Source organism: Budorcas taxicolor, chromosome 17, assembly GCF_023091745.1.
Source record: "Budorcas taxicolor isolate Tak-1 chromosome 17, Takin1.1, whole genome shotgun sequence".
Taxonomy (NCBI): Eukaryota; Metazoa; Chordata; class Mammalia; order Artiodactyla; family Bovidae; genus Budorcas; species Budorcas taxicolor.
In genome coordinates this window covers 2,482,961-2,555,049 of record NC_068926.1, presented here as the reverse complement: position 1 = coordinate 2,555,049, position 72,089 = coordinate 2,482,961, and the positions used below count along the sequence as shown (strand labels likewise).

General features: G+C 39.1%; 1 protein-coding gene across 1 annotated transcript; it reads right to left on the bottom strand.

Moving 5' to 3' along the window:
• Nucleotides 1-25,570: 25,570 nt before the first annotated feature.
• MAP9 (microtubule associated protein 9) lies at nt 25,571-70,019 on the bottom strand. The gene is made up of 14 exons (XM_052655033.1): nt 69,968-70,019; nt 68,884-69,029; nt 68,071-68,155; nt 66,669-66,986; nt 58,849-59,078; nt 53,253-53,346; nt 51,332-51,570; nt 49,489-49,559; nt 48,060-48,228; nt 46,997-47,086; nt 42,819-42,980; nt 42,554-42,699; nt 42,247-42,379; nt 25,571-25,693 (listed from the first exon to the last, which is right to left on the bottom strand). Exons 2-14 carry the CDS (start codon nt 68,956-68,958, stop codon nt 25,571-25,573), a joined length of 1,935 nt encoding a protein of 644 aa, XP_052510993.1. The 5' UTR covers nt 68,959-69,029; nt 69,968-70,019.
• Nucleotides 70,020-72,089: the final 2,070 nt, after the last annotated feature.

Here is a 72,089-nt window from a genome sequence, read left to right as displayed (position 1 = left end):
GTCCTGAATATTCATTGGAAGGACTGATGCTGAAGCAGAAACTCCAATACTTTGGACACCTGATGTGAAGAGATGACTCATTTGAAAAGACCCTGATGCTTGTAAAGGTTGAAGGCAGGAGGAGGACAGAGGATGAGATGGTTGCCTGGCCTCACCGACTCAATGGACATGAGTTTAAGTAAACTCTGGGAGTTGGTGATGGACAGGGAGGCCTGGCATCCTGCAGTCCATGGGGTCACAAAGAGTCAGACACAACTGAGCGACTGAATTGAGCTGAACTGAAACAGGATGAGAGAGGACCATCCTCAAGGCAATGTTGGCTTTGGCAGGTGCTAGGGCAAACCCTGTTCCTCTGCTCCTGCCCTGGAGCTTCAGCTGCCAGGATGACAGATGGGTTATGACTAGGGCTTGGCCTTTTGAGGCAAGGGTCCCAGGCAATCTGGTCTCTAAAGCAATTATCCAACCCTCCACTCTCTTGAAAGAAGCTGGCATGGAGAAAATCTTGGAGCATCTCATCAAGTCAGGGTACCCACAGGAACTGTCCTCAAGTCAGCCCCTCATTGAGCACCCAATCTGATCCCAAATCTCCACATCTGTGCACATGTGCCAAACCAAAATCGCAGAAACAGACTATTACATGAAGTAGAAAAGCATGGCTTTACTGCTCCTCCAGGTAAAGAAGGACACAGGAAACTTGTGCTCTCAAAAACTGTGCCCCAATGCAGGAGTTTTTGGTTATGAGTTTTATAGCAATGTTTTAAGGCAGAGATTTAATAAGGAGTAGGGTGTGTACCCACTCCAGTACTCTTGCCTGGAAAATCCCATGGGAAAAGCTTGGTAGGCGGCAGTCCATGGGGTCGCTAAGAGTCGGACACGACTGAGCGGCTTCACTTTCACTTTTCACTTTCATGCATTGGAGAAGGAGATGGCAACCCACTCCAGTGTTCTTGCCTGGAGAATCTCAGAGATGGGGGAGCATGGTGGGCTGCCGTCTGCGGGGTCGCACAAAGTTGGACATGACTGAAGCGACTTAGCAGCAGCAGGATATGTACAGGGCCTGAACTCCTTTAATCTGGCCTCAAGTGGTCTTTGGAATGGAGAATGCTAAAATCTTCCATTTTCTTTGAGGGGGCAGGGTTATTTCATTAAAGAGCTCATAGATATTATGTGTATACCTTTAGCCAGAAACAGGACCCTGACCTAAGACCGAATTACTGTTTCTTGACAGTGCCTTCCTTCTCTCTGCATCTGTTCCCCTTCCTGATTAGCATTTGCTTGAATCTGCCTTCTGGAACTCAGGGAAGTCATAAAGCCTGGAGTCTATTCTCAATAAATAAGAAACAGGAGACATGAGAAAGGCTTCCATGCCCAGGAGCCCCGCAAGGTCCTGCTCAGTTTCACTACCAGGCCCTGACCATATACTGACTATGGCCCTGAGCTGTCTGAGATGGCCTGAGCTTTCCCTTACTGTAGACTTAACTCTCTTCCCTAACTAAGGCCCTGATGCTGGCCCTAAAGAATGCCGTGACAATGTCAGTAACAAATGGTCTAATGTATCTGTTACTAAGGTCTTCACATTTTCTCTGAGGCCTTGACACTCTCCCTAATTAAGACCTTAACATTGTTTCTAAGTGATGGCCTGACACAGTTCCTCACTGTGGTGATGATGCTCTTACTAACACCTTGAAGAAGCCTCTACCTGAGGAGCTGACACTATCTGTAACTAATTCCCTGACTCTTCCCTTAACTAACATCCTAATTCTGTCTCTAAATAACACCCTGTGCATTCTCCAGATAAGAACACTGGTGTGGGTTGCCAGTTCCTCCTCCAGGGGATCTTCCCAACCCAAGGATGAAACCCGCATCTCTTTTGTCTCTTGCATTGGCAGGTGGGTTCTTTACCACTAGTGCCACCCTGGTGACGGGTGGACCAATCCCACACTGGTCCTAACTAAGAGACTCTCAAGAGTCTTCTCCAACTGTAGGAGAAAGGAAGAAGAAAAGAAAAGCAGGCCCTGGCAAGGGGTGCAAAAGAAATGTGTAATTAGTGATAAACTGGACGCTATAAGGCATGAGACTCTTGGAACAAGTCCAGAGGGAACAGTTGATAGTCTTGAAAACAGGATATGATCCTGGGGTCAGAAAACCGACCCCGACTGTTCTCAATGGGTGTCTCAGAGTCACATGTTTTACGTATCTGGTGGAAAATCTATAGATAAGAATATTAGTCTTAGTTACTGATTTGTTATTGATTACTATTTCTTAATTACTCAGTGGTTAATGATCACTTTGTTCTTTGGCCCTGAAGGGCACATGAGTTATAGCTTAACTCCCCACATATTCTTTCCTTCACGGCTGAAAGTGTAATAAAGCTGGCTTGGATTCAGTTTCAGCACCTTCACCTTGGAGTGGTATTGGTCCCCTGATCCTCGCTTTTCACTGAATTCTTGTATCTTGTTTCTCATTCTCCCGCCGTATCACGCTTTCAGAAACCTTGCCTGTCGAGCCAGTCTTGACATCCAACACCGCAGTTGGAGGGTCCCTAATAGCCCTTGATGTCCCTACATTTGCCATAGTCTGTCTGTTACTAAGGCCCTGAATATATGCCTATGTTTCTGACCATGTACCAAGACCCTGATCCTCTTTCTAAGGCCTTGATGCTGTCTGTCTCTACAGAAAGCCCTGACAATGTCTGTAATAATGGGTTGACTTTCCCTCCCTAAAATCCTGATGCTATCCATAATAAGTTCAGTTTAGTCACTCAGTCGTGTCTGACTCTTTGTGACCCCATAGACTGCAGCATGCAGGCTCCCTGCCCATCACCAACTCCCAGAGCTTGCTCAAACTCATGTCCATCCAGTCAGTGATGCCATCCACCCATCTCATCCTCTGTCGTCCCCTTCTCCTGCCTTCAGTCTTTCCCAGCATCAAGATCTTTTCCAATGAGTCAGTTCTTGGTATTAGGTGGTCAAAGTATTGGAGCTTCAGCTTCAGCATCAGTCCTTCCAATGAATATTTAAGACTGATTTCCTAAATATTCTGGTTTGATGTCCTTGCAGTTGAAGGGACTCTCAGAGTCGTCTCCAACGCCACAGTTCAAAAGCATCAATTCTTTGGCAGTCAGCTTTCTTTATGGTCCAACTCTCACATCCATACATGACCATAGCTTTGACTAGATGGACCTTTTTCAAAAGTAATATCTCTGTTTTTTAAGATGCTGTCTAGGTCATAACTTTTCTTCCAAGGAACAAGTGTCTTTTAATTTCATGGATGTAGTCACCATCTGCAGCGATTTTGGAGCCCCAGAAAATCTGTAATAGGCTGAGTTGTCTTTCAGTAACCTCCTTATCCTGTCCATGACTAAGGCCCTGTATATTTACTTAAGTAAGTCTCTGATGCTGTCCTTAAATAATGCCCTGACACTGAGCATAGCTATGGACCTGACGCTAGCTGTATTAAAGTCCTGAAGATGCTATTCAGTTACAGCCTGAACTTTTTTAACTAACATTCCCAAGTTATTTCTAACAGAAGCCTTGATGCTTTCCTTAACTAAGCCCTGGGGCTTCCCTCATGACCCAGATGGTAAAGAATCTGCCTGCAATATAGGAGAACCAGATTTGATCCCTGGGTCAGGAAGATCCCCTGGAGTAGGGAATAGCAATACACTCCAGTATTCTTGCCTGGAGATTTCCATGGACAGAGGAGCCTGGTGGGCTATAGTCCTTGGGGTTGCAAAGAGTCAGACATAACTGAGCAACTAACATTTTCACAGTAACTAAGCCCCAGATATTGTCTCTAGCTAAGGGCCTGAACTATAACTTATGAAGGCCTTAACCCTATCGCTAAGACCTTGACACTGTTCCTGACTTATGCTATGACGCTGTCCCTTATAGCCTAAGCTGTCACAAAATAAACACTCTGATCTTGTCCATAACCAAGGCCCTGAATATGTCCCTGGGGAAGTCTCTGAGGTGTTCTTAACTTATAGCCTGAACTGACCCTTGCTAAGGCCCTCAGGTTACCTCTGAGATCCTGTCCTTAAGTAAGGCCCTGATGCTGGCTCTAACTAACAACCCGACACTGACCCTTACTAAGTCCTCACCCGTGGGTTGTCCCAGGCTGCTGGGCAGCTTTCTCTTTTTCCACCTCTCTAGCCAGCTGTCTGCCATTGGGCCATCTAAGGTTCAGCAGCACAGCGGGCCCACATGGGATGAGCCTAAGCAGGCTCACCCCCAGGAGGAGGGTCCCAGCTACTTCACCCTCCAAGAGACAGCTCCAAGGTGGGAACCTCTCAGCCAGTGTCTGATCATGGGTTCTATGTTCCTATTTGTTGTAAAACCCATGGAGTTACCTCAATAGCATTTTTAAATGGATCTCCCTTTTGGCATATTTATAAGATAAATTTAGAGAAGGCAATGGCACCCCACTCCAGTACTCTTGCCTGGAAAATCCCATGGATGGAGGAGCCTGGTGGGCTGCAGTCTATGGGGTCGCCAAGAGTCGGATACGACTGAGAGACTTCACTTTCAGTTTTCACTTTCCACTTTCATGCATTGGAGAAGGAAATGGCAACCCACTCCAGTGTTCTTGCCTGGAGAATCCCAGGGACGGGGGAGCCTGGTGGGCTGCCGCTATGGGGTCGCACAGAGTTGGACACGACTGAAGTGACTTAGCAGTAGCAGCATAAGATAAATTACTGAATTAAAATTTAGGAATGACATTATTAGAATGAGCAGGAAGACACACACAGGATGTCCCCCAGTGATCTATTTGGAGGATTTTAAAATTCTAATGTGAAAACACTCTCATCACCTTGAGTATCAGCAAGGTGCAGGAATCAGCTATGTTCTTGTTAGGGAAATAAAATAGAAGTAGTATTGTTCAGGCTTCACTGGCAAAAGAGTACAGCAGGCCTCTGACCTTGTTTCTGACCTACCGGACACTGCCCTGACTACTGTGTGGGTGTCAGCCACACCTGCTGTGGAAGAGAGACACAATAGGAAGCAGATCTTGGAACTTTTTAAGTCTCTGTGGAGGTCTGGCCAACCACTCCCTGGACTTAGCAGCAATCCAAGATTCGCAGAACAAAGCAAATAGCATTGTAAAAAATTAACAGTTTTTGCTCACAGACTGATAATGATATTCATGGTTTGTAGCCTGGGGATTATTAGGGGAGGCCCAGGAGACAGCAGTCCAAAGTCTCAAAGCAGAAGCTCTGCCTGGGACTTTTTCCCAATTGGACCTCCGGATTGCTGTCACACAGAACTTCCCAGTACGCTTTAAGTCTGCTGCTGCTAAGTCACTTCAGTCGTGTCCGACTCTGTGCCACCCCATAGACGGCAGCCCACCAGGCTCCCCCATCCCTGGGATTTTCCAGGCAAGAACACTGGAGTGGGTTGCCATTTCCTTCTCCAATGCATGAAAGTGGAAAGTGAAAATTGAAAGGGAACTCGCTCAGTCATGTCTGACTCTTTGCGACCCCATGGACCACAGCCTACCAGGCTCCTCTGTCCATGGGATTTTCCAGGCAAGAGTACTGGAGTGGGGTGCCATCGCCTTCTCCGGAATGCTTTGTCTGGATGCCAGCAAATCCAATTTGGTGATGTATGTACCGTTGCTCTCCTCTGCTGTTTCTATTTATTTTTTTCTTTTAATGTTAGTATATTGAAAGTAGATTAGATAGTTTGCTAATAAATATTTGTATTGTTTATTTGAATATAATTAGTGACTTATTTTTTGTTAACAGATCCTTTGAACCTGAGACAAAAGTGAAAACATTTGGCAAAACAATTCTTTATTTATCCCTCCATTTTTTTCCAGAATCTTTCCTTTCAGAGAAATTGCTGAGCTCTGCAGGAACTGTGAATGGTGACTATCAGGTAATTCTAAGACTGAAAAGCAAGAGGAAAAGAGACAGGAGATGAGAATTGATGGGGAGAAGCAGGGGAATCCATGTTCAACCTCAGCCTGAGAGTCTGAGTTAATCTGCAGTGAAGGTAAGGACTACCAGGAGCTGGCCCCCCTGACTTTGTCACCTGCAAAGAGCCAAACTGTCGTGGTCACTTTCAGAGAAATAAAGAAGGTAGGAGAGCACCCCTGGGAGTCAGATTGGAAAAAGTAACTGCTATGAAATAAGATGTATTTTCATGAAAGTTAAGGATGATCTCTTTGTTCTCAAAAGACTTGCAAAGACTCTGTGTTCTTCTGGAGGCATGCTGAAGCCTCCAGTCTTTGAAGGCAGTGATGAGAAGGAGCCTGGGCTCAAACCAATCCAGCACTCACTCTTTGAGGGTGCTAAGGATGACCAGTGTCGCCTCATGAGTGCTGTGGGGGCAGAAGGCCCCTTATCACCTGGGATGGGAGGGGCCCCACAGGCACCCCTACTTGACCAGCAGAGGACTGGTGGACTACAGACCTTTATCAAAGACATGATTTGTAAACATCTTGTGCCATTTTGGAAGGTGGATTATCTTTTACCTACTCGTTTTGTGCACAGCAGCTTTCATTCTAAAGAAGCCCAATTCATCTATTTTGTTGCTTGTGCTTTTGGTAGCAAATCTAAGAAACCATGGCCAAATCCAAGGTCATAAAGTTTTACTTCCATGTTTTTTTCCTATGAGTTTAAAGTTTTGGCTCCTATGTTTAGGCTCTTGAGCCATTCTGAGTTGATTTTGTATAGAAGGAGAGGCAAAGGTCCAACTTTATTCTTTTGCTTGTGGGAGCTCATTGACCCAGGACTTGTATTAATTGTTGGGAGAAAATATCTGCAAATGATGTCACCAAAAATGGTCCAATTTCAAAAATATACAAGCAGCTCATACAATTACCCCCCCCACCCCCCGCCAAAAAAAAGGTGGGAAGAAGGTTTAAATAGACATTTCTCCAAAGAAGACAGGCAAATGGTCAATAGACATATGAAAAGATACTCCAAATTGCTAATTATTAGAGCAAAGCAAATCAAAACTACAATGAGGTATCACCTCCTACTGGTCAGAATGGCCATCAGTAAAATGTCTACAAATAACAAATTCTGGAGAGGGTGTGGAGAAAAGGAAACCCTCCTACACTTTGGTGGGAATCAGTGCCACCACTGCGGAAAACAGTTTGGAGTTTCCTCCAAAAAACTAACAAGAGAGTTGCCGTATGAACCAGCAATCCCACTCCTGGGCGTATATCCAGACAAAACTGTAATTCAAAAAGATACATGCATCACTGTGTCCATAGCAGCACTATTCACAATAGTAAAGACATGAAAGGAAGCCACTTTTCCAGTAATTGATGAATGGAGAAAGACGACGTGATAAGACAGCCAGCACTCTTTGTCATAGAGGTCAGGACTCACTCAGACCAAGTTCACGCAAAGTTGGTGACACTCGTTTTCCCTGTAGGAGTCCATATGGTATCAAGAGGCACTGTGGGCAGAGTATATTATTAGCTGCCATGTCCTGGGTCCTGCAGTGACCTGGACTGCAGTAGAAACAGTGAGATTTCCATTACAACATCACATTACTTCAAAAAACATATTAAAAAATAAATGCAGTAAAGTTGCAAAAATGGATTCAATATACACAAATCAATTTTGTTTCTATATACTAATGAATCATCAGAAAGAAAAATTAAGACAATAATACCATTTATAATTCCATCAAAAAAATAAACTAGGATAAATTTGCACTGCTAAAGAAAGAAACTGAAGATGCAATAGAAAAATATTCCATGCTCATGCATCAGAACAAATTATTATTAAAATGTTTAGTCTACCCAAAGCCATTAACAAAATGTTTCAGGAAAACTAGATACCATGTTCCAAAGAACGAAACTGGTCACCATCTACACTGCACATAAAATTAACTAAAAATGCACAATATTCCATGAACTCTTATTCTCCTGAGTCCCCTGAAGATGGACCCCACACCCTTAGCAGTCAGCTGCACACAGGAAGGTTCTCCCCACTTGTTCGTTTTTTCCTCTTGTGGCATCTCTTCACTGGTGGGTCCTGAGAAATCCCAGCTCCTGTCAGTGCAGACACTATCCTTTTGTCCAGAAACCTAAGCCCTGATGAGTCCCGAGGAGACAAAGCTGCTGTCTGCTCATCACAGAGCAAGGTTTATGGTCAGGATGCACCTGTGCCCCAAGGGGCAGACATGTGGGTTCTGTGCACCCAGTGAGATGTCAGAGCAGTGCAGGGAGGGCTGCACTTAACCAGAGGCCTCATCCCAAATGTCAGAGAAGTGCAGGGAGGCCTGCATCTTAACCAGAGGCCTCATCCCAAATGCAGTTCTGTGGCATATACTGAGTTTGAAGCCAGACTGAAATGGAGCCAAGTATCTCACCATAACTTTTCAAAAAATTATTAAGAAACAATTAATTAAAACCAAATAGAATGAAATGAATGTAGATACAAACTTTATGGCGGAAACCAAAATTCACTCAAAATTGCCCATGCTGCTGCTGCTGCTGCTAAATCGCTTCAGTTGTGTCCGACTCTGTGCAACCGCATAGATGGCAGCTGACCAGGCTCCCCCGTCCCTGGGATTCTCCAGGCAAGAACACTGGAGTGTGTTGCCATTTCCTTCTCTAATGCATGAAAGTGAAAGTGAAAAGTGAAAGTGAAGTTGCTCAGTCGTGTCGGACTCTTCGCGACCCCATAGACTGCAGCCTACCAGGCTCCTCCATCCATGGGATTTTCCAGGCAAGAGTACTGGAGTGGGCTGCCATCGCCTTCTCTGAAAATTGCCCATAGACAAGTTTAAATTATCAAACTATAAAAATTCTACACAAAAATCTACATGACTTTGTCTTCAGTGATGAGTTTTAAAACATAATACCAGGCTTCCCTGGTGGTCCCTGGTGGTTGAGGGTCTGTCTGCAAATGCAGGGGACACTGGTCCAATCCCTGGTCCCAGAGGATCCCACCTGCCTTGGGGCAGCTAAACCTGTGTGCCACAGCTACTGAGCCCATGAGCCTAGAAGCATGTACTCCACAGTGAGAGGCCACTGCATGAAGAAGCCTGCACATTGTAACTAGAGAGTACCCCCCAACACACCACAACTAGACAAAGCCAGCACACAACAATAAAGACACAGTGCAGCCAAAAATAAAAATAATAAAAATAACAACTTTTAATAAAAAATCTATCAACAAAAGAAAAAATAATGTGGATTTTATAAAATTAAAAATTCCTACACTATGGAATATATTAGTCAGAAAACCAAGAGACAAACCACATACTGGAAGAAGCTATTTTCAAAACACATATCTAATAAAGGATCTGTACTCAAATTATACCAAATGACCCTATTAGAATTTGGTAAAGGTTGAAACACACACCTGACTAAAGAAAACAAACAGATAGTAAATAAGCATATAAGAATATACTCAAGATGCTGGTGGAATGCACGTACAATCAACTTCAAAGACAGTTTGGTCGTTTTCGCCAAAGCTAAACAGTCTCACCTTAGGATCTAAGAAGCGTACCTCTTGTATTTAGACAACTGCTTTGAAAAATTCTGTTCAGTAAAAGCTAGCATCAAGTAATGCATGGCAGTTCTATTCATAATGGCTAAAAACTTAAACATATCAGGATGTTATTCTGTAGATGAATTTATAAGCAAATTATGGCACAAACTTGTCAAGGGGAGCATAATACAGCAAGCCAAAATATGCCCATTTGACAAAAGGACTATTTTGGGCTGATTAATTTAAGAAACAGCAGACCCAGGAGAATCGATGAAAACCAAGAAGAAAATGCCTTTTTATGAAGTAAATATGTTTTTATTAATGATATCTCCATTTTAAAAGATGTGTCCCTCTCTGAGTCAGGAATTGGATGATGACTAAATATAAGGAAAAGTTTGTCAATGGAATGGGTCGGGATGTAAATCTGTGTAACAGCCATTCTCTTGTTTACAGTGCTTTGCCTAATAACCTCTCTTAATTGGTTTCTTCCATGCCCTAACATCCTTCTTTCATTCTTAGCTGAAGATAGAATTTAAAAATTGTTAAGTCTTGGGCCATTTCAGAGAGTGACTGAGTTTTCCTAGGTATCTTTCAAGTATACAGGAGGTATGCATGACACATATTAAACTTCTGACTGTTTTTTCTCCAGTTCAGCTCCTTTTCATTATAAGGGGGAATCTCCATGAAGAACATATAAGAGTAGAGGGAAAACTATTTTTCCTTTAATATAATGAAATGCAATACTACTCAGAGATATAAAGGAATGAACCATCAACCCTTACCAAAAAAAAAAAAAAAAAAAAAGAAAGAAAGAAAAAAGACTCTAATCCTTATATTGCTAAGTGAAAGAATCTAATTTGAAGTGCTACACACTGTATGGTCATATTTATAAGACATTATAGAAAGGGCAAAACGGACATAATAAACAGTTTATGGAAGATGTCATTGAAATGTTCCATATGATAATCTTAGTGATGACTACCTGCCACTATGCATTTAATCAAACACATTAGATTTTTTTATATATACAACCCAACAAATAAATTTTTATCTGTTCAAATTTAGGTATATAGGGTATGGGAGTGTCTAAGACTGGAATGCAATATTTAACAAAAGATCTAACTGATCGAGAAATGTATGAAAAAACTCAAGACTTCCCTGGTTGTCCAGTGGCTAAGACTCCACGTTGCTAATGCAGGGTATGTGGGTTCAATTCCTAGTTGGAAAACTAAAAGCTCACATGCCATACAGTGAGGCTAAGAGATTAAGAGGAAGAAAAAGAAAAAATTCACACTTGGTGGTGGGACAAATGGGCTGAACTGACTTAACTGTGGAAATGAATGTAACCTGCAGGTCAAAAGCAAAATGTACCATATATACATAAGAGTGGACTCTGAGTTCTTTCCCATGAAGGGTAGTAGGGTAGTAGCTAATAGTTCTGAAACTACTACGTCAGTCATCAAATGGAACAAGCACTGAATTCGATAAATGACAAGTAGTGGAAGCCAGTTTTCTTACCACTGGTGTGGGCAGTTGCATACAAAGGGAGAAGGTTACAATATACATGTCATAACAGATCAGGTTGTATACATCAGTATAAACTGTCTTTAGCCTCATATATATATATACACATAGTTCCACGTGGAAATACATATAATTATATGTGTGTGCATAGGCTGGGATGCATACACATACTTCCATGCATTGTTTGCTGAGAGTATTAAGCTCCTGCATGCAAGTTTTAAATACTATTCTCTAATAAAAAGGAACAAGAGATCTTTGAATAAAGGACAGATACTAGGACTGAGAAAATAAATATGTGAATCAGGATAATGTTAAAATGAAAGAAAGAATTACCCCCCAAACCCCACAAAAGATAAACTATGTAAAATGAAAACAGGACCAAGTGGAAAAAGCTCTCAATAGTCAAAGCAAGGGTGAACAGTCTAATAACATAGTACTGGATTATAACCAAAAATTTAATTTTCATGTGTCCAAACTGGTTAAAATAAATTACATAATTTTTATGAATGGTGTTAAATAGACGTCTGTATGCAGAAAAATTCTAAACAACTGATAGAGACAATTAGTTGTCCACCAAGTATTTGATGCTAACTCCCCTCTCCTCAAATATGGGTCCTGCATTATGACTTCTTCCTAAATAAGACACACAGGATGAACATGGGAAAAATTAACAAAGAAAAACAACAAACGTTGGCAACAGTGTAGAGAAATTGGGACTTAAACTTTATTTACTGAGATGTACAATGGCGCAAACTATGTATGCAAACTTTTGGCATTTTCGTAAAAATATAAAAGTGTAATTATCATGTGTTTCAACAATTTCTACACTCATAGATATATGCTCAAAGAATTTAAAACAGGTGTTCAAATATAAACTTGTACATAAATATTCATAGTAGTACTGTTCTCAATAGCCCAAGGTAAAAACAATTAAAATGTCCACGAATGGATGAATAGATAAGCAAAATAGGGTAGATTCATAAGATACATTATTCTGCCATATAAAGGAATAAAGTAAAATAGAGCCACAGCTGTGGAGAACAGTAGGGAGGCTCCTCCAAAACCTAAACACAGAGTTAATGTAGAATCCCTCCCTCAGTTCTGTTCCAGGGTGTACAGCCGAAATATTTAAAAGCAAAGACTGGGACAGATAGTTGTACCCCATATTCATACCAGCATTATCCACAGTAACCAAAAGGTGGAATCAACACAAGTGTCCTTCAGCAGATGAATGGATAAACATAATGTAGTATATACACAATGGGATACAGTTCAATCTTTATCAGTTCAGTTCAGTTGCTCACTTTTGTCCAACTCTTTGCGACCCCATGGACTGTAGCACGCCAGGTTCCCTGTCCATCATCAACTCCTGGAGCTTGCTCAAACTCATGCCCATCCAGTTGGTGATGCCATCCAACTATCTCATCCTCTGCCATCCCATCCTCCTCTTGCTTTCAGTCTTTCCCAGCATCAGGGTCTTTTCAAATGAGTCAGTTCTTTGCATCAGGTGGCCAAAGTATTGGAGCTTCAGCTTCAGCATCAGTCCTTCCAATGAATATTCAGGATTGATTTCCTTTAGGATTGACTGGTTTGATCTCCTTTCAGTCCAAGGGACTCTCAAGAATCTTCTCCAACACCACAGTTCAAAAGCACCAATTCTTCAGCGCTCAGCTTTCTTTATTGTCCAACTCTCACATCCATACGTGGCTACTGGAAAAAGCAAAGTTTTGACTAGACGGACCTTTGTTGGCAAATAATGTCTGTACTTTTTAATATGCTGTCCAGTTTGGTCATAGCTTTTCTTCCAAGGAACAAGTGTCTTGGGTCAGTGGTAAAGAATCCACTTGCCAAGGCAGGAGACCCAGGAGACATGGGTTCAGTCCCTGGGTTAGGAAGGTCCCCTGGAGAAGGAAATGGCAAACCACTCCAATATTCTTGTCTGGGAAGTCCCATGGACAGAGTAGTCTGGCGGGCTACAGTCCTTGGGTTCGTGAAGAGTCAGACATACCTGAACATGCACACATGTCCTTCTTTGCACCAGAAATAGAAGAATGATTAAATCTCAAGTAACTCATCACTGTAGAAGCCCTGACTTAAATCTGCAAACAATCATACCCTTGTGTACCCTGCTTTTCATAATATCCTGCCACAACTGGCATCCCCTCTTTCACAAGGTCTTCTTTTGTTTCTATCCGAAGATTTATATTTAAGGTGATGGCTTTGGCTATTTCTGGGAGTAACTCAGTTTTTCTGGGTAGTTCCCTTGTACAGAGAAGGTATACACACCATTAACTTCTTTTTTTTCTCTTAGTAATCTTTTAATACAAGGGGGTTCTCAACCAAGAATCTAGAAAGACAGAGTAAAAATTGTTTTTCCTCCTGTACACATAAAATGAAATACTACTCAGCAATAGAAAGCAGTGAACCATCAACCAATGGAAACACGTAGATAAATCTTCAGTGTATACTGTTAAGTGAAAGAATCCAGTATGAAGAGGCTGCACACAGTATGACCCCATTTATAACTTTCCAGGAAAGGCAAAGCTACATAGATGGTAAGCCAATCCTGGAGTGGGGGGTTTGAAGTGATACAATAAAATGGATAACTGTCACTATGCATTTGTCTAAGACCATAGATTTGTATAGCCCAAGGGGTCAGTCATAATTTATTCAAATGTAGTTATTTAGGTTGTGGGAGTGTCACAGGATGGAATACACAATATGGCAGAATGTAACCATATTAGAAATGTATGGGAAAACTCAACTGTAGGGGATGGAGTAGAAGGTGCTAACCTAAGTTAACTTTGGAAATGAACAGAATCTGTAGACAAAAGGCAACATGGACTGTCATAAACAGTCGGCTTTATTTTATGGAGTTCTTTTCCAGGATGTAGTAGCTAAGGATGCCGAAACCTCTGCACATGTAACTTGGAAAGGAGCAATGCACACAGATCAATGGCAGATGGTGGGAGCCAGGCTCCTCACTGTGGGAGTGGGAAGTTACAGATAAGCAAGGGGAAAGCCTCTGCCTTCATAATCATGGATCTGGGCTCCCTGGGAGGATGACATGGGGAGTTGACTGCCCAAGAAAAAATGCACAGATCTTCACCCTGGAAAGGCCTGGCTGACATAGGAACTCACATCCCATCTTTCCACCCATACTTGCTGCAAGCACTCAGCCCTCCATGATCTGTTAGTTGCAGCTTTTTAGATATTCTAACCCCCGGGCAGATAAAGGAGTGTAAGGGTCTTGCTTACTCTTACGCTGTCCCAGAATCCAGGCCCTGAAGGTTGGAGCCAGGATAGGGGTACCTGGGCCTCTAACCTGAAGCTGACTGGAAGAAAGGAGACCAGTCTTGAGGGCCGGGATTCCCTGGAGTTTGTGAGCCCTGGTGCCTTGATGAAATTCCCCCCCAGTGAGGACATGGGCAGGGTCTGCAGTCTTTCTGTGTTCCTCTGATGAAGCCCAGCAGCACTGGTCTCAGAAATCTCATGGCGGTGTTGCAAACAACAGGGTGGTTTTACAAATGAACAAGAGAAGGAAGACTTCAAGTGAGTTTAGCTTACTTCTTCCTTCCCTAAACCTCCATTTGTCTAGCTCCTTGGAAACCTGAGGATAAATCTAATTAATGTTTCAAAGTCCTTATACAAGTTTTTTCCCCATCTTTCAGAAAATTGAGCTTCTTATTTAGGACAAAAACTTCAGGACATTAGACTTGACAGTGATTCCCTGGCATGACACCAAAGGCACAGGCAACAACAATTATTAATAAAAAAATGAGCAAATTTTGTTGCTGTTCAGTAGCTCAGTTGTGTCCAAGTCTTTGCAACCCCGTGGACTGCCAGGTTCCCCTCTCCATCACCATCTCCTGGAGCTTGATCAAACTCATGTCCATCAAGTTGGTTTTGCCATCCAATCATCTCAATCTCTGTCGTACCCAGTAGGATGACTACTCTCAAAAAACAAAACAAAACAAAACAGAAAATAACAAATGTTGGCAAAGATATGAACAAATTGGACCCCTTGTTGGTGGGGATAGAAAATGATATAGCCACTGTAGAAAGCACTAAGGCAGTTCCTCAAGAACTTAAAAATAGGACTTTCCTGATGGTCTAGTGGTTAAGAATCTACCTGCCAATGCAGGGGACACTGATTCTCGCCCTGGTCCGGGAAGATCCCACATGCCACAGTGCAACTAATCCCACATGCTGCAACTGATGAAACTTGCATACCTAGAACCCATGCTCTAGAAGAGAAGCCATTGCAATGAGAAGCCTGCACACTGTAGCTAGAGAGTAAAGAAACTGTATGTAGCCTGGTCAGTGTAATGGTCCAGATGTAATTACCATATGGCTCTGTCTTCCTAGGGCTTCCCTCGTGGTTGAGATGGTAAAGAATCTGCTTGCAACATGGGAGACTGGGTTCAGTCCCTGGGTTAGAAGATCCCCTGGAGAAGGGAATGGTTACCCACTCCAGCATTCTTGCTTGAAGAATTCCATGGACAGAGAAGCCTGGCAGGGTATAGTCCATAGGGTTGCAAAGAGTCTGACACAACTGAGTAACACTTTCATGTATACTGAAGTAGCCCATACTAAATATGGTGGGAGAAGGCAGAAAATACTCACCAAACAGCAAGGGAAGTGGTGATTGGACTTGTGATTGGGCTTAAGTCATGCATAGGTTGTCCTGGGACATGATTGCTTCCTGGTACAGATCATAGCTCAGGCTTGAAGTGCCCCATGCATAAGACTGTTGTGGGGTTTTGTACGGTATGTGTCAGTCAAGGAGCAAGCAGGGTCAGACATATATTCAGGTCAATCAGCATCTCCTTCTCCTATCTCTTCACTAGATTCTGAGATGTCTGCAAAAAGTTCTCTTAAATCTATCATCCACCATCCCTCACACTCCAAAATCTTTCACCTTCACACTTATCTGGAAAAAAGGCATCACCATCCACCCACTGGCCCAGGCTATGATGAAATCTCGAAGTCAGTGTTGATTTTTCTCTGTCCTTCATATATCATACTTAGTGTATTAGAAAAGTCTTTCTACCTCCTAAAACAGCAAGGAGATCAAACCAATCATTCCTAATAGAAATCAACCCTGAATATTCATTGGAAGCACTGATGCTGAAGCTAAAGCTCCAATACTTTCACCACCTGATACAAACAGCCAACTCATTGGAAAAGACTCTAATACTGGGAAAGACTGAGGGCAAGAGGAGAAGGGGACAGCAGAGGATGAGATGGTTAGATACCATCACTGACTCAATGGACATGAGCAAACTCCGGGAGATAGTGAAGGACAGGGAAGCCTGCTGTGCTGCAGTCCACAGCATTGCAAAGAGTCAGACAGACTGAGCAACTAAACAACAACAATGAAATTTCTTTATCTGTAGCACTGATATGATCTTACAAAATGATCCATAACACTTTTCTCATAGTGTACATGTACTGCAGCAAGAAGGTTAATCCTCAGAGCATGAAACCTGATTAACTGTCTTAAATCCTAAGTTCCATAACCTGCTGGATGTACTGATATTTTAAAATCTGGTTGCCACATATACAGACTTACATAATTTTTAAAGAATAAGAACATGTGTGAATATATTCATGTATGTTCATGTATTGTATTTTAAATAGTATATATTGTGTATGTATGTATACACACATGTATACAGACATATAGCAGCATGGTAGAGAGAGAAATACAGAAAAGCAGAGAGAGGGACTGTACCTCTACCTTATTCACTCTTGGCTTAATTTTATGTATGTGGGAAAATACTTCAGAAAATAAAATCTGGAAGAAAATGTAATATGTTAACTATGATTATCTTTGGGAAATGGAGTGTGGGTGATTTTTGATATGTGCATTTTATAGTTATGTAATTGCACTCATCTCACACGCTAGTAAAGTAATGCTCAAAATTCTCCAAGCCAGGCTTCAGCAATACATGAACTGTGAACTTCCTGATGTTCAAGCTGGTTTTAGAAAAGGCAGAGGAACCAGAGTTCAAATTGCCAACATCTGGTGGATCATCGAAAAAGTGAGAGTTCCAGAAAAACATCTATTTCTGCTTTATTGACTTGCGAAAGCCTTTGACTGTGTGGATCACAATAAACTGTGGACAATTCTGAAAGAGATGGGAATACCAAACCACCTGACCTGCCTCTTGAGAAACCTTTATGTAGATCAGGAAGCAACAGTTAGAACTGGACATGGAACAACAGACTGGTTCCAAATAGGAAAAGGAGTACATCAAGGCTGTATATTGTCACCCTGCTTATTTAACTTATACACAGAGTACATCATGAGAAACACTGGGCTGGAAGAAGCACAAGCTGGAATCAAGATTGCCAGGAAAAATATTAATAACCTCAGATATGCAGATGACACCACCGTTATGGCAGAAAGTGAAGAGGAACTAAAAAGCCTCTTGATGAAAGTGAAAGAGGAGAGTGAAAAAGTTGGCTTAAATCTCAACATTCAGAAAACGAAGATCATGGCATCTGGTTCCATCACTTCATGGGAAGTAGATGGGGAAACAGTAGAAGCAGTATCAGACTTTATTTTTTGGGGCTCCAAAATCACTGCAGATGGTGATTGCAGCCATGAAATTAAAAGACGTTTACTCCTTGGAAGGAAAGTTATGACCAAACTAGACAGCATGTTAAAAAGCAGAGATATTACTTTGCCAACAAAGGTCCGTCTAGTCAAGGCTATGGTTTTTCCAGTAGCCATATATGGATGTGAGCATTGGACTTTGAAGAAATCTGATCGCTGAAGAGTTGATGCTTTTGAACTGTGGTGTTGGAGAAGACTCTTGAGAGTCCCTTGGACTGCTAGGAGATCCAACCAGTCCATCCTAAAGATCAGGCCTGGGTGTTCATTGGAAGGACTGATGCTGAAGCTGAAACTCCAATACTTTGGCCACCTCATATGAAGAGATGACTCATTGGAAAAGACTGATGCTGGGAGGGATTGGGGGCAGGAGGACAAGGAGACAACAGAAGATGAGATGGCTGGATGGCATCACCGACTCATTGGACACGAGTTTGAATAAACTCCGGGAGTTGGTGATGGACAGGGAGGCCTGGTGTGTTGCGATTCATGGGGTTACAATGAGTGAGACATGACTGAGCAACTGAACTGAATTGAACTGAACTAATAATTATGAACTTATATTACCTTTGTAATCTCTGTAGTGTTTTAAGTAACAAAAAGCTTTATGTCCAAAATTTCAGTCCTTTTTAATAAAGTTTTATCAAAAAATATGATTATTTCCGGGGCTTCCCCAGTGGCCTAGTGGTAAAGAATCCGCCTGCAATGCAGGAGCCAAGGAGAAATGGGTTTGATCCCTGGGTTGGAAAGATCACCTGGAGAAGGGCTTCCTGCCTGGAGACTCCTGTGGACAGTGGAGGTGGGCTACAGTCCATAGGGTTGCAAAGAGTTGACCATGACTGAAGTGATTTAGTTGCTTCATACACACGATTATTTCATCTTATTGTTGTTGCTCAGTTGCTAAGTCATGTACGATGCCTTGCAACCCCATGGGCTGCAGCACACCAGGCTCATCTGGGCTTCACTATCTCCCCGAGTTTGATAAAATTCATGGTCATTGAGTCAGTGATGCTCTCTAGCCATCTCATCCTCTTACATCCCCTTCTGCTTTTGCCTTCAGTCTTTCCCAGGATCTTTTCCAGCGAGTCAGAACTTCAAACCAGGTGGCCAAAGTATTGGAGCTTCAGCTTCGGCGTTGGTCATTCCAAAGAATTTTTTAATTCACTGAATTTTTGAAAATTGAGTTTTAAACCAGCTTTTTCACTCTCCTCTCTGAATCTTCATCAAGAGTCGCTTTAGTTCCTCTTCACTTTCTGGTATTAGAGTGGCATTATCTGTAGATCTGAGGTTATTGATATTTCTCCCAGCAATCCTGATTTCCATCTTGTGGTCCATCCAGCCCAGCATTCTGCATGATGTACTCTGAATATAAGTTAAATAAGCAGGGTGACAATGTATAGCCTTGACACCTTCCTTTCTCAACTTGGAACCAGTCAGTTATTCCATGTCCAATTCTGTTGCTTCTAGACCTGCACACAGGTTTCTCAGGATAGGTACAGTGGTCTGGTACTTCAGTCTCTTTAAGAATTTTCCACAATATGTTGTGATCTATACAGTCAAAGGCTTTAGAGTAGTCAATGAATCAAACAGTTTTCTGGAACTCCCTTGCTTTCTCCATGATCCAATGAATGTTGGCAATTTTACTGCTGGTTCCTCTGCCTCTTCAAAAACCCTGCTTGTACATCTGGATGTTCTCAGTTCATATACTGATGAAACTTAGGTTGAAGGATTTTGAGCATAACCTTCCTAGCATGTAAAATTAGCACAACTGTTTGGTAGTTTGAGCATTCTTTGGCACTGCCTTTCTTTAGGATTGGAATGAAAACTATTTCCAATCCTGTGGCCACTGCTGAATTTTCCAAATTTGTTGAGATATTTTGTGCAGTACTTTAAGAGAATCATCTTTTAGGATTCGGAATAGCTCAGCTGGAATTTCATCACCTCCACTAGCTTTGTTCATAGTAATGCTTTCTAAAGCCCACTTGACTTCACACTCCAGGATGTCTGGTTTTACTGGTTATACGGGTCACTAGGACCTTTCTTGTATAGTTCTCATTGTATTCTTGCCACCTCTTAATTTGTTCTCCCTCTGTTAGGTATTTAACATTTCTGTCCTTTATGACCCTTATCCTTGCATGAAATGTTCCTTTTCTATTTCCAGTTTTCTTGAATAGATCTCTAGTCTTTCCATTCTTTTCTTTTCCTCTATTTCTTTGCATTGTTTAAGAAGGCCTTCTTATTTCCCCTTGCTATTTTCTGGAATTCTGCAGTTATGCATATCTTTTTCTTTCGCCATTGCCTTTTGCTTCTCTTCTTTCCTCAATTATTTGTAAACCCTTCTCAGAGAACCACTTTGACTTCTTGCATTTTTTTTGGGGATGGTTTTGATCACTGGCTCCTGCACATGCTATAAATGTCCACTGATAGTTCTTCAGGCACTCTGTCTACCAGATCTAATCCTTTGAATCTATTCATCACCTCCACTGTATAATCATAAAGGATTTGATTTAGGTCATACCTGAATGGCCTAGTGCTTTTCCCTATTTTCTTCAATTTAAGCCTGAATTTTGCAGTAAGGTGCTGGTGATCTGAGCCACAGTCGGTTCCAGGTCTTATTTTTAGCCCTTTAGCCCACAAATAAAACTAACACAATATTTCTTATCATTATGAAATAAAACTTGGACTCAGTAAATATCACCCAATAAAATACATGTTGAATAATTCACTTTTAATGCATCATATGAATTATGCTACTAAAAAGCAGACGTTAAACACATCTCCTAAAATAATTCTTAAAACATCCTTTAGGAAGAGTTTAGTTCACTCAAGTCAACATTATACAACTACATGTAATACGTATGTTTCAAAATAACCAAATAACATGAAATTTTAACATAAAAAGAATTCAGAGAGGTCTCCAGTTAAATGTTACATAGCATTCTTCATTTCTGGTAGCCAATGTATCCAGGAAGCAGGATAATTGATAGTATCTTTGCTTTGCACAGAATGGAGGCATGTGGGTTTAAATATTTTTTAATAGAGCATTATTGAAAGCAGAGTCAAAATTAAATCAGGACAGTGAGTTTCTTTGTACTAGTTTACTCTTGGGAACGATTTTGAGAAATATCAATTTCTCCTATTTTGTAAAGTTCTTTTTCTCTACTGTATCTTAGCCCATGATTCAGCATTTTAAAAACTACAGTATTTCCTCACATTTTCCATGAGAATGTAGGTGCACAAACAGCTCTAATCTGAGGTTATGGAGAAGGCTGTGGAAGAGCAAGGACACATCTGAGAGTATAAAAATCAATGACATTAATAATGGCAGATTATCAAACCTGTAGAATGGTGGACAATCTACAGCTGGGAAACCTGATACCTGAGTTGTAACTCTAGACTTCTTATGGTCCTTGGTGTGAGAACAGGCAAGTGCAAGGCTTTGGAAATCAATTTCTTTAACTTAGAAACAAGAATTTGGACCAGGTTTATTAAATTATTAAAATCTCTTTCAGATGCATAGTTGTATCACTCAATGGTACCAAACTTTGGACACGTAATTAACAGCTACTGCTTTGGCAACAGTGAAAAACATCAGTTTCAATACTGTTTAAAACAGTAAATGAACTACTCACATTTTCAAAATGTGGTGCAATACAAACCACTGGAATACTGTTATCCCTGAGCAATTCTTACTTTCTCTTTATAATTTTGTTTATTTTTGGCTATGCTGGGTCTTCATTGCTCACGGACCTTTCTCGGTCAGTAGTTGCAGCGAGTGGGGCTGCTCTCTTTAGCTGTGGTGCCTGGGCTTCTCACTGCAGTGCCCTCTCCTGTTGCAGAGCACGGGTCTTAGGTTGCACAGATGTCCACAGCTGCAGTATATGGGCTCAGCCGTTGCGGCTCCAGGGCCCTGGAGCACAGGCTCATGAGTTGCTGAGCACAGGATTTGTTATTTTGAGGCATGTGGGATCTTCCTGGAATGGGGATCAAACCTGTGTCTGCTCCTCTGGCAGGCTGATTCTCTACCACTGAGCCACCAGTGAAGCCCTAGTTCTTATTTTCTTCCATTAAGAAAATTTTAACCTCTTCCTGATCTAAAATGCCATTTCATTTATGTAACACTAATTTCCTTGGTTATTATGAACTTTGATTCTGAATAAAACGGTGGCACTAGTGATAAAGAACCTGCCTGCCAATGAAGGAGACATAGAAGACTTGGATTCAACTCCCTGGGTCAGGAAGATCCCCTGGAGAAGGAAATGGCAACCCACTCCAGTATTCTTGCCTGGAGAATCCCATGGACAGAGGAGCCTGGTGGGCTACAGTCATAGGGTCGCAAAGAGTCAGACACAACTGAAGTGACTTTGCACAGTTTTCTTGGTTATTATGAAACTTCAGTTCTGAATAAAATTTTATTTTTTACTATCATTAAAATTTCTAGGGAAATTGTTCTCAGTAATGTTTTAAAATATTCATTAAATTGCTATTTACTTTGAAGTGTCAGCATTTTTCAAGTACTCAATACAGTTTACAAAAGTAGACGTTTAATCTGAAAACCTGTAGGATTTTAGTGTTTTTAATTTGAATTAATATTCCCTCATATTCCCAGGTGGTGCAGTGGTAAAGAATCCACCTGCCAAGGCAGGAGAAACAGGAGACAGCCAGTTCAGTCTCTGGGTGAGGAAGATCTCCTGGAGGAGAAGGAAATGGCAACCCACTCCAGTATTCTTGCCTGGAAAATACCACGGACAGAGGAGTCTGGCAGGCTCCTGGGGTTGCAAAGAGTTGGACACTATGGAGCATACACATATTTTAAGAAAAACTTAATAAATGTTAATGATATTGATATCTGATCATTTTAAAATAAATACAGGGAAATCATATGCCTTAAATAGATAAACATCTTCAGGAGAATATTACCAGGCTTGATTCGTCTCTTTGGACCTCAAAAAGTAAACTCGCTCAGCTCTCAGAACTCAGCTTTATTTCTGCTACAGGAGAAGAGGTTATTTCATTCTGTTAGACCATTCAATCAGTACAGCTTTCTGTAAACAGGAAATAATATTTTATTTAGCATAGTAAGATGAAAATTCTATTTGAAGGAAATGACTTGTTGGGTCTTTGAAAACACCTCAATTTCCCCTTTCATTTACCTCACAAGAATGCTATGGAATTACTATTTAGATTTCTTTTTAGAAGGTCCAAAATGCAGGTCACCTCTATATTTTCTTTTGAGTGCTACAACTAGACTGTCCAGGGAAGCCGAGATTTATTCTTGTACATCAGTCACGTGGAATGTTAACTTACCATTATCAGCCCCATCCATGTTAACCTTGTCACAAACATGAGATGGGGAAACACATGGCTCAGCATAAGAAGTAAATGAAAACAATCAACACTTACTTATTAAACCTTTCCTTATGCTTTGTTAATTAACTATGATGTGATAACAGTTCATCGCTAAGCATGATAAATAGAAGAAAATGGTCAGGATGCTGAAGAAAATATTTGATGTGAAATCTATCACACACATAGTGAAGATCTCAGCAATAAAAGTAGATGTACTTTTTTCTATTTTTCTTTACCTCCATGGAATTTGCAAATATCTTTTAAGCTCTAAATAGCTAATTCAATACAATAAATACTTAATCTATTCTGTTTTATTTACAATTTTTAATCTATAGTACTGATGTGATCTTACAGAGATATCTATGACATTTTTCCTACTTTGCACATCCACTGCAGCAAGCAGGCTAATCCTCAGAGTGTGAAACCTCCTGACTAACTGTCTCAAAGTCTAAGTTTCATAACCCACTGGGTATTCTGACATTCAGTTAATAGACATGGGCATTTGAACTAACTCCTTAAACATTATGAATTCCTTTTTTTTCATTTTTGTTTGATTTCTTAGTACTTTCATCTGCAAAATGAAGATAATAACACATATTCTGAATAGCTGTTGTAAAGACAAAAAAATAATACTTGTAAAGATCTAGCAGAGAGTATACAACAGATGCTTAATAAAGAGTAACTTTATGCTCATCTACTACTGCAGTGCTTCACTGGTTAAAGCAGCATTTCAACTCAGAGCACACACTTGGTCTGTGATAAACTAGATGACAAGTGTGAGTCCGATTAATGAGGACATGCAGAGATCAAATAAATACATTCTTTGGATATTTTCTACAAACTATCTTTTCATAATTTCTTCTAAATTTAAGTTACATGACTCTGGGTTAGCTAAGAGGACAAAAATTGTCTTTCATTTTTATGACTTTAGTCTAGAAATTAATAGTTATAATGACCCTGGACTCTTGTGAAATTTCCATAACTAATGTATACCACGATGATGAAATGGACATCTTTTGATATCAATGAAATGATAGAGTGAGATAAAATTTAGGAAGGTACATTTTAGAGGTCTACTCATTATAAAGTACCTATGATTGTCATTTTAGCAGGAACAGATAAAGTACACTCATATTAAAACATAAGGCAACATTCTTAAATAAAATTCCTCAATGATTTGAATGATTCTACTAAACTGCGGCCCCAGCTGATCAAAATTCTAAGTTGTACAGTATAAATACAACTACTTTGAGCTACAGGTTAGTTTTATAAGAAATAGTATATGTACACTTCTGGTAATCATTCATTTTAAAACCTGAATCTAGATGAATCATTCAGAAATTTAATTATTTCTATGGTTAAGGTACTAGATGATTTTCTTTTGATATTGGGGAATAAACACACTTAAATAACATGCACAGGTTAGTGCAAGTCATCATGGATCATCAGACTGTAAGAATTATCAGGACATGATAAAGGATTATATATTTCAATGGTTAAAAGTAATCTGATTATTAGCTCTTCATTTTTGGCAGTTTACCAGATGACACAGTAGTAATCTGCCTGCCAATGCAGGAGACACAAGAGATGTGGGTTTGATTCCTGGGTCAGGAAGAGCCCCTAGAGAAGGAAATGACAACCCACTCTAGTACTCTTGCCTGGAAAATCCCATGGACAGAGGAACCTGGTGGGATACAGCCCATGGGGTTGCAAAAGGTCAGTCAGATGTGACTGAGCGTGCAAAGCACACACACATCTAGAGATAAAAACACCTTCACTGCTTTCACTGATTAAACTCCAAAGAATCTTTTTCACTGTCAGCAGGAATGATCAATATTAATTAAAACAGATTCTTCTAACAATAAATAACTGAATGAATAGTTTTAAAGTTAGTTTGGCTAAAATTGTTGAGGTGATAAATAACTAAATAAGGCAAGAATAAGTTCAGTTCAGTCACTCAGTCAGAGTCTCTGACTCTTTGCCACCCCATGGACTGCAGCACGCCAGGCCTGATTGTCCATCACCAACTCCTCGAGTTTACTCAAACTCATGTCCATTGAGTAGGTGATGCCATCCAACCATCTCATCCTCTGTGGTCCCCTTCTCCTCCTGCCTTCCATTTTTCCAAGCATCTAGGTCTTTTCAAATGAGTCAGTTTTTTGCATCAGGTGGCCAAAGTATTGGAGTTTCAGCTTCAGCATCAGTCATTCCAATGAATATTCAGGACTGATTTCCTTTAGGATGGACTGGTTGGATCTCCTTGCTGTCCAAGGGACTCTCAAGAGTCTTCTCCAGTACCACTGTTCAAAAGCAATTCATTGATGCTCAGCTTTCTTTATAGTCTGACTCTCACATCCATACATGACTACTGGCCATAACTTAGACTAGACAGACCTTTGTTGACAAAGTAATGTCTCTACTTTTTAATATGCTGTCTAGGTTGGTCATAGCTTTTCTTCCAAGGAGAAAGTGTCTTTTAATTTCATGGCTGCAGTCACCATCTGCAGTGATTTTGGAGCCCCCCAAAATAAAGTCTGCCACTGTTTCCATCGTTTCCCCATCTGTTTGCCATGAAGTGATGGGGCCAGATGCCATGATCTTAGTTTTCAGAATTATCAAAACATTTTTGAGAACACAATTCTACTTGGAGGGCTCCATGGAGGAAGTGTCTCATTTTCAAGAAAGGGATGGCGTTTCTTTTGTTTTCGTTCAATTCTTTCCTTCCTTTCTTTTTTTTCCTAAAGAGAAAACAAAAAAACTATAAATTTATATACAAATATGACCATTATTTTAAAATCAAGTTGCTTGCTGAAGAACAAAATAATCATTATAAGGTATTTAAATGTCATTTGTTAGCTTTGTTAAGTCGTATCTGATTCTTTTCAACCCCATGAACTGCAGCATGCCAGGTTTCCCTGTCCTTCAGTATCTTCTGGAGTTTGCTCAAACTCACGTCCATTGAGTTGGTAATGCTATCTAACCATCTCATCCCCTGCTGCCCTCTTCTTTCCTTGCCCTCAATCTCTCCCAGCATCAGGGTCTTTTCCAATGAACTGGCTCTTTGAATCAGGTAGTCAAAGTACTGGAGCTTCAGCTTCAACATTAATTCTTCTAATAAATATTCAGGGATGATTTCCTTTAGGATTTGATCTTCTTGCTGTTCAAAGGACTCTGAAGAGTCTTCTCCAGCACAATTTGAAAGCATCTATTGCTCAGTGCTCAGTCTTTTTATGGTCCAACTCTCACATCCATACATGACTACTGGAAAAATTATAGCTTTGACTATGTGGACCTTGGTTGGCAAAATGATGTCTCTGTTTTTTTAATATGCTGTCTAGGTTTGCCATGGATTTTCTTCCAAGGAGCAAGCATCTTTTAATTTCATGATTGTAGTTACTATTCAGTGACTTTGAAGCCCATGAAAACAAAATCTGGCACTGGTTCCACTTTCTCCCCATCTATTTGCCATGAAGTGATGGGACCACATGCCATGATTTTAGTTTTTTGAATGTTGAGTTTTAAGCCAGCCTTTTCACTCTCCTCTTTCACTCTCATCAAGAGACTCTTTAGTTCCTCTTTGCTTTCTGCCATTAGAGTGGTATCATCTGTATATCTAAGGTTGTTGATGTTTCTCCCAGTAATCTTGATCCCAGCTTGTGAGTCATCCAGCCTGGCATTTCACATGATATCCTCTGCATAGAAATACAGTAAGTGGGTGACAATATATAACCTTGATGTACTCCATTCCCAATTTTGAGTCCATTGTTCCATGTCTGGTTCTAACTGTTGCTTCTTGATCTACATACAGATTTCTCAGGAGACAGGGAAAGGTGGTCTGGTATTCCCATCCCTTGAAGAATTTTCCACAGTTTGTAGCAATCCACACAGTCAAAGGATTTAGCAGAGTCAATGAAACAGAAGTAGATGTTTTTCCCAGTTCAGTTCAGTTGAGTTGCTCATTCATGTCCGGCTTTTTGCAACCCCATGCCAGGCTTCCCTCTCCATCACCAACTTCTGGACCTTGCTCAAATTCATGTCCATCCAGTCAGTGATACCATCCAACCATCTCATCCTCTGTCATCCCCTTCTCCTCCTGCTTTCCATCTTTCTCAGAGTGAAGGTCGTTTCCAATGAGTCAGTCCTTCACATCAGGTGGCCAAAGTACTGGAGCTTCAGCTTAAGCATCTGTCTTTCCAATGAATATTCAGGACTGATTTCCTTTAGGACTGACTGATTTGATTTCCTTGCAGTCCAAGGGACTCTCAAGAGTTTTCTCCAACACAGTTCAAAAGCATTAATTTTTTGGCTCTTGGCTTTTTTATAGTCCAACTCACATCCATAAATGACTACTGGAAAAACCATAGCTTTGACGAGATAGACCTTTATCAGCAAAATAATGTCTCTGCTTTTAAATATGCTGTCTATATTGGTCATAACTTTTCTTCCAAGGAACAAGCATCTTTTAATTTCATGGCTGCAGTCACCATCTGCAGTGATTTTGGAGACCAAGAAAATAAAGTTTCTCACTGTTTCCATTGTTTCCTCATGTACTTGCCATGAAATACATTTGCCATTGTATTTTTTGAATGTTGAGTTTTAAGCCAACTTTTGCACTCTCCTCTTTCACTTTCATCAGTATGCTCTTTTTTCTTCATTTTCTGCCATAAGGGTGGTATAATCTGCATATCATGTATTTCTGGAAATCCGTTAATTGGTTAGAAAGCAATAGCAGCCAGGGAATGTTGCTGATTTATAAGTATACTATCAACAGGCATTAGCACACCACTTAATTTTTTAAAATATTAAAAGTGATAATATTTTTAAAGAATTATGTAAAATATGAAGAAAAAGACCTGTAATTCCATAATTCAAAGAGAATAATTGTCAGAAGTTAGTGATGACTTTCAGAGAACAGGGTCTCAGAAATAAATTACTAGATGCAAAGGTTGAGTATGTGATGGCAGCAGAAGATACTTCAGTGTTTATAGATATTTGAATATTGAGGCTCATATTTCTTTGCTTATTATTGAGCTTGAGCATCTTTTCATTTGTTTAGTCTTCTTGTGATTTTTTTTTGCGCAATTATTTGCTCACCTAATTGCATGGGTATCAATGTTTAAAATTTTTAGCAATTTGCATATTTTCGTGTAATTCATATTATCCTTGTAGCATTTTATCCACATTATTTTTAGTCCTTAATTAAAAAAAAAAAAATTTCAACCATAGACAACTAAATTGTTTAAATAGTTAAAACCTGTACACTCACTAGCTGCCTTTTGAAATAAAACACGATTAATACTTGTACAGCCCTTGCATCCATTCTCTCACTGCACTTGTTCTTTCTCTACCCTCCAGACCTAACCATTACTCTGAATGCCGTGCTTATAGTTGCAGCACATCTCTTAATACCTTTGTCATGCATGCATTCATCCCAAATGACAAGTTTTTGGCAGATTTTTAAAATTTATGCAAAAAGGTGTTATTTTGGACTCTCAAGAGTCTTCTCCAGCAACACAATTTGAAAGCATTAATTTTAAATCAATGCTAAATGGCACCATGCTATATATTCTCTGGCAACTGTCTTCTTTATCATTATATCTCTAAGATACATCTATATAGAGTCATAGTTCTAATTCAGTGAGGCACAGAATCCTAGTATATAAACATATCACAATTTACAACACACCTATTTTGGTCTTGAAGACATGATGTTTTAATGTTTTCTTCCCACACAAAGACAATGCTGCTGTAAATGTCTGATTCCTTGCGCTTACAAGTCAAGAATCTCCATATACATGCCTAGGAATGAAACTGCCAGTTTGTAGGCTATGAATATGTACAACTTTGCTGGATGACAACGATTTATTTTCCAAAGTTGTAGTAAATTATCGTCCAACAACCTATCAATCAGTTCAGTCAATTCAGTTGCTCATTCGTGTCCAACTCTTTGCAGCCCCATGAATCACAGCACACCAGGCTTCTCTGTCCATCAGCAACACCAGGAGCCCACCCAAACTGATGTCCATTGAGTTGGTGATGCCGTCTAACCATCTCATCATCAGGCATCCCCTTCTCCTCCTGCCTTCAATCTTTCCCAACATCAGGGTCTTTTCAAAGGAGTCAGCTCTGTGCATCCGGTGGCTAAAACAGTGGAGTTTTAGCTTCAACATCAGTCCTTTCAATGAACACCCAGGACTGATTTCTTTTAGGATGAACTGGTTGGATCTCCTTGCAGTCCAAGGGACTCGCAAGAGTCTTCTCCAACACGACAGTTCAAAAGCACCAAATTTTCAGTGTTCAGGTTTCTTTATAGTCCAACTCTCACAACCATACATGACTACTGGAAAAACCATAGCCTTGACTAGATGGACCTTTGTGGACAAAGTAATGTCTCCACTTTTTAATATGCTGTTTGGGTTGGTCATAACTTTCCTTCCAAGGAGTAAGTGTCTTTTAATTTCATAGCTGCAATCACCATCTGCAGTGATTTTGGAGCCCCCCAAAATAAAGTCAGACATTGCTTCCACTGTTTCCCTATCTATATGCCATGAAGTGATGGGACTGGATGCCATGATCTTAGTTTTCTGAATATTGAGCTTTAAAGCCAACTTTTTCACTCTCCTCTTTCACTTTCATCAAGAGGCTTTTTAGTTCCTCTTCACTTTCTACTATAAGTGTGGTGTCATCTGCATATCTGAGGTTATTGATATTTCTCCTGGCAGTCTTGATTCCAGCTTGTGCTTCTTCCAGTCCAGGGTTTCTCATGATGTACTCTGCATAGAAGTTAAATAAGCAGGGTGACAATATACAGCCTTGACGTAATCCTTTTCCTATTTGGAACCAGTCTGTTGTTCCATGTCCAGTTCTAACTGTTGATTCCTGACCTGCATACAGGTTTCTCAAGAGGCAGGTCAAGTGGTCTGGTATTCCCATCTCTTTCAAAATTTTCCATAGTTTATTGTGATCCACAGTCAAAGGCTTTGGCATAGTCAATAAAGCAGAAATGGATGTTTCTCTGGAACTCTCTTGTTTTTTTGATGATCCAGCAAATGTTGGCAATTTGATTTCTGGTTCTTCTGCCTTTTCTGAAACCAGCTTGAACATCTGGAAGTTCATGATTCACGTATTGCTGAAGTCTGCCTTGGAGAATTTTGAGTATTATTTTACTAGCCTGTGAGATGAGTGCAATTGTGCAGTAGTTTGAGTATTCTTTGGCCTTGCCTTCCTTTGGGATTGAAATGAAAACTGATCTTTTTCCAGTCTTGTGGCCACTGCTGAGTTGGCCAAACTTTCTGACATATTGAGTGCACCACTTTCACAGCATCATCTTTTAAGATCTGAAATAGCTTGCCAGGAGCCAGCACAGGAGATCCCACCCATGGCAAAGGTCATGAGGAAGAGACCTGATGGGCAAAGGCGAGATGAGGCCTCAATGGACCCCCCTGGACCTTCCAGAGCATCTACCCCAAAACCAGAATCTGTCTGTCTTACTATTTTATGACTTTCACCAACTCCTCTGACATTAGCAGGGGGCTATCCCTGACCACCTTTCTCTGGAAAAAGTTAACGTAGAGCTCCAGTTAATAGTCTCCTGTATATAAAAGGAGTGTCTCAGCTCACACCCCTCTGATGGCTCTCTAACTTGCCTGACAGGTTTCCCCGGACTTTTACAACTACACATATGATTATTTACAGCCTCCCAACCATGAGAGGCACAAGAAGCTTAAAACATCTTAAAGATATAGAGCCTTTTAAAGAGCTAAGAATTATATTGGTGAAGGGTTTCATTGTTGAGTTAATGACTGCTGCCAGGCCTCCATATCCTTTATCTTTTAGGCACCTGGGAGGATATTAATCAAAGTAATTGGGATGCAGAAATAGGAATATAGTAGTTTTGACGTTAGCAATACTAGATTTTTGAGTTAATGAATTTTCTCTTTGTTATAAATCACTGTACTCTTCTTTCTTTGTTATAAATCATTGTATCCTTGCTATGTAAGAATGTAACTTTATTTAGTGCTTTCTAAGAGTGGCACCAGACTTTGGAAAGAATGACACTTTTAGGGCAAATAAGTTTTCTGGTTGATGGACCCTTATCAGAAAAGGGTCATAAAATGCTAATAGGCCTCCTGACCAGAAGATGATGTAAACCACCTAAGACCTGTGTATACAGATAGGTATGCAGAGAGAAAGCCTGGTCTCGATAAAGGTCAGGGCTGCTGACCCTGCACAACTTTGTATTTTCCATTATTCTCTATGTAGAGCTTAAGGTATATCAGCTCCCTGGAAAAATAAAGTTTTGGCCCTCGCCTCATCATTGCTTGGCTCCCCTGTGTCAATTCTCTCTTTCTCTCTCTCTTACTCTCTTTTTCAGGCTGATCCCCTGGAGCACAGGGGCTCACTGTGTGCACTTCTCTGCCCGGGCTTCTAAGACCCACGTAAGAAGGAGCCCAAGGGGGGTCACCCTCCGCTATTCAAGCGGGCGCCTGTGGCCCACGTGAACTGTGTAAGTCCCTTGTCTTGGGACTTTATTGGCTTTCTGTGTAAACCAAGGAATATCAGCCTCTTTCTCTCCTCTATTTTCTTAACTGCAAAATTCTTTCCTTATCTCTCTCTGTATCTCTAAATAAATAGATAAATCTCAGTTGCCAACGCCGTCCACACTTCAGATACCCCGGGATCCAACTGGGGCTGGTCCCCGGTAATAGCTCAACTGGAATTCCATCACCTCCAATAGCTTTGTTCATAGTGATGCTTCCTAAGGCCCACTTGACTTCACATTCCAGGATGTCTGGCTCTAGGTGAGTGATCACATCATCGTGATTATCCTGGTTGTGAAGATCTTTTTTGTACAGTTCTTCTGTGTATTCTTGCCACCTCTTTTTAATATCTTCTGCTTCTGTTAGGTGCAGACCATTTCTGTCCTTTATCGAGCCCATCTTTGCACGAAATGTTCCCTTGGTATCTCTAATTTTCTTGAAGAGATCTCTAGTCTTTCCTGTTCTATTGTTTTCCTCTATTTCTTTGCATTGATTGCTGAGGAAGTCTTTCTTACCTCTCCTTGCTATTCTTTGGAACTCTGCATTCAGATGCTTATCTTTCCTTTTCTCCTTTGCTTTTCGCTTCTCTTTTTTTCACAGCTATTTGTAAGGCCTCCTCAGACAGCCATTTTGCTTTTTGCATTTCTTTTTCTTGGGGATAGTCTTGATCCCTGTCTCCTGTAGTGTCAAGAACCTCCATCCATAGTTCATCAGGCACTGTTTCTATCAGATCTATTCCCTTAAATCTATTTCTCACTTCCACTGTATAATCATAAGGGATTTGATTTAGGTTATATTTGAGTGGTCTAATGGTTTTCCCCACTTTCTTACAATTTAAGTCTGAATTTGGAGTTCATGATCTGAGCCATAGTCAGCTCCCGACCATAGCTTTTTTTTTTTTGCTGACTGTATAGAGCTTCTCCATCTTTGGCTGCAAAGAATATAATCAATCTGATTTTGGTGTTGATCATCTGATTTCCATGTGTAGTCTTCTCTTCAGTTATTGGAAGAGGGTGTTTGCTATGACCAGTGCGTTCTTTTGGCAAACCCTATTAGCTTTTGCCCTGTTGCATTCTGTAATCCAAGGCCAAATTTGCCTGTTACTCCAGGTGTTTCTTGACTTCCTACTTTTGCATTCCAGTCCCCTTATAGTGAAAAGGACATCTTTTTTGGGTGTTAGTTCTAAAAGGTTTTGTAGGTCTTCATAGAACCATTCAACTTCAGCTTCTTCAGTGTTACTGGTCGGGGCATAGACTTGGATTACCATGATACTGAACAGTTTGACTTGGAAATGAACAGAGATCATTCTGTCATTTTTGAGATTGCATCCAAGAACTGCATTTCAGACTCTTTTGTTGACTATGATGACTACTCCGTTTTTTCTCAGGGATTCTTGCCCACAGTAGTAGATATAATGGTCATCTGAGTAAAATTCACCCATTCCAGTCCATTTTAGTTTGCTGATTCCCAGAATGTCGACATTCACTCTTGCCATCTCCTGTTTGACCACTTCCAATTTGCCTTGAATCATGGACCTAACATTCCAGTTTCCTATGCAATATTGCTCTTTACAGCATTGGACCTTGCTTCTATCACCAGTCACACCCACAACTGGGTGTTGTTTTTACATTGGCTCCATCCCTTCATTCTTTCTGAGAGATATTTCTCCACTGATCTCCAGTAGCATATTGGGCACCTACTGACATGGGGAATTCATCTTTCAGTGTCCTTTCCTTTTGCCTTTTCATACTGTTCATAGGGTTCTCAAGGCAAGAATAGTAAAGTGGCTTGCCATTCCCTTCTCCAGTGGACCACATTCTGTCAGACCTCTCCACCATGACCCATCCATCTTGGGTGGCCCCACACGGCATGGCTTAGTTTCACTGAGTTAGACAAGTTGTGGTTGGTGTGATCAGATTGGCTAGTTGTCTGTGATTGTGGTTTCAGTCCGTCCGCCCTCTGATGCCCTCTCTCAGCACCTACCATCTTACTTGGGTTTCTCTTACGTTGGACACGGGGTATCTCTTCATGGCTGCTCCTGCAAAGCACAGCCGCTGCCCCTGACCTATACTTACTTTTTACTTTGTATTATTATGTATTCTATTGTTTGGAATTTTACTGTTGTTGTTTAGTCAGTAAGTCGTGTCCAACTCCTTGCAAACCTCATGGACTGTAGCCTGCCATGCTTGATTTCTCAGGCAAGAATAAAGGAGTGTTTTGCTATTTCCTTCTCCAGGGGATCTTCTCGACCCAGAGATTGAACCTGCATTCTCTGAATTGTTGGCAGATTCTTTACCGCTGAGCCACTGAGGAAGCCAGCTTAATGCTTAAGTCTTTTGAAGTACATATTACAATAAAGAATTGTTTGAAGTGACTTTATGTCCAAATATCATGAATAATCCCAACTGTTACTGCCTCACATCCATTAATTTGTGTTACTTTATTATATAGTACATCCTTACAGGTAACAGGTTCTGAGGAGTCCATGGTCTACTATTCTTCTGTTGCTGCTGTTGTTCAGTTGCTCAGTCCTGTCTGACTCGTTGCGACCCCATGGACTGCAGCACGCCAGGCTTCCCTGTCCTTCACCATCTCCTAGAATTTGCTCAACCTCATGTCCATTGAGTTGGTGATGCCATCCAACCATTTTATCCTCTGTCATCCCCTTCTCCTCCTGCCTTCAATTTTCCAGCATCAGGGTCTTTTCCAATGAGTCAGCTCTTTGCATCAGCTGGCCAAAGTACTGGAGCTTCAGCTTCAGCATCAGTCCTTCTAAAGAAATTTCAGGATTGATTTCCTTTAGGATTGACTGGTTGCATCTCCTGACAGACTAAGGGACTCTCTAGAGTCTCCACGAAAACCACAGTTCAAAAGCATCAATTCTTCACCACTCAGTCTTCTTTGTTGTCCAACTCTCACATTTGTACATGTACATTTGGAAAAAACATACCTTTGACTATATGGATCTTTGTTGGAAAAATGGTGTTTCTCCTTTTTAATATGCTCTCTAGGTTTGTCATAGCTTTTCTTTCAAGGAGAAACCATCTTTTAATTTCTAGGCTACAGTATGCTCTTTCATTCTGTTAAGCACCAAGACTTTACCATGGTCAAGTAGTATACAAGAAGCCATGCATGAAGTATTATAAAATCGAAACCAATAAATTACTGTCCCTGTCCCTTAGGGAACTTTCAAAATAGATGGTTAATAAACAAGTATGTAAACAACAGATAATTCCAAATTGTGTGAAATTTTATGAAACATATAAGTAAGCTGTTGTGATTGATAAAAAAATAAAAGGAAGTTCTTACTTTCAAAGAAAAATGGATTCAGGCATTCACTTTCAGTGAGATGTGATGGGTAAGAGGAGACACTGGTGACATGCACTGAGCAGAGGCGTCTGAGTGAGACTCTGGGTGAATAGAGTGCCAGTGTGAACACAGCCTGGCAGGGGTGGGAGAGGGTCCCCAATGAGAATGACATGGTGAATGTGTAAGATGTTCTATCTACTGTGGCAGGTCATTGTAATATTTAGAACACAAGTTAAAAAAAAAAGAAACAGCTGTCAACAGGTGATTTGGAGAAGGAAGACAGAGAGTTCAGAGGTAAACAGGGGACCAGGGCAACAGAGGAGACAGCTATAAGTGGAAGGAGAAATCAAGTATGCAGAATGCCCAGAGGTCTAGGATATGGGGCAGAAAAGAATACATCCTATAGGTTAAATGGTCTGGCTAAATCATAACTCTCAAAATGGAGTTCTGGGAAAGGGTTAAGATTGGAGTTTCTTAAGGATGGAGAGAATATGAAGAACTAAGGAAGTATAAACAAACTTTCCAGAAGTTTAGCTATAAAAAAAGAGTAGTGAAATATGCAATTGTAGCTGGAGAGAAATGAAGAATTAAAAAAAGTTTACTTTTATTTAAGATTACATATACTGACTTGATGGGAATAATCCAGGAAGGTAGAAGAATGCGGATTCATAGGTGAGTGAAATGGTAAGTCCCTATTTCATTGTGTGATTGGTATAATCCTGTTTCATATTCTGAAAATTTTATCTTCCATAGCCTCACATTTTTATTATATCAGGTGAATTTTAGAACCATTTAGTTTCCCTGCTATACTCTCTTCAAAGAAATGACTGCATATCTGAGAATTAATATAAAATCCAAACAGTGATATAGGAATAGCTGAAATGTTAATAGCATTTGGTATTTTCATCCTGCAGCCTTGACTGTCTGTTTCTTTAAGTCTATGCTAAAACTAAAAAGTGGTTTCTTTGCATTCCAAAGAGCAATGGTATCAGGGAACCCTTTGAAAATCTCTGCTGAATGGCTTGGGAGGAGTGGCATTTTGGTAAATTATTAGTTGTCTATGTGATCTTCATTTTCTGAATGTCGAGCTTTAAGCCAACTTTTTCACTCTCCTCTTTCACTTTCATCAAGAGGCTTTTTAGCTCCTCTTCACTTTCTGCCATAAGGGTGGTGTCATCTGCATATCTGAGGTGATTGATATTTCTCCCGGCAATCTTGATTCCAGCTTGTGTTTCTTCCAGTCCAGCATTTCTCATGATGTACTCTGCATAGAAGTTAAATAAGCAGGGTGACAATATACAGCCTTGACGTAGTCCTTTTCCTATTTGGAACCAGTCTGTTGTTCCATGTCCAGTTCGAACTATTGCTTCCTGACCTGCATACAGGTTTCTCAAGAGAGAGGTCAGGTGGTCTGGTATTCCCATCTCTTTCAGAATTTTCCACAGTTCATTGTGATCCACACAGTCAAAGGCTTTGGCATAGTCAATAAAGCAGAAATAGATGTTTTTCTGGAAGTCTCTTGCTTTTTCCATGATCCAGCGGATGTTGGCAATTTGATCTCTGGTTCCTCTGCCTTTTCTAAAACCAGCTTGATTCACGGTTCACGTATTGCTGAAGTCTGGCTTGGAGAATTTTGAGCATTACTTTACTAGCATGTGAGATGAGTGCAATTGTGTGGTAGTTTAAGCATTCTTTGGCATTGCCTTTCTTTGGAATTGAAATGAAAACTGACCTTTTCCAGTCCTGTGGCCACTGCTGAGTTTTCCAAACTTGCTGGCATATTGAGTGCAGCACTTTCCCAGCATCATCTTTCAGGATTTGAAAGAGCTCAACTGGAATTCCATCACCTCCACTAGCTTTGTTCATAGTGATGCTTTCCAAGGCCCACTTGACTTCACATTCCAGGATGTCTGGCTCTAGATTAGTGATCACATCATCATGATTATCTGGGTCGTGAAGATCTTTTTTGTACAGTTTTTCTGTGTATTCTTGCCACCTCTTCTTAATATCTTCTGCTTCTGTTAGGTCCAGACCATTTCTGTCCTTTATGGAGCCCATCTTTGCATGAAATGTTCCCTTGGTATCTCTAATTTTCTTGAGGAGATCTTTAGTCTTTCCCATTCTGTTGTTTTCCTCTATTTCTCTGCATTGATCGCTGAAGAAGGCTTTCTTATCTCTTCTTGCTATTCTTTGGAACTCTGCATTCAGATGGAAGTGAGTCTGAGTGAACTCTGGGAGATGGTGATGGACAGGGAGGCCTGGTGTGCAGAGACATTACTTTACCAACAAAGGTCCATCTAGTCAAGGCTATGGTTTTTCCAGTAGTCATGTATGTGGATGTGAGAGTTGGACTGTGAAGAAAGCTGAGTGGCGAAGAATTAATGCTTTTGAACTGTGGTGTTGGAGAAGACTCTTGAGAGTCCCTTGGACTGCAAGGAGATCCAACCAGTCCATCCTAAAGGAGATCAGTCCTGGGTGTTCATTGGAAGGAATGATGCTGAAGCTGAAACTCCAGTACTTTGGCCACCTCATGTGAAGAGTTGACTCATTGGAAAAGACTCTGATGCTGGGAGGGATTGGGGGCAGGAGGAGAAGTGGATGACAGAGAATGAGATGGCTGGATGGCATCAACGACTCGATGGACATGAGTTTGGGTGAATTCTGGGAGTTGGTGATGAACAGGGAGGCCTGGCATGCTGCGATTCATGGGGTCACAAAGAGTCGGACATGACTGACTGACTGAACTGAACTGAACTGATGCTTCTTTTATCAGTGCATAAAAGGAATTGAAAATGTCACAAGAAGAATATGTTAATACAAGGGTCCATTAGCATGCATACAATAAAAGAAGTGAAGAAAAGTGAGACTTATTTTTGTCTTAACATTTTGCTCTTCCTCATGAGAAGGTTTGTATCCTTGCTACTCCTAGTAAAGAATCTCCTTTCAGAACACTAAATGAGAAAATAAAAGCTGTAATTGGACCACTGTCAATCATCTTAATACTTTAGAGAGTGGGAGGCCCACTTAGCTAGGTGTGGGAAAAGCAGTGACCATGCTGTGCTCTTAGAAACTGACTAAACCAACCTCTTTATCCATTCCATTTAACATGGAGAGAAAGAGGAACTTGAAGCAACTTTACCAGCAGATGCTAAAAAGTCAGGGCAAGAAAAAGGCAATTAAGTATCAACCTTAATATCAATTAAGATAAACTGATGTTATCTTGGGTAATAATTAAAAGAGGCTTGTTAAAGTTCTTCTGTCATTGTTTGTTGGAGTATGAATCTTTTGCTTTATTTTTTTAAAAGGTAATGAACTCCAATACTTTGGCCATCTCATGCGAAGAGTTGACTCATGGGAAAAGACTCTGATGCTGGGAGGGATTGGGGGCAGGAGGAAAAGGGGATGACAGAGGATGAGATGGCTGGATGGTATCACCGACTCAATGGATGTGAGTTTGAGTGAACTCCAGGAGTTGGTGATGGACAGGGAGGCCTGGTGTGCTGTAGTTCATTGGGAAAGAACTCGCAAAGAGTTGGACATGACTGAGCGACTGACCTGAACTGAACTGATGCATTAATATGTAATACCCTGGTTGCTCAGCTGGTAAAGAATCCGCAATGTGGGAGAACTGGGTTTGATCCCTGGGTTGGGAAGATCCCCTGCAGGAGGGAATGGCAACCTATTTCAGTATTCTTGCCAGGAGAATCTCCATGAACAGAGCCTGGCTGGCTGCAGTCCATGGGGTCACAAAGAGTCGGACATGACTCTGAGGAACTAAGGACACACTAAGCACATGAATTAATATGGGAACCAGCATGAAGCATCTTAATTAATCTTTGACTACAATTTTCACCTAAAACAGTGACCCATCAAATGTTCACTCCCCAAGTTAGGTTGTCATCAAAATTTTGATATGTTCTGTTCAGTCCAATTGCTCAGTCGTGTCTGACTCTTTGCGACCCCATGAACTGCAGCACACCAGGCCTCCCTGTCCATCACCAACTCCTGGAGTTTACCAAAATTCATGTCTATTAAGTCGGTGATGCCATCCAGCCATCTCATCCTTTGTCGTCCCCTTCTCCTCCTGCACCCAATCCCTCCCAGCATCAGAGTCTTTTCCAATGAGTCAACTCTTCACATGAGGTGGCCAAAGTACTGGAGTTTCAGCTTTAGCATCAGTCCTTCCAATGAACACCCAGGACTGATCTCTTTTAGAATGGACTGGTTGGATCTCCTTGCAGTCCAAGGGACCCTCAAGAGTCTTCTCCAACACCACAGTTCAAAAGCATCAATTCTTCAGTGCTCAGCTTTCTTCACAGTCCAACTTTCACATCCATACATGACCAATGGAAAAACCTTGCCTAGACGGACCTTTGTTGGCAAAATAATGTCTCTGCTTTTTAATATGCTATGTAGGTTGGTGATATGTTACTTCATATGAAAATAATTAATCAGCTCTTATGTATAGGAGTAATTTCCCATTCTCTCTGCAAGCAAATTTCAATAAGAAATTGGTAAGATGGGAAATAGATCTATAACATGTTGTACATGGACTTTTTTTTAGGTAGCACTATATTTTAGGGATATACTGTACATCAGAACAAGTTATTTTGTCTTATGTCTTTGATGAGTTTTTGTTCTCCACAGGATTGATTAGAATGAGAAAGTGACTAAACATTATAATAAAACATAACGCACCTAACTTAGTATTTCACATTAATCATGTATGACTTAGTCATTTGGCAAATTCTATCCAATTTTTGACACAATGTGAAAATAAAACTGAAAAGTGAGACATTTATATTCAATCAGTACTCTAAAGGGCTTCCCAGGTGGTGCTAGTGGTAAAGAACCAGCCTGATAATGAAGTAGAAGTAAGAGACACAAATTCGATCCCTGGGTCAGGAAGATCCCCTGGAGGAGGACATGGCAACCCACTCTAGTGTTCTTGATTGAAGAATCCCGTGGACAGAGGAGCCTGGTAGGCTACAAGTCCAAAGAATCCAGCATGACTGAACGAATTGAGCACATATGCACTACTCTAAGAGATACCAGTAGAATTAGCATGCATCTCCTTAATATAAGAACATTTTTAATTTTTCTTAGAACAAAGCTTAAATAATAAAGCATTAAAAGTTCAGTCTAAGAAAGTCATCATAGAACATTACTATTCTCATTCAAACCACTGAAGCAGTTTTGATTGCCTTATTTTATTACTATTTCTCTGAATAGATTTAGCATTATAGCAGTACTAGTCAACACATACACGAGAATAAATTCTGTTGCTATTTTTATTAGGATTACATTAAATTTGCAAATTACTTCAGGGAAAAACTGACATCTTTATAATATCATTATAATATCGTTTCTATCCGAGGGTAGTTTTGTTCTGATTTCTCAAATATTCATTTGTGTACTTCTGGAGTATTCTAAAGTTTTCTTCATACTGGTCTTGTGTATTTCCTAAGTTTATTCCTAGGTATTTCATCTTTTATCCTACCTTTAAATAGCCTGCTTTGGGTCCTGTGTGCTTCTCTAGTTACTGATTCTAAACTTCATGTGAAGAAACCTAGAATATTCAGAAATACTTTGAATGAAGTTATAAAGGGAGATTAACACAAACATATGAAAATATATAAAGTCCTGATAAGGGGAAGAGCATAGCACTGGAATATTTCTAGTGAGACTGACGAATGAAACAGAAAGTCAAGAAACAGACCCAAAAATATCAGAATGATCTAATGTATCTCAAATCAGTGGGTAAAAGATGTGTTGTTTCATGAAGGATGCATTTGGAAAAAATAAAGATGGAATCATATTTTCCATCATACACCAGGACAAGTTCTAAGTAGAGCAAATGTTAAAATGTTAAGATATTAAAATCATAATCTTATTAGAAGAAAAATGGTAGCTTTGACTTCAGATTTTGGAGAAGGTCCTTTCAACTATTCCTAAAATTGAGAAGCCATATAAAAGACTAATAGATTCAACACCTGAAAATAAAATTAAATTCTTCATTAAATAATATGAGCAAAGTTGACAATACAATACAATGGGGAAAAAAATTCTGTAACTCATATCAGAAATGATAGCCTAATTTCCCTAGTACATATAAAAGCTTCTAGAAATCAATAAGAGAAAGACCAATGAAAAAATGTTCAGTTTATGTTCATGTAGAATGGACTCTTTACAGAAAAAATAAATACAATTAATCTTTATACAAATGAAAAATGCTCAAGCTCAATCCTAACCAGAGAATACAAAAATGCAAAAGATTCAAAAATATGCAAAAAAAAAAAATGTCTGAATGACATACTTTTAACTTGCTGATAGACATGAATTCAAAAATTCATATCAAAATACATGAATTTTTTAATCAGAAACCCTATTGGGCCCTAATCCCTGTGGAGAAATTTTGCACTTTTTGACTAATGTGAAGTATTCAATCAGGCTTCCCAGGGTGGCACTAGTGGTAAAGAACCTGCCTGACCTTGCCTGGAGAATCCCACGGACAGAGGAGCCTGGTAGGTTACAGATGATGGGGTTGCAAAGAGTCAGACATGCCAAAAGCAACTTAGCATACAAAATACTTATTCATCTGAAATGTATTTACTTATTCAAAAATCAATTAATAAAATACATATTTATATTGATGCTTTAAGATAGAAAATGATATTTTGCTTGCCCTCAATGAAAAGCAAGTATAAACATAAGAATATTGAAAGAAACAAAAAAAATATGAAGTCATTTATTATCATTTCTCCCAATCTTCACACTTGCTTTCTTTCATTAAAAAACCACTTAAGTAAGACCGTCTCCTTGAGGTCATCAGGAAGATCAAAAGGAAATAAAAAATGAAATAACTTTCTCATTAAATACTATTTTACTGTGTGTTGGGACCAAGTTCTACATAAACTAACCTGGTATATCTTCAGTAATACGCTTGTCAGCTTTTTATGATTTTAGATATGAGAATTATGGCAAAGGATAAATGGGCAACAATATTATCACTAAAGTTTTAAGCCTGAGTGGTTTAAGGAACAGTAGAATCATTAATGATTCCCAGATGGCTCAGACGGTAATCTGCTTGTGATGTGGGAGACGAGGGTTTTATCCCTGGGCCAGTAAGATCCCATGCAGAAGGGAATGGCAACCCACTCCAGGATGCTTGCCTGGAAAACCCCATGGACAGAAGAGGCTGGTAGGCTACAGTCCACTGAGTCACAAAGAGTCAGACATCACTGAGCACACACACAATCATTAATATAAGTGAGTAGATGGAAGAAATTATGATATATGTAGAAGGAGAGGATGAATTCAACATGGCAACTTCCAGGCAGAAAGAGTCAGTAGGCATGAGACAAACAGAACCGGAATTAGGGACAGAAAAGCCACAAAAAGTACATTTAAGATACACAACTGCATTAAGAAAGAACACCTACCAGCCATTTTTCATATTCCTCGAGAGCCTGTTTATCTTTTTCTTTTTTCTCAGCTCTTTTCAGTTCTTCTTTTCTTTTCTCATGTATTTTTACTTTTTCCTTTTCCTTGAAAAAAACTTCCTTTTTTTCATTCCTATGTAGGGTAGTATAAAACATTGGCAAGTTAAAGGAGAATATATAATAAAGATTCCCTAATGTGTCTGCAGTAAGATTGAGTACATTAATAACATTCAAGTAAATGAATTTTAGAAAAACCTAAAGTGTTACTAATTTCAGATCTATCAAAACACTTGCTATTTTAGATTACCATTTTTCAACAGCAGTTAAGTTATCTTTTCTTTTCTCAGCAACAGTTTCCTCCTCTTTCTGTTTCTTTGCTCTTTCACATTCTTTCTCTTTTTTATTTTTCTCCTTAAGGTATTCCATCTTTTTTGCTTTCCAGTTTTCAAAAGCCTGAAGAAGTTAAGAATTACCTTCTTATTGAATGTGAATATAATAAAATAGTTAAAGTACAGATAATCACTAATTTTCAAATATTTAAAATTAAGAAAGATATTAAAGCTATTGCATACTTGCAATGCTTCTCCTTTTCTCATAGCATTTTCTTCTTCAGTTTTCTTTTTGTTTTTTTCCTCAAGCCTTTTTTTTGCAGCTATCTTCTTTGCTTCCTTTTCTTTCATGGCTTTCCAGGCCTCAAATGATGCTAAGGCTTCTTCTCTCTTAGCAGCTCTCTTCTATTTTGGAAAAATAATAGTCATATGTGTATGAATATTACAAATATAGATAGATATAGATATACATGTAAGTATGTGTCTTTTCCTTAATGTTCATCAAGTTAGGTTTCAAGGCAATCTATCTTAAATGATTTAGAAAAATTAACTTATACAAAAATGTTATCTGAATTATTCACTATATTTTAAAATATCCTTTTCTAAGCACTTCTCAGATATTGATGTACTACCATGCATGGGAAGGAACCAATTTTGGGAAGTGTACTGAACAAATGTTTTCAGAGTAAACGGAAATTGGTTATTTGGTGCTGTAAAGTGCTCCTAATGAAATATTGCATTAAAAGAAAAATATCAGGGTAAAATTAGTAATTAAAAATTTTTTTTTAATTACCTCTCTGGCCTGTAACTTCCCTGATATTTTTCTTTTAATGCAATATTTCATTATGAGCACTCTGCAGTGCCAATTACCTTATTTCAGTTTAAAATTACAGTCAAAGTAAGATAAATTGGGCAAGTCGCACAGTAAGCCACAGGTCTTTGTTTTAACCCTGAGTTTTGACTGACATCAGAGCATACAATTCTTACTGCATAAACATGTCCCAAATGTTGAAAACGTGGGCCAGACTGGAAAATGTTATTACTTTACTTACTTCAGTCTAATCCCATAATATTCTGTTTGCCTTATAATATTCCTTAGGATTAAATGCTATAAACTCTTATTACAGAGATAACATAATTTAGAAGGAGAAGTATGGCCACCCTCACTGAGCTGTGAGGACCAAATGAGGTGTCTGGCACTGACTATGGCAGATCAAGCTCAAACATGGCCCAGAGTCCAAGCACCCCACCTGCAGGGCTGCTCCACTCAGCATTATTTCTATTCATGGTAGTATTAAAAAACACAATGACGGGTTTTGTTATGATTTTTTTTCCCACTGGTTTTACTTTAGTAGATGAGAAACAAATGAGCATGTTGTAGGCTACGGGGCAGGAGTTAGAGGCAGAAAGTGAAGTACAAGTGAGATTGAAATGAGAGCACGGCTCCATTCAATGGGAAGGACAGGGGCAATCACTCAGGTAGAGGTTGGTCTTATAGACAAAAAAATCCAAGATAGAAAAGGGGACAGTTCAGTTCAGTTCAGTTGCTCAGTCACGTCCGACTCTTTGACACCCCATGAATCGCAGCACGCCAGGCCTCCCTGTCCATCACCAACTCCCGGAGTTCACTCAAACTCGTGTCCATCGAGTCGGTGATGCCATCCAGCCATCTCATCCTCTGTCATCCCCTTCTCCTCCTGCCCCCAATCCCTCCCAGCATCAGGGTCTTTCCCAATGAGTCAACTCTTCACATGAGGTGGCCAAAGTATTGGAGTTTCAGCTTCAGCATCATTCCTTCCAATGAACACCCAGGACTGATCTCCTTTAGGATGGACTGGTTGGATCCTTTGCAGTCCAAGGGACTCTCAAGAGTCTTCTCCAACACCACAGTTCAAAAGCATCAATTCTTCAACACTCAGCTTTCTTTATAGTCCTACTCTCACATCCATACATGACCACTGGAAAAACCACAGCCTTGACTATACGGACAATTGTTGGCAAAGTAATGTCTCTGCTTTTCAATATGCCATCTAGGTTGGTCATAACTTTCCTTCTAAGGAGTAAGCGTCTTTTAATTTCACGGCTGCAATCACTATCTGCAGTGATTTTGGAGCCAAAAAAAATAAAGTCTGACACTGTTTCCACTGTTTCACCATCTATTGCCCATGAAGTGATGGGACCAGATGCCGTGATCTTCGTTTTCTGTATGCTCAGCTTTAAGCCAACTTTTTCACTCTCCTCTTTCACTTTCATCAAGAGGCTTTTTAGTTCCTCTTCACTTTCTGCCATAAGGGTGGTGTCATCTGCATATCTGAGGTTATTGATCTTTCTCCTGGCAATCTTGATTCCAGCTTGTGCTTCTTCCAGCCCAGCGTTTCTCATGATGTACTCTGCATAGAAGTTAAATAAGCAGGGTGACAATATACAGCCGTGACATACTCCTTTTCCTATTTGGAACCAGTCTGTTGTTCCATGTCCAGTTCTAACTGTTGCTTCCTGACATGCATATAGGTTTCTCAAGAAGCAGGTCAGGTGGTCTGGTATTCCCATCTCTTTCAGAATTTTCTGCAGTTTATTGTGATCCACATAGTCAAAGGCTTTGGCATAGTCAATAAAGCAGAAATAGATGTTTTTCTGGAAGTCTCTTGCTTTTTCCATGATCCAGCGGATGTTGGCAATTTGATCTCTGGTTCCTCTGCCTTTTCTAAAACCAGCTTGAACATCCGGAAGTTCACAGTTCATGTATTGCTGAAGCCTGGCTTGGAAAATTTTGAGCATTACTTTACCAGCCTGTGAGATGAGTGCAATTGTGTGGTAGTTTGAGCACTCTTTGGCATTGCCTTTCTTTGCGACTGGAATGAAAAAGGACCTTTTCCAGTCCTGTGGCCACTGCTGAGTTTTCCAAATTTGCTGGCATATTGAGTGCAGCACTTTCACAGCATCATCTTCCAGGATTTGAAATAGCTCAACTGGAATTCCATCACTTCCACTAGCTTTGTTCATAGTGATGTTTTCTAAGGCCCACTTGACTTCATGTTCCAGGATGTCTGGCTCTGGGTGAGTGATCACACCATTGTGATTATCTGGGTCATGAAGATCTTTTTGGTACAGTTCTTCTGTGTATTCTTGCCACCTCTTCTTAATATCTTCTGCTTCTGTTAGGTCCATACCATTTCTGCCCTTTATCGAGCCCATCTTTGCATGAAATGTTCAGCACTTTGGCTGTGACGAACCCACGGCAAAAGTGCGCTGGCTACGACAGACCGTGCAGAAACACGGCCGAGAGGAGCTACCCCTCGCTCAGTGTCGGGGTGGTGGCCGACAGTGCCAGGCTGTGATGGCGCGTCATCTGCTAAGAGGAGCTACCCCAAGTCCGAGGTCAGGGACGGCGTCTGGGAGGAGCTACCCCATGTCCAAGGAGTGGCGGCTGCGCAAGCACAGGAGCGCCAAGAGGAGCTACTCCATATTCAAGGTCAGGAGGGGCGGCTGTGAAGAGATACCCCTCGACCAAGGTAAGGAGCAGCGGCTGCGCTTTGCTGGAGCAGCTGTGAAGAGATACCCCACGTTCAACGTAAAGAGAAACCCAAGCAAGATGGTAGGTGTTGTGAGAAGGCATCAGAGGGCAGACACACTGAGACCATAATCACAGAAAACTAGTCAATCTAATCACACTAGAACCACAGCCTTGTCTAACTCAATGAAACAAAGCCATGCCTTGTGGGGCCACTCAAGACGGGTGGATCATGGTGGAGAGATCTGACAGAATGTGGTCCACTGGAGAAGGGAATGGCAAACCACTTCACTATTCTTGCCTTGAGAACCCCATGAACAGTATGTAAAGGCAAAATGATAGGATACTGAAAGAGGAACTCCCCAGGTCGGTAGGTGCCCAATATGCTACTCGAGATCAGTGGAGAAATAACTCCAGAAAGAATGAAGGGATGGAGCCAAAGCCAAAACAATACCCAGTTGTGGATGTGACTGGTGATAGAAGCAAGATCTGATGCTGTAAAGAGCAATATTACATAGGAACCTGGAATGTTAGGTCCATGAATCAAGAAAAGAGGACAGCTGAAGGTTAATGTCTGAAGACCCTTTATATTCTTGGCTAAGTTGTAATACTGAAGGCAATTTATAAGAATGAAATACGTACATGGTCACAAGAAAAAAATATTCATAATCAATAGTGCCAAAATTATTGCAGACATATAAGAAAATTTGTGTATCTATGTTTTCATGTAAACCAGTTATATCAACTAAAAATGTATAAAGGACTAGAGAAATAAAATCAGAAATCATTTCTTTTACATACAATTTTTTTCACCATTTAAAAAACAGGTGATTTAAAAATATTAAGCATTCGAGACTATTTTACTCACTTAAAAATCCAGAATATTTTTCATTTCTATATTTCAGAATACCTGTTCATTTTGAATCCTTAAGTTTTCACTTTCAATTCTTTTAATTCTGTGCATTTCATGTAAATAAATATTTTTCTTTTCTAACCACTCCTGTGAGAAGAAAAAGGCTGTATGTTATGCAAAGTTTTACAAATGAATTAGAATTCTTATTTATTTCTGAAATATATAATTAAAACTTAAAAAAAACATAAACCTTACAAACTTTATATGTGCTAATATCATTCCTCTTTTTCTGATAATATTATAATATATAACAATGAGCAAGAATTAAGAAAATCATATCTATGTTATCTTTCTCAGTCCTGGGAACAGATTTCAAAGACTGACTATGATGACCGAATATATTAACATTTTCTCTGAAATTCACAGAGACAATTTTCTATTTTCATATTTCTATGTATTAAAAATACATATTAAAATACATTTTCTATTTGTATTTTATATAAAATAAGACCAAAAAAAACATCTGTTTGGAACTTTGAAAAATTAGAACAGCTTTTTTCTAGGTAAGTTTAACTCAAATACAAAAAGTCTCAGGAAAGAAAAAAATATTAAAACACTTTTGTTCATAACAATAGAAACTTTAAGTTGAAAAAGTATAAAAACATAGATATACCATAACTATATTTTGCTTTTGTTATATTTTTATCAATTCCTATGGCAAATTCTCTTTCTTTACAATTATGATCAGTTCAGCAAAGTTTAAAGTAGCCCTGGTAGCTCAGATGGTAAAGAATCTGCCTGCAGTAAGGGAGATCTAGGTTCAATTCCTGGGTTGGGAAGATCCCCTGGAGAAGGGAATGGCAACTCACCCTAGTATTCTTGCCTGGAGAATTTCATGGACAGAGAAGCTTGGCGGGCTATAGTTCATGGGGGTCACAAATAGTTGAACACAACTGAACGATTAACACACACAAAGCAAACTTGGGAGGAGATTTGGATTGCTCAGGTATTATAAAGGAAATGAGTTAATAAATCATCATTTCTGACAGGTTCATTTTACTCCCTGATAAAAAAATCTTATGTGATTAACTCTAATTTTAAAAAAAATTTTCCTTTTTACCTGATAAACAGTTGCCCTTAGATTATCTGCTCTGTCAGGTTCTGTGTTCTGTTTCTGTGAGGGCTTTTGGTCCAAGACTCTCAAAGTCCCTAAATAGTGAGAAGCTGGAGCTGTCGATGGAATCCTCCTTAGAGAACTAGGCTTCTTTAAGAACTCAGAGGTCATTAATCTGAAAAGATCCAAATGAATCAAGAGAAACTATTACAATTACAATGGTAGAAGAAAGATTCATTAGATTTTGAAACTACTATATCTAAAAACTACTTTATATTTTAATAAATTATAATTACTTTGAAAATGATGAGGTATTTTATTAGTACACAAAGACCCCTTCAATATAATTTAAATTTTATTACTTTAATTTACATACAGCTTCAAAGTAATTTTTCTTTTTAGGTTATTTATGATTAAAACACTTTTAAAAAACATGGATTCAAGTTACATGGGAAAAAAACAATATCAATAAGTAGGTTTTAATAGTTTCTTGTATTATTTTGCTACATTGCTGCTGCTGCACTGTTATTTAGTCACTAAGTCACGTTCAACTCTGCAACCCCATGGACTGTGGCCTGCCAGGCTCCTCTGTTCATGGGATTTCCCAGGCAAGAATACTGGAGCGGTTGCCATTTCCTTCTCCAGGGAACAAACCCCTTCTCCTGCATTGGCAGGCAGATTTTTTACTGCTGATCCACCAGAGAAGCCCCATTTTGCTACATAAACCATCTTAAATATAAAGTTAGACTAATGACCACTAATTTGGGGTTGGTGGGAAAATCTGGCTCACGACCTCTTCTGGTATATAAAGTTATTACACCACAGCTATTTCATTTATTTTCATAATGCCAACAATGGCTTCCCTGCTATAATAGCAGATGTGAGTAATTACAACAGAGACCATATGGCCTATAGGACCTGCCATATGTACTAACTGGCAAATTCACTGAAGAAGTTTGCTGACCCCTGTTCTATTTGAGTAATGATAATTTAAAAGATGCTGAAGGTTTTGATTAGCACCTATGAGTTAGGCATCAGTGTGAATGATGATCAGTTCGTATCACTTTAATAAACCAACTTAGTGCACAGAACCTCAAAGTTTAAAGTATAATTTTATATGCGTTGGACAAAGGCACTTAACAGAGAAGGTGAATGCTAGACCTCAGCTTTATTACTACTTTTTATCTACTGTCTCAGGAAAAACAGGAGAAAGAAACTCCATCTCATGAGCAATGCAGAACTTAGAGGATCCTTAATCAATCCCTTTTAAAAAGAATATATTCAACTAGGGGGATTGATCATGAAGTAACTAATTCATTCTTCTCATAAGAAGAAAACTAAGAATACCAAATGAAATTTACTTTCAAAAATTAAACTAAAACCTGCTTTGTTGAAATATAAACCTATAACTGAAGGAAAATGAAAACTTTATTACCTGCCAGATGCACTGGATGCTCTATTATTTGTTGATTTTTTATTCTTCATATTTCTATCTTGAATTGCTTTCTATTAAATAGAAAAGCAAACGATTACTCACTGTATATATCACAATTATAGTTAGAGGCCAACTGCTAGAAAGTCAATGTTTTTTGAGCATCTACTATGTGTTAAGCATAGCGGTCATCAGGAACAAATAAGGATATCACATTTCAGGGAAACTCACTGATACTAAACACATAAATAATGTGACTCATGAAAGTGATAAAGTAGGGTGTAATGGCAGTGACAGAGTGGAGGTGAGGAGCTACTTTAATGCAGGTGATCAGGGAAGGGCCCCTGAGGACGTGACATCAGAGCTCAGACAGATGATGGATAGAAAACGGCCATGTGACACTCTGTGGAGACCCTGATAGCGGTGAGAAGCAGAAGCCAGTGAAAGACGCTGAGACACAGTGAGCGTCAGGGACAGCTCAGGAGCATGAGGTCCAGAAAGAACCATGGGAGATCTCCAGGCAGTGGCGAGAAGCCTGCATTTTATTCCATGATGAGAGTCCAGCGAAGAGACCTTAGACGGGAATTACTTATTCAGACTTAAAGTCACTTGGTAACAAGTAAGGATAAAGCCAAAGATTCAATCAAAAGAAACATGTTATAATCTTACTTGCTATATATAAATCACCTGTTCTAATTTAGAATTACCTCTGTTACACATTTCTAAAACCCCGTCTTTAAATTCCAGAATACCATTCTTCCTTTTAAGGAATGACTTTTCTACTTTCCACAGACAGATGGGTGCTAGCAGTAACATGAGAGCACAGATGTAAACACACCCCTAACTTGGCATTAGTGTTTTTCCTATGGAAATATACCTGCTATATGGCTTAATGAACCTTCTCCTTAAAATGTAATAAAAATCTAATAGCCTGTATTATAAAAGTCCTGTTTGACCACAAGTTTTCAGATAACTGTTATTTTCCCCAATAGTAAATTTAGATATCTACCAGTTAATTGCAGGAGAAACTGGATAAAGAAAACTCAGGAAAATAGACACTAAAAATGCTCCACCATAAATTTTAACAGTATAGTACTCTAGTGTAATATAGTATATTGCTGTTTGTTGGTCAACTCTTTGCGACCCCATGGACTATAGGCTCCTTCGTTCATGGGATTTCACAGGCGAAAATACTGAAGTGGGTTGCCATTCCCTTCTCCAGGGGATCTTCCCAACCTAGGGACGAGCCCGTGTTCCCGGCATTGGCAGGCAGATTCCTTACCTCTAAGTCACCAAGGCCGCCTGCAGTTTTGCATAGGGACAAGCAATCCTACATATCACAAATCTGGTTCTCAAGGTAATGATAATAATACTCTTGATAATGACCCTGTCCTTCCATTTAAATAGGTATGGATGCTGATAAGTATTTCTTAAAAGATTTTTATTTTAAATGTTTTTAAAGTATTTAAAGATGATATCCAAAGGAATACCTTTCACTAATTCCAAACCTTCAGAAATTATTCCATACAGCTATATTTTTATAACATGAGGACCTATAGAAATCTACCCACTTCTGGGTATGTATTTCTGAAACATTTAAAAGAATATTATGATCATATGCCTCTGAGAATTTTAAAGAAATGTTGGGCTTTACTGTATTCACTCCAACACGTCTCTGAAGTGAAAATTCCACTGAGTAAGGACCACATGGCAGTATGATTATCACTGTCAGAAGATGAGTCTCACACAGACAATTCAGAAGTGCCTAACAAGGCAGATAAAACATTTAAGAGTCCTATGTGGAGTTTTAAGGTATAGTATAGAAGGCATAATTTTATATAAATACCTTTGAAGACTCAGTACATAAGATACTCTGAAGTTGTAGTAGTGGTGGATCTTCAGCTGTTAAGTCATCATTCATTATCAGTTCAGCTTTCTCCTTTTCTTCTTCAACGTCACCAACAGTCACTTGACTTTCCTTGGGTTTCTCAAGTGTAGTAGTAACAAAGTCTATCAAAAAGGAGTTCTTTTCATTTTCAGTTGATTTCAAGCAATTATGGCTTTCAGTGCGTTCTTCATTCTGATCTACTTTGTGATAAAGTAACAGAATTAAATCTCCCTTCTGAATTAATGAGGTGGATAACTGATTCATTTGCTTTCTGCTAAATGAAAACTGTCTTTGATCTATCTTGCAAAATAGAAATGGAGAAAACAACCATATTCAACTTGAATAAACATTTTTCCAAAGTGATCTATAACAGAGAGAAAATGGCTACTAAACCTACTAAAGCATTTGGCACACCTTAGAAAAATATCATAAAGTAAATAGAATGGAATAACCATCCTGAAATATAGACACGTCACAAATGCTTGTATAAATCAAGGAAATGAGATAACAATATCTATTCTATTTAAAAGCCTGTGTTTCTTAGCTGGAACAAAAGGTGTAGATCTCTAAGCTACCACAGTTACTAGCAATGTAGTTGTGAAATTGTACAGATACAGAGAAAACCAAGAATCAATGCAATTCTAGAAGAGTCTACCACACAGAGAATAAAGTCATCTGCCAGAGTTTTACTCCCACTAAGATGCAGCGTTGCCTCTGATAACAAAAGGCAGGAAAGGAAGGCCTAATACTCACCATCTCAGTGCTCTAGGAACAGGCTTAGGCTCTGGCATGGAGGATTCAGTTTTGCTTTTGCAGAATTGCTTCTACTATTTTGATTCTATCACACTTTAGAATGTACAACAGAAAATCAGTGCTTTCTGTGCTGATCACCAACTTTCAGTTCTACCAGTACCTGGCCAAATCTATATCTTTACTGTCAAAGTCTTAATGCTGAGGCTTTTGGGGAACTCATTTTGAGGTAAGCTAGATATAATATCACCTTATAATTCCAATTATATGTTCATATTTGGACAGTACTCATGATTCAAAGTATCAATAATGTATTCTGCTAATCAATGTACTCAGTGAAAAGAACTGAAAAGAACAAGGACTTTGGAGCCAAAGATTCAAATTATGGCTCCATCACTGACCTTAGGTATGTTTCCCAATATCTTTGCACTTCAGTTTTTTTCATCTGTAAAATGATAAAAATTATACTACATAGTAAGCACTTAATAAATGTTAGTTATACACCCCAACCTTAGAAACAGCAATGCCTTTATATGTCATAGGACTAAGGTAAGAAAGAATGTTAACTTATTCATACATCACACTTACTGTGTGTTAACTACGGTCCTGTTATATGTGCTTCACATGTGTTAATTAATTTAATTCTCACAACCACTCTACACTTATGCCCATTTTAAAGATCCATACATAGAGCCAGAAAGGTCAGCTACCTTCTCATGTGGTTGTACCTGGATTTAAGTCCACCTTAGTCTCAATTTAAAAGTCCACCTAACCATTATGCTGAGTGTTGGAGCAACAAATACATAATAATAGCTCACCCTTAGTGAATACTCTACTTGTGTCAAGAACTGAGTTAGTGGCTAAAATGCATAGTGTCAATTAATTTTCACAATAGCCTAATGAGTTTGATTATTATAACTTGGTGGAATGAGGTGCTGAGAAATTAAGTTCTGCATCTATAATCACAAGGTTAGTAAATTGCATCATCGAGATTAAAACTCAGGCAAACACAAACATATATTGTTCCTGCAACTATGTGAAGTATTACTCCTTTGGCATACTTCTATGGCATTCTAAGCAATACAGAAATTCACAAATAAAATACGGTAGGATACTTTAATATAATCACCTGTAATGGAGGCTTTCTCTCCAGATCCTAGTGAAAAGGAATCTTTAAGATTTTCTTTAACAGATGATGATGGTATACTTGTTAACCGTGGATCCTATTTAAAGAAACTATGTAAGTTTAGTTCTCAAGATTTGTGGAGGGCAATAGCAGTATTAAGACTACTTCATAACTCTGAAATATGCATTATTAGTTTTCTACTGAAACACCATAGGGTTAAGTCAAAGGAGGTTATAATATACTTTACTTTCAAATTAAGAGCTATTTCAGTTCTTTAACTGAAACTTCTAAATCTTTTTTTACCAATTTTCAAAACTACTACTGCTCTAGAATCAAATCTCAGAAATACTTAAGTACTTGACATCTCTTCCTCTAAGTATATACTTTCTAAGAAAGCATAAAGATCATAGGTTAAAAACCCTTAGTTTGAAACAAATGCCACCTGGGAAGCCCAAAAACCAAGTAGCTACTTCCAAATACTTTATATTAGAAAGTACATAGATTTCATGCACTTTAGTTTTCCTCAAAATTACTATATCTGAAATAAAATAATTATACATGAAATGAAGTAATTATATTTGTGTTCCTATATTAAACATCTCTTTATAGGATAATACTCTAGTCTAAGGGTGATGATACTATAAGAAGTTTTATTTTTGTTGTATAAAATTTTTAATTTTTTTCCCATATATTTAATATCAAAAGCAATAGAGAGAAACCATCTGGGAAGATGGCAGAAGTACTAAAGCACAGGAGTCTACCCCAAGAGATGAAGCTTTACCCAAGGAGATTTGCAAGTTAGTAGCTTTTCTCCTGAGAAAATTTCCCCAACTGTGTAGCTCAAGTAGTAGTAGGCTGCAACCCTACCAGACTTGCTTGAGGAGTCAAGAGAATAGAGTTTAGGAATAGATGATCAGCCAATAAATTTGGAGAAGAGCTGCAGAGAGCAAGAACCCCAAAATATACATATAGAATCCACCTCAAACCCTTGGCTCAACTATGCATGGCATGGAGAGGACCTCAGAGGGCCCTGTAAAATTGTAGTAGCTAGAAAGTTAAAAAAAAAAAAAAAACCAACAGAAGTTTTAGTCAATGTCCATGGCAACAGAGACAGAGTTGGAAATTTGAGTCTGGCCATAAAATAAGTAGGACAGAACACATGTTCAGAGAAACATAATAGAATCCAAAATGTCTACAACTTATCATCCATAATATTCAGTATTCAATCAAAAAATTAAGTAACAGAAAATAATGACTTATACTATGAATACAAACAACAAAAACAGTCTATAGTAACCAACCCAGCGATGACCCAGATATTGCAATTGGCAAACAAGAACTTTAAAGTAGGTTTCATAAATACCTTCAAGCATTTAGGAGGAAAAATATATACACAGTGGTGGAACAGATGGGTATCTTGTTATTAGATACCGAAAATACAAAAAAAAAAAAAAGGAAATTTCAGAGTTGAAGAGTACTGAAATTTAAAAAAAAAAATTACTGGATAGACTTAACAGCAGATCAGATATGGTAGAAAGTAGCAGTGAACTCAAAGTCTCTGAAGACAGAAACTGAAGAAAACAAAGGGTAAAAAGACTGAAGAGACATGAACATGAGAGATCAGTGAGACATATTAGAAATTTCAGTGCACTAGAGTACAAACAAGAGAAAAGAAAATGAAACAGAAAAAAAAAATTCAACTTCCCATTTTCACAGAAAATATCAGCTTACAGATCCTGAAACCTCAACAAAACCCAAGCAAGATAAATATAAAGAAAAACTACACCTAGGTACCTTGTAGTCATATTGTAATTCAAAGAAAAAAGATGAAGTTTTGAAAAACAAGTCCTGAAAGCTGTCAGAAAAAAACCTCAAAAATATAATGAGTACAAGATCAATTTCTGCTGATTTTCTAACAGAAACCATAGAGTTCAGGAACAATGGAAACCTATAAAGAGCTGGAGGCAGCAGAAGAGAACTGTCAGCCAAGTGCATATTCAGCTAAGCCATCCTTCAAAAGCGAAGATGAAGTGAATTTTTTTAGATAAGTAAAGATTGAGCAAACCTGTCACTGGCAAATCTATATTACAAGAAAAATAAAAGTAAGTTCTTAAGATTGAAGGGAAATAACATTAGAAGGAATATGAATCTAAAGGAAGAAATGAGGATCCTTAGAAATGGTGTATAAGTCTAAGAAAACTACAAATGTTTATTCTAGTTTATTCTACTCTTTCAGTTCTTTAAAAGTCTAAGACTAAAAGTTTAAAATCATTCACCATAAAATAACCATTTGGTCAAAAAAGAGATCACAAGGAAAATTAGAAAACATATTTAAAGGAATGATAATGAAATGAAAGTGAAGTTGCTCAATTGTGTCTGACTCTTTGCAACCCCATGGACGGAGTAGCAGGATACTCCGTCCATGGGATTTTCTAGGCAACAGTACTGGAGTGGGTTGCCATTTCCTTCTCAAGGGCATCTTCCCAACTCAGGGACTGAACCCGGGTCTCCTGCATTACAGGCAGATGCTTTTATCATCTGAGCCACCAGGGAAGTCTGATAATGAAAATAAATGTCATCAAAAATGGGTGCTGTTAATCAAGCACTAGAGGAAAATTCATTGTTTTTAAAAGTTTTGATAGAAAGAATGAAAAGCTTAAAATGAAGATATACATTTTCTAACTTAAAGATAAGCAAATTAAACCCAAAGAAAATAAAAGAAAGAAATAATAAAGAATAAAAATCAGTGAAACTGGAAACAAACAATAGAGAAAACTAACAGTCAACATTGATTCTTAGAAAAGTTTTAACAAAACTGAGCAATGCCTATCAAAATTTAACAAAAAAGACAGAAAACACAAACTATACATTAGAGATGGAAGACAGAATATCATAATAATTTTATTGCCATCAAAAGCATAAGGGAATATCACAAACAACTTTATAAATACAGCATCTCAGAAAAAGTGGTCAAATTTCTAAACAGACAAAAATTACTAAACTGATGCAGTATCAAATCTGAATACCAAAGTATATATTCAAAAAAGGAAAAAAATCAAATTTAGTATCAAAGACCTCTCCACAAAGAAAATTCTAGGCCCATTTAATTTTGCTCGTGAAGTCTCCCAATTATGGGAAAAATGATATCAAATTTTGGTTTCATACTAAATTTTAGAAAACAAAGATTAAGAGACACTCCCTGATTCATATGATACCCATGCCTGACAATAACATTATAAGGAAAATATTATAGTCTGCCTCCATAAAGACACAGAAGTCTTAACAAAACATTAAGAAAATCTCACACTAAAATAAGCTACTATGATTGACCAGATTTTACCCCAGGAATACTGAGTTAATTTAACAGAAAAGTATAGATATATGTAATTATCATGACATTCCATCTTCCATCACTAATGGATTGCTCCAAAATCACTGCAGATGGTGACTGCAGCCATGAAATTAAAAGACACTTACTCCTTGGAAGGAAAGTTATGACCAATCTAGATAGCATATTGAAAAGCAGAGACATTACTTTGCCAACAAAGATCTGTCTAGTCAAGGCTATGGTTTTTCCAGTGGTCATGTATGGATGTGAGAGTTGGACTGTGAAGAAAGCTGAGCACCGAAGAATTGATGCTTTTGAACTGTGGTGCTGGAGAACTCTCGAGAGTCCCTTGGACTGCAAGGAGCTCCAACCAGTCCATTCTGAAGGAGATCAGCCCTGGGATTTCTTAGGAAGGAATGATGCTAAAGCTGAAACTCCAGTACTTTGGCCACCTCATGCGAAGAGTTGACTCATTGGAAAATACTCTGATGCTGGGAGGGACTGGGGGCAGGAGGAGAAGGGGACAACAGAGGATGAGATGGCTGGATGGCATCACTGACTTGATGGACGTGAGTCTGAGTGAACTCCGGGAGTTGGTGATGGACAGGGAGGCCTGGCGTGTGCGATTCACGGGGTTGCAAAGAGTCGGACACGAGTGAGCAACTGAACTAAACTGAACTGAAGTATAGGAAAAATAGCCCCAAAGGGAATAAGAATAATGAACATTGTTGTTATTAAGTGGTGGGATTATGAGTAGATATTTTTCAATTAAACTTTCGGTCATTATATAATGTTACTTTAAAAACTTTAGGAATACTTTTTTCTTTAATCAAGGGACATAACATGCATCACAAAGAGGATTTAGTTAGGCATCACTACCAGTCTGAATAATGTACCTCAAGATTCATGTCTATCCTGAATCTCAGATGGAATTAATTAAAATGAGGATATACTAGACTAAGGTGGACCCTAAGTCAAATGACTGGTGCCTTTTTTCAGAGGAAAGTGAGGGGCGACACAGAGACCAAGGGGAAAAGGCCATGTGATGATAGAGACAGGGATTAGAGTGATGTAGCTGACAGCCAAGGCCCACCAAAGATTTCTGAAAACCACCAGAAGCTGGAAGAAGCAAGGAAGGATTTCTCTCTAGAGCCTTCAGAGAGAATATGACCCTACCCACACTTTAATTTTGGACTTCTGACCCCCAGAACTGAAAAAACGTCTGTTGTTTTAAGTCTAATTTGTGGCACTTGTAACAGCTAGTGTGAACTACCATAACATCCACTCGGTCAGATGATCTTATTCAATATACAATAACTGTTTGGCTTCGATAAGCCCATCTCTTCTCCAGATTTTTATAACAAATTAGGACATAGCACACTGAAGTTAGAGAGGCTTATATCAAATTGCCAGCTTTACTGATAAAGCTAACCTACAGGACAAGAGTGGAGTAAGAAGCCTACTGTAATCACACTTCTGGTCTGAACTGGAGAGATCCATTCATTTAGCTGTGATGCAAAGGACTTCCTCTGTCTCCCTTTGTACCACCTCTCTTACTCACCTCTGAACCACAGAGGAGTCAGAAGAAAGAAGCTTAGCCAGGTACTGTTTAGTTTTCTCCAACCTGCTTAAGCAGATTGTGGAGCAAGAATTTTCTTCCCATACTTATCCCTTCTGAAATGTGAGGTTGAAGTTTCCTAGCCATAGTGAAATTTAAATACAGGAGAACAAGTGTTCTTCCCTAATGACAGCACACAGTAAACTCCTGATGAACTCCTGAAGGATCTTATCTACTCCCATTGCGGTATCCCGCAAAAGATAGGACACTGCTGTGAACACTCAATATGCATTTGTTGAGTGACTAAAACCAAATGACTAAAATGACACTGGCCGTAAATTATACAATTAAAATACGTGTAAATATATACTTGCAATTAAAGTGTTGCAAAGATTCAAAAGGACTGCACTGTTTTTTCATTTAACTTTCTCTGATATTGGATGCATCTTATAATGACTGGCATGTTATAGCTTAATTAGCAGTTTTTTTCCTTCTTAGCAGTACATGAAATAATTCTGCATCTTTGCTCTATCTTACAATGCAGTTTTAGACCCAATAGAACATATTTTAAGAATTAAAGTTCCGTGTTATTTGCTGAAGAAAACATGTAAAACACACACAAACACACACATGCATGTACACAAATATTCTCTTTCTCTTATAATCAGATGCAAAAACCTGAACTCAAAACACAATTCAGCAACAGTGCTAACCTCAGGATCAAGGTTTTCAGAGAATGCATTCTTCTCAGCTTCTGGCTGTCTGTCATTCAGCCTTGGGAGGAACGAAGGTGTGGAATGTGCCTCTAAATCTTCGTGTGGGACAGTTTCTCTATTGTCTCCTAGGCTATCTTTCTTCTCTCCATGGCTGTGCTTTTTCAACATGCTCCTGGGTCGAGGTAAAGGCTTAAATTGGCTGTCTGCTTCAAGGCTGCTGTTATTTTCTGCAGAAAAATACAATGCTTTCATACATTTAATACAGTAAAAAATACATATATTTTTAAGATGGTCATGGCTTCTCCTACACCCCATGTGCCACCAAACTTCCCTCCTGTTTCCAAGCACCTTGCCACTCTGTCCTGGAGAAGAAGCCCATACCCTTCTCTACAAGGAATTCCAGAAAGTAAAAATAGGTAATAGTTCACAATCAAAAAAAAAATTTTTTTAATGGGTGCCATTCTGAAAGTAACCAATATACTTCACTCTTGTGAGTAGTTAACTATTCTACTTTATCAACTCTCATAGCATTAACAATTTTTTACTCTGGGAGAGTGAGAGGGCAGGATGATTTGGGAGAATGGCATTGAAACATGTATAATATCATATAAGAAATTAATCGCCAGTCTAGGTTCGATGCAGGATACAGGATGCTTGGGACTGGTGCACTGGGATAACCCAGAGGGATGGTATGGGGAGGGAGGTGGGAGGGGGGTTCAAGAGTGGGAACTTATGTACACTCGTGGCGGATTCATGTTGATGTATGGCAAAACCAATACAGTATTGTAAAGTTAAAAAAATGAATTAAAAAAATAAAAATAAATTATAGATGACATTAAAAAAAACAATTTTTTAAAACAAACAGAACCATGTCTTGATTTCAGCCTTTATAAAATGAGGCAGTTCAGCCATCAAACCTTTACTGAGTGTCTGCCGCCAGGCCCTGTTCACATCACTCACATGAACAGATCTCAGAAAAAAGACACTGGCAATGGCCCTGTCCTAGGATTTTAGAGGTTGGGGAGGGAGATGACTGTAAACAAATAAAATTATAAGACAAAGGTAAGTGCTGTAACAAGTATGAAGATGATGCCGGTAACAGGGGTAGAAGAGCCAGTGTCCCTGGAAAAAGGAATGGAGAACTCGACAACTTGTGAGCTGCTGTTCTCTGAGTCCATAAAACCTCTCCAGCAGTTATTAAAATTTCTCAGTTACTATTTCCACTACTTTTAAGTTTAAAACAACAATCTAATGCTGGTATACTTCTAGCCCTCAAAACGTGATATACAGGTATTTTACATGAACTTTTCCCTAAATTTCACCTTTTATATATATACATTTCTCCACTGTCCTACCAATGTATTCTTCTGACAAAGCTGCAAAATTGAATACCTTTCTTTTTATTGGTAAGTGGGGTTATAAATCCTGCTAGAAGATTCTAGAGTCAGACCTAATTGGAACCACTATAAATGTTTAACTGCCAATTTTAGGTATGTCCTAAATTCTGGTCAAATGTCCAATTTAAAATCCAAGAGTTATCCTAGATTCCTCCCTCAAAATCCAAAGCGTCATGATATCCTATTGACTCTACCTCTAAATATCTCTCATTTATCCCACTTTCTGCAACCCCACTGTCAGTTCCTTATCCAGTCTTGCCTAGATTACTGCCTCAGCAATGTTTACAAAACACAAATCAGATCACACCACCCTCTCCACAAAATTCTTCAGTGGCTCCCCATCATCCAGTCCTGCAAGCTCACTGCCTCTGAACAATAGAAAAGGTTCCAGTCTCGTCCCTGGCAAGCTGTGCTGCCTCGTCCCTGGCACACTCCCTGGGTAATCTGTCCTGATACGCTGGGCTCGCTCTCCTTCTGCAGTTGGGCCACCTCTCTTGCCACCAAACTTTTACCCTCGTTCTTCCTTTGCCTAGGATGTCCACTTCTGGCTTCTCCTGACAAATGCTTGCTTGTCTTTGGAATCTCCATTTAAGCAGAATATCATATAAAGCGTGATAAAAGGTTTTGAGTCTTTTTTACTGTAATAACAACACTGAACAGGAGATCCATTCTCTTAAAAAAATTTTAATCGCAGAATACGGTATTATTACCTAAAGGCACAAAGCCATACAGCAGAACTCTAGAACTTGTTCATCTTGCTAACTGAAACTTTACACCTTTTGACTAGCAATTTCCTTTTCCCTCTCCCTCTAGCCACTCACAACTACCATTCTTACATTGAAATCTTAACCCCAAAAGTGATATATTAGGAAGTAAGACCTTTGGGAGGTGATTATGTCATAAAGGCAGACCTTCATGAATGGAATTAGTGCCCTAAAAATAATGTTCTAGAAAGTTCCCTTGCCCTTTCCACCATGTAAAGCTACAATGGGAAGCCTGCAACATGGAAAAGGACCCTAACCAACCCTATGAGCCCTGTGACCTCAGACTTTCGTCCTCCAGAACTGTGAGAAACAGATTTTTGTCGGTTATAATTCACCCAGTTTGAAGTTTCTGGTTGTGCTGTGCTGCTAAGCTACTTCAGTCAGATTTGACTCTTGATGAATCCATGGACTGTAGCCCACCAGGCTCCACAGTCCTTGGGATTTTCCTGGCAAGAATACTGGAATGGGTTGCCATTTCCTCCTCCAGGGATCCTCCCAACCCAGGGACTGAACCTGCATCTCCTGCATTGTCAGGTGGGTTCTTTACCACTAGCGGCATCCGGGAAGCCCCAGTAGTATTTGGGAAGTATTAGATTACAGCAGCCCAAATGAGTAAGACAGTATTGGAGGACTGGTACCACATCTCTAACGCTGCAGTCACAGTTACCAGCACAGTGCTTGTAACAGGGAGACATATCATACAAACAACAAATATGTGTGGATAAATAAAATGATCTGCCTATGAACAAACGCTGAATAATAAAGTGAATAGTAAAAGCATTTATAGCATGCTTAATTTATGCCAGATTGCTCTAAACCCTTCAGATACATAAACTCATTTAATTGCCTCAAACCCCTTGCAGTGGTTCAACTATTGGCCCCTTTTACAGATAAATAAAATGAGGAACAAAGAGCTCATGTGCCTATGGTATTAAACTCTAGTTTGTGGAATTAAAGCAGGAGCACCCTGGCTCCAATGCTAATGGAGTCAAGGTGTTCCTGCTTTAAAGTTAAAACAAAGACAGCATACCTTGTAAAAATTACTTTCTACAATCACCATCAATGTGACCATTACCTGATAAAGTGAAAGAGTTTGATTATTGTACTTTTTACAGCAGAAAATTTAAGTCTGAATTTGGCAATAAGAAGTTCATGATCTGAGCCACAGTCAGCTCCCGGTCTTGTTTTTGCTGATTGTATAGAGCTTCTCCATCTTTGGCTGCAAAGAATATAATCAGTTCGGTTTGGGTATCGACCATCTGGTGATGTCCATGTATAGAGTCTTCTCTTGGAAGAGGGTGTTTGCTATGACCAGTGTGTTCTCTTGGCAAAACTCTATTAGCCCTTGCCCTGCTTCATTTTGTACTCCAAAGGCAAATTTGCCCATTAATCCAGTTAGCTCTTGACTTCCTACTTTTGCATTCCAGTCCCCTATAATGAAGAGGACATCTTTTTTGGGTGTTAGTTCTAAAAGGTCTTCTAGGTCTTCATAGAACCATTCAACTTCAGCTTCTTCAGCATTACTGTTTGGGGCACAGACTTGGATTACTGAGATATTGAATGGTTTGCCTTGGAAATGAACAGAGATCATTCTGTCATTTTTGAGGCTGCATCCAAGTACTACATTTTGGACTCTTTAGTTGACTATGATGGCTACTTCATTTCTTCTAAGGGATTCTTGCCCACAGTAGTAGATATAATGGTCATTTAAATTAAATTTGCTCAATCCAGTTCATTTTAGTTCACTGATTCCTAAAATGTCAGTGTTCACTCTTGCCATCTCCTGTTTGACCACTTCAAATTTGCCTTGATTCGTGGACTGAACATTTCAGGTTCCTATGCAATATTGCTCTTTACAACATTGGACTTTACTTCCATCACCCATCATATCCACCACTGGGTGTTGTTTTCATTTTGACTCCGTCTCTTCATTCTTTCTGGAGTTATTTCTCCACTGATCTCCAGTAGCATACTGGGCACCTACCAACCTGGGGAGTTCATCTTTCAGTGTTCTATCGTTTTGCCTTTTCATACTGTTCATGGGGTTCTCAAGGCAAGAATAGTGAAGTGATTTGCCATTCCCCTCTCCAGTGGACCACATTTGGTCAGAACTCTCCACCATGACCTGTCTATCTTGGTTGCCCCTACAAGGCATAGCTCATAGTTTCATTGAGCTAGACAGGCTGTGGTTCATGTGATCAGTTTGGTTAGTTTTCTGTTACTGTGGTTTTCATTCTGTCTTCTGATGAAGAAATATAAGAGGCTTGTGGAAGCTTCCTGATGGGAGAGACTGACTGAGGGGGGAACTGGGTCTTGTCGGGAGCTGGTGATCAACAGGGAAGCCTGGCATGCTGCAGTCCATGGGGTGGCAAACAGTTGGACACGACTAAGTGACTGAACTGAACAGTAGACAAGCGAGAACAAAGGAAACTTTCAGGTTCTAATATTTTTATAAAGCATTAAATGATATTCAGCAATATCTCATGATATTAAAAATATTAAGTTCCAAACATGATAAAGAAAAATTCTAAAAATTTAGATAGAGCTAAACTTGTAAACCATATTTCTTCTTTAATGAATAAATTATTCATTTATATATTTCTTCTTTAATGAATAAATTATTCATTTATATATTCAAATATTTAAAGAATTCCACATGCCAGGCACTAACCAGCAGACTCAACTTTTTCCTTCAACTTGAATAACCTTGGAATAGTGATTTCAAATATTTTATACCAAAATTCCACTTCCAGAAGCATTAAGTTTTCAGAAAGAAAAAAAAAGTCTATACATTATCAAAATGTCTTGTTTCATTATCAAATGTAAATGATTACCTATTTCAGTAATTACTTTTATACTACATATACTGAAATGCAAATGGTTAATGATTGTTCAAAAATTCAGTATTGCACATTCATAATCCTGGGGCCATCTTGTGGTCAAAGTACAGTATTTCTCTATTCATTTTAATTTGTCACAGGTTTTAAAAAAGGTATTAAAATAGATGGATTATTGCTGATTATGTACCATAAAGTTTTAATTATATACTTATATCTATATCCAACTAAGTTTTAGCTTTTATAGTATGCTCACAGTTTCTTATTACCTAATGAAAAGCTTTTCAGAATCAGGACAAATAGGATAAACATAATCTATAAAAATAGTTTTTTAAATTCAACTTGGACTAGGGAATACTACATACTCTATCTTTCATAAAGATTCACTGTGCATATGTCTTTACTAATGGTTCCAAGAAGTTCTCTCATGAAGAAATCGGTTTAAAATTTCTATAACTGTGTTTTCCCCTTAATACAATGAACAAACTGTGGAAAATACTGGGGGAAATGGTGATGTATTGGATTATTCACTATTTGATTATGTTTCCCTTCTCTCCATTTTTTATTTTACTCAGCACACTGGTAAGGTACATTTTAGCAAGTAAATTCTGTTTCATTAGACCTTGTGCTTACACTTTTGTAGACGTTTATACTTTAGTGTGATGAGTGTGTGCTGTCATGTCTGACTCTTTGCAACCTCATGGGACTATAGCCCGCCTGCCAGGCTCCTCTGTCCATGGAACTTTCCAGGCAAGATACTGGAGTCCTCCTCCCGGAGGATCTCTCCAACCCAGGGATCAAACCCACTTCTCCTGCATCTCCTGCATTAGCAGGTGGATTCTTTACCACTGTGCCACCTGGGTACATTCTTCAAACAATTCTGTAGGAAGGGAAAGCATGACTCCTCTCCCTCCTTATGAAGACAGTAAGGCTTACCCTATTGCTAAGGTCATACATAATTAACATATAGTGGCTTTCTCCCTAGTATCATTGCTGAGTCATATCTTCTCATTTGAAAGTGGATAGGATTGTCAGGGGTGGAAAAAGGAGTGGGTCCCTAATACATATCTGAAATAAAGCTTTGCCTGAGGTTATCAGTGCTATCTAATATATAAAGTATGAAAAGTATTTCATACCAGTATTGTATTTAATGATGATATAAAGGAAAGAGGTTTTTGTGAAGGTTAGTATCAACTCCGATTGTTTTCCATAAAATAGAAAAAGACTGGAAGACCCCAAATCCTTCACCTTCTATGCTGTTGTCCCTGCATGGTAGCCCAGGGAATCTCACGGCAGATGGTGCCTGCTTCACTCCATCCCTGCTCCACTATGCCCAGGGCTCAGTAGAATTGTGGAGAAACTACTGTAATGGTCACACCAGGAACTTCCCCACAGAAAACTGAGTTTTAGTGGATTTTCCTGGGGAACAGAGAAACCAAATGGAGATTCTCTTAAGGAAAGTCTGGAGGCTTAAATGATAAGAGTAACAACACCTCTCTCCCCCACCCCCATTTCAAATATACAAATGTCACATAGATATTCTGGCAAATGGCTGTATGGAAATGATTCTTTAGGACTAGCCCCAATGCTGCTCTCTAACCCTAATGTCTGGAGTGTGAGATGCATTAGAAAGGATTCCATTGTAGTTACACTGCTAAAAGCAAAATTGGAGCTCATATGTCTAAGTGAGGCTCGATGTGGACGCTCAAAGTTCTTCCACCTCCTGCATTCATTCAGTCTTGCATCTCTGCTGGTGCCTGGTAAGAAGCCAAAGAACTTTCAGTCATCCACATCCAGCCTCGCTAAGGCCTATAAGCTCCAATTTCGTTTTTAGCAATGTTAACTACAATGGAATCTTTTCTAATCAATCTCACACTCCAGACATTAGGGTTAGAGCAGCACTGGGGCAGTCATTTGCCAGAATATTTGTTTGACATTTGTATATTTGAAATGCAGGTTGGAGGACAGGAGGGAGAGGTGTTATTGCTCTTACTATTTAAGCCTCCAGACTTTCCTTAAAATTACAGCTTTCCTCTATGGTTCTGGGTTTCCCAGGTCCCACTAGCGGTAAAGAACCTGCCTGCCAATACAGGAGACATAAGAGACGTGGGTTCGATCCCTGGGTTGGGAAGATCTCCTGGAGGACGGCATGGCAACCCACCCAGTATTCTTGCCTGGAGAGTCACATGGACAGAGAAGCCTGGTGGGCTACAGTCCACAGGGTCATAAAAGTAGGAGACAACTGAAGTGACTTACTACACACACACGCACCCAACCTCTACACAGCCAGATCTCCAATATATGAGCTTCCTTGGTGGTTCACACAATAAAGAATCTGCCTGTAATGCAGGAGACCTGGTTTCAATCCCTGGGTTAGGAAGATCCCTTAGAGAAGGGACTGGCAACCCGCTCCAGTGTTCTTGCCCTGAGAATTCCATGGACAGAGGAGCTGGGCAGGCAACAGTCCATGGGGTCACAAAGAGTCAGACAGGACTGAGAGACAAACATTTTCACTTTCATTTTCTATAACTTTTATTATTATTTCTATTATTTTTATTTATATCTGTAAAATTAAAAAGTTGTCTTTTTTCTTAAATATTTATTAGCCCCTATGTAAAAATATTTTGTAATTATCTTAAATTTTCAAGAAATGCAATTACAGTAACCTAACAAATTACCTGAAGAAGTACTTTTGATCCACTCTAGCATTCTTGCCTGTAAAATCCCATGGACACAGGAGCCTGGCGGGCTATAGTCCATAGGATTGCAAAGAGTCCAATACAACTTAGCGACTAAACCAAACCAAACCAACAAATTACCTGAAGATGTACTTTTGATTGGAAGAATTCTAGGTTTAGTTTCCATTTTAATTTTCTCTTTTTCAACTTCCTGTTGTTTACTTTGAGATTCAGGTAAGGGATTTACAATCATGCCTTCACCATTATCAAGTGCAATGTCATCGTTTTTGATAGAGACTACTGGCTCATGTTTCCTCACATCATTGCTTGATTTCTTGGTTTTCAAAAAAGACAGTTTGGGAGAATTGTTTTCTTCATCATCTGATATGTGAAAATTATTCATTTTTTTCTTAACTGAATTTTCATCTACTGAGGTGTCAGAAAAATCACCTAAAGAAACTGAAAAATAGAAGAGAAAAATATTTTCAATAGTACATTTTAAAGCTTTAAAGGTTACACCAATCAAAAACATTACCTTAAAGACTAGATATGAATTTACAACTGTGAATAGATTTGGAACCCTAAGAAAACTCCTAACTTGGGCAGTCTAAAAATTAAAAATTTCAGTTTCATTTATTTAAAACATACTTACTGAGTATGAATAGTGTATCAACTCAAGCACTGTGCTTGCTCCGAGAGAAGTCATTCAAAGGTTCTTCAAAACAACAGTCACAGACATTTAGATTTTGGACTGTAAAACTTTTTTTTTTTTTTTTCCCCAAAAACTTCATCATATAAAATCAAGAATATTTGTAAATGGAAGAAGTAGCTAACAATGTTTTTCCATTAAAATTTTGGAAATGCTATTCCATCCATACCAGAGTATTAGATTTTATTTTGAGAAGAATAATAAAGAATGCTCACTTAACTATACAGTAATGATTTAACTATTGTTCTGGTACCTTTTCCAGAGAACACCGAGAGTTATTCACTGAATATCAAAGAATAAAACACTGAATTTCAAGTTCAGAATTTTGCATGTTTATCTTGAAATGTGAAATGTTAATATCTTACATAACCAAAGAAACCAAATTAATCATACAGTACTGATATACTGGCTTTTTAAAACTGATTCCCTTTCACAGGCAAAACACCTTGATATAGAAAAAGCATTATAAAAGTGATTCTGATGTACCCAAAGTTCAATTTTATGGTCCCTAATTTTTACCTCACTGTAGGTCTCATAGGGTTGGCCTTAAAGATGAACTCATCATCTCCAGTATAATTTACCACCGACAAGCAAATCTGCTATCAGTTAATTTTCAGTTTTCTATACACATTCAGAAAAAGAACAAGGACAATCATACAACTTCTTGAAAATTAAGAGTGACTTTATTCATTAAAAAGCTGGAGACCTAAAACCAGTGAATTCACTGGTATTATTTTAGAATGGTGATTTTTGTTTTGTTTTGTCTTCAGATTTGGGCTATACATAATTAAGGAAGCAAAAAGAAGACATTTCTTTTCTCATGTTCTCACATACCAGTCTCATCACTGTCAAAGTCATCTGAGTATTCAGAACTTCTTTGTCTGGCTGAGCGAGCTGTAATTGCTTTTATTAGCTCATCCTGAAATGAGATAATTAAAATTAGTCTCCACCCAAATGTGTACTCTCATATGTAGAACTAATTATTTAAACAAATGATGCTTGATTAATAACTGCTTTAAAACTCAGATTTCATTCATCTAACAAATATTTACTGAAACCCTACTTTATGCCATGCACACAAACTCTAAGAGGCAACAAAGACCATCGCAGACGACCGCTTTTTTCATGGAACTTACAGTTAAACAAGACAGACAACACCAAGAAAATTAATTGAGGGACTCTATCTGGACCAGGTTCATTATAAACTGATATTTTGGAAGAAACTGGTATTCTTTATGATCTTTTGTTTCAGCATATTGCTATTAACAGATGTAATCAATACCATAAATTGAGACGTTCAGTTCAAAATTGTAGCAACTGGACAGAGAAAACTTATATGTCATTATGTTAAACCAGAAAAAAAAATTAACAATCTTTATATGAAAATGGCAATTAGAAGCTGCTATTTAACTTTCACAGCGAATTTAACTTTTAATATAGTAAGAACCTAGTATTTAGTTTAGTAGTCTTAAAGCCACACAGAAGAGCTGGTAATACTAGAGCCTAAATACAATCATCTGCAAAGTCTCAAAAGAAACATAGGATTTACTCATGCTCTATATAGGACTGCTCTAGGATTATTTTCAAGTCCAATATTCCTAATACAGGAATTACCTTGTAAAATCATTCAAAATAAAAATACTTTACCTGGAAAGTAGTTCTTTTGGTGACTTTTGGACTCTTTGTATATGCCAAAGTTGTGCTAAAAACTTCATCAGACATAGTGTGTTTTAATTCTTGACCTTTATAAAGTGGCTAACAAATGATAGGAATAATTCAACCTCTGATGTTGGCTGAAACACACAAAAAACAAGTCATACATTTTTGTATGCTTGAGAATTTGTATTATTACATTTAATGCTTCCTTGACCACCATAAAGTGAAGTTGCTCAGTCGTGTCCGACTCTTTGCCACCCCATGGACTGTAGCCTACCATGCTCCTCCGTCCATGGGATTTTCCAGGCAAGAGAACTGGAGTGGGTTGCCATCTGACCATCAGAAATGCCAAACAAAAACAAGAAAAGCATCATTGAGCTGCATGTTCACTTCAACAGAGTTCTTGAAAATGAATAGCAAATTCTAACAACAAACTGGTTTTCAAAGAGAAAAGAAAATTCAAACAAGTTATCTTAAAGTAGTTTTACAATTATTTTATTATTCTGAATAAGTTTTACAATTATTGCACTCACTTGAATAATGAGCGCAATGGCTTGTTGCCAATTAAAACAGAAACTTTTCTACCTCTCTTCCATTCAAGAGTATAATATTGCCTACAAAAGAGGCAATACTTATTTAAAAGTCTTTAAAAGGCTACTTTTATTTTAAAAATGAAAAGTCTACTTTTATTTAAAAGCTATACTTATTTAAAAGAAGACTACTGTCAGCATAAAGGATCATCTAAGAACATCATCATTTAAAAAAATTTTTTTTTCACTCTACCCTTTCACAAAAATGTTAACACAATTAGATAAAACAAAATGAAGCTTTACAAAATCAGTGTCAAATGGTCCCGTGAAGGTTTCCAGTTGCTCCAGGAAGAGACTGCCGGGCCGTCTCGCTGCCCTCCGCAGCGCGCGGGGACTGCTCTGGCCCTACAAGGTGGCGCCCTGTGCCTAACCGCTCGGCCCATCGCGGCCGACCCAGCAGCCGCCACTAGCCAGGCCAATGCACAGCAGAGCGCGGCTCTGGCCCCAGTTCTCCGCGACCCGCAAGTCCCGCCTTCTGTACTCACCTGACTTTGCTGCGGAGGGCAGCCCGCGACCCGAGAACCCAGCGGCTGGCCCCTCTACCCGGCCTGCACCTGGCTGCTTTCAGAGACCTGGCTTCTTAGGAAGCGTGGAGGCGGGACTAAGAACGGAGGTGGGGGGCGGTTGCTAGGATACAAGATCTCTGGGAGGAAGTGACTTCTCCCGCCCCGGCCTCGGGTACCTAACACCGCCTTGCAGCCCTACGTGTCACTGAGGCGACCGCCCAGAGGAAGGAAATGACGTCAGCCCTCTGGGTCTGGGGAGAAGGGTGTTTTACCTGTCGCCTGTGTTTCAGTCGTTACCCAGGAGACGGGACCCGTCCGGCGGCCTGAGAGTTGGCGCCTGCGCACTGAGAGTTGGCGCCTGCCAGCAGCGTGAGGGGCTTCATCAGCGCAAAGCATATCCGTTGTTTTGCCAAGGTTGTCACAGATATGAAGTTCTGTGAATCGGAGTAGTGTACTGACGGACTAATGCACTGACAGATGGGACAGAAAGGCAAGATAATGACTCTTGCAGGCTCAGGAGTCAAAGGGCACATTTGAATCCTGGCGCACCTCTCTGTCCATGTGATGTCCTGCAAGTTAAGGTCTGTATACCCTAGTTTCCTCTTCTGTATTTAAAAAAAAAAAAGAGGCTATAATATTAATAGTAACCTTAATAGCCATAAAGAAAGCTGAGCGCCAAAGAATTAATGCTTTTGAACTGTGGTGTTGGAGAAGACTTTTGAGAGTCCCTTGAACTGCAAGGAGATCCAGCCAGTCCATCCTAAAGGAAATCGGTCCTGAATATTCATTTGAAGGAATGATGTCGAAGCTGAAGCTCCAATACTTTGGCCATCCGACGCGAATAACTGACTCCTTGGAAAAGACCTTGATGCTGGGAAAGATTGAGGGCAGGCGGAGAAGGGGACGACAGAGGATGAGATGGTTGGATGGCATCAACGACTCGATGGACATGAGTTTGAGCAAGCTGCTGGGTATTGGTGATGGACAGGGAAGCCTGCTGTGCTCCCGTGCATCGGGTAGCAAAGAGTCCGAGAGGACTGAGTGACTGAACAGAGGTGAACTGGCTAATAGCGTTGCTGTGAGTATTGAACGAAATTATGCAGATGGAATACTTGAAAGATTGCCTGGAATTGCATTCCATCAGTGTTAGATAACACTTTATGTAACTCAGCCACAAAGGGCCTGTACAGAAGTCATTCCTTGTCCACACAGCTTAAAACCCATTCCAAGTGTTTCTTTAATGTAAATGCTTTGGGTATGTACTCAGTGGATATTCTGGCTAAAATTAAATCAGTCAACAAAATAATCTAAAAAGGCAGAGGACTGTGTGCTGATAAAGTAACCAAAAATAACAGCACTTAACTAGCATAGGTAATCCTTAACATAAGCAAAAGAAGCAAAAGAAAAAGACACTCCTTTAGAGACCTTAAAATAACAAGGATTTCTACTATTTTTTTAAATTTAGAAGCTTAATCCTAATTGAATTGTCTGAATTTATTATTATTGACTAGTAATACGAATTAAACTTGTTCTCAGCATTTTTCCCCCACCTCTGAATTTTTTTCACTTCAACAATTTATTTATAAAGAAATCACAGTGGATGCAAGTTTAATAAATCAATATGTTGAAAAACTAAGTGTGCATACCAAGAAATACTAAATTTAGGTTTTTTTAAAAGACAGTCCATGCTTTTAACCATCTGTGCAATGCAACTTTTTAAATACAGTGTTCAGTTTATGGTCAACTTGTCTGAAAAATTTAGTTTGATCAACATTTGCTTAACTTCGACGTTTTCAAGAAATTCTTTTTTAACTTTTTACTTTGTATTCGATTATAGCCGATTATCAATGTTGTGATAGTTTCAGGTGAACAGTTAAGGGACTCAGCTTCTCATATACATGTATGTATTCTCCCCCAAACTCCCCTTCCATCCAAGCTGCTACATTACATTGAGCAGTGTTCCATGTGCTATACAGTAAGTAGGTTGTTGTTGATTATCTGTTTTAAATATAGCAGTGAGTACACATCCACCCCAACTCACTAACTATCCCTTTCCCTCCTGCTTTCCCCCCTACAACCATAAGATTGTTCTCTAAGTCTA

Coding starts and splice junctions, on each gene's coding strand:
- MAP9 (XM_052655033.1), bottom strand. CDS start 68,958: ATGTCTGATGAAGTTTTTAGCACAACTTTGGCATATACAAAGAGTCCA. Junction 66,987..68,070: donor CTTTGACAGTGATGAGACTG/GTATGTGAGAAC, acceptor TCTATTTTTCAG/TTTCTTTAGGTGATTTTTCT. Junction 25,694..42,246: donor AGGAATATGAAAAATGGCTG/GTAGGTGTTCTT, acceptor TTTTCTCTTTAG/GAAAAAAAAGAAAGGAAGGA.